We start from the raw sequence: 69465 nt of genomic DNA on the forward strand, positions 1-69465 counted from the left end.
CAGTTAAACACGAACATACCCTTTTGAGTATGACATAAACAAAAAGGAGACACTTTTCAGTATTAAAGATATCAGAACGATCACTATTAAATAATGGAGCATTCTAAAAAACAAAACAACAGAAAGATGCATATGGAGTGAAAAAAAGCAGCATTTTAGTTTGACTGTTGGAGACATTGCAGCATATATTTTATGATAAAAAGCTTGTTACTACTTTTAGTAAGCACTAGGGAAGCTGAAAACCTATCCTACATGAAATAATAGGAAAGTTCCAATATATCCCACGACATAGTGACAAAAGTTTAGCCAAAATTAAAAGACTTCCAGGTTCAAAAATTATTTAGATTCCACACACAAAATAAGAAACTAACTCTAGTCTTTATTAGGATGAGCTAATGTACCCATGTAAAAGATGCTATATACAGAACAGGTAGTATTTGTCCATTTACTTAGCATCTCTTACCGATTCCAAGGCATAAACAGGCACCATTAAAATGAGACCAATCAAAAACTTCTGCTCCTGAATTAAAGGAATAAAAAAAAGAAATTAGAAACATTTTGAAATAAAACGAAAGAAAGTAATACAGGGGAGAAATAGCAAAGTCAGTTGAAATTGAAAATGCAGCTATAAGAAGTGCTACAAAAAGGGGAGCTAGTCATTACATAAATGGTAAATCACTAAATCTATTGTGGTGCAGGAGAAAAAGATGAGTGTGACCCAAAAGTAAAGGAAAAAAGGAAAAACCTCAGGCTGATTATAAGCAGCTAAATGCTCGAATATTAGATACATGGAGAGAATAAGAGCTACAAGCACAAATATACTTGAACTGAAGACTGTCCAGCTCATAGTTCCTGTAGACTCCACACCTACGTTTAGAGGCCATAAAGTCCCTAATCTGCTAGTGGACTCAACAACTGGGAAGAGAAGTATGAAAGAACATAGAATATCCATCAATCCCATACACCAGAGCATTAGAATTTGTTGTAACAAATGGTCTTCCTTGATTTGATCAATTCTAAATTTCCTATATTCCAGACAATATGAAGTGTTTCCACTCCCACAAAACCTTTTATTTTCTATAATTTTCTCTCCTTCTGTCTTTTTGGTAAGAAAACCAATATCCTGTAAGATATCGTATGTATAACAAGACAGCCACCCTTCTGGAACAAAGGCAAATCTTCAAAATTGACATGCGGCATGTAGAACTAACAAAGTCCACCGACAGCAGATAAGGATGTTTGCTTTTGATACATGTAGAAAATCCAAATTGAGATAGGACAGTTATCCTGCATCAAAAACCAGATTACTTAAGTGTGTTTACACATCAATAACTGCATTTACAGTAGAAAAACCAAAATTGGAAGCATCATTCCACCTCTACACATCAAGATATAAATAAATCACAAACTCTAATTAAGTGAATAACTATATACAGAGTGACATAGTTTGACAGGGAGAAGGGGAATAGACAAAGACAACCACCAGAGAACGCAGCTGGTGTGCCATATATTATATAGAAATAGTTATCACAAAATAGCTGAAAAATTTTAAAACGTTGAACTATTTACTAACTAAAGTGCAGTGCAATCCATTACTGTTAGCTGGCCACCATCATATTCATATCAATTGCCTTCAGCTAGATACATTATCAAAGAGCACAAGCAGGTCCACCAAGAGTGGACAATAGCAACAATCTTATACTTTACATTGAGAGAAGGGAATATAAATAACAGCTTGCAGTCAGTGGACACATAATCATCAAGTAACTTTTGTTCAATCTGATCATAGAGAAAGGAAGGTTAGACAAAATTGCAAATTATTTCCATTAGAAAATTTTTAGTAAAACGATTTAGTCATAATATTTTTTAATTATCTCCGAATCAAAGATGGTTACATCAATTATCTTAATACATCATTGCAATATTGCTGCTACACTATGAAGCAAAGATACAAGATCACAGCAAAATTAGAAGCAGAAGAGGTGCAGAGAGATTTTGAGTAGGATGACACAGAATGCCAATGTCCAGCAGAAAGGTCAAATAACATGTGCACTCGTTTCTCGAAAGTGTTAGTAACATAGTATACGCAGCAGCTAACAGTACTAGAAGACAAATCAAAGAACAAAGTGTTTCTAAACAATAATTCTACTTCTCACTAACAAAAAGGTTGAGAATACTTCTCTAAAACCACGGCCATATTTTAATCCATTTCCACTCCCCATTCTAAGTTTCATCGCACATAATTGCAAAAACGAGCAATGAAGCGGTAATCAAGTACATACTTGAGCCAAGATAGGTTAACGAATTCGAAGATTAACACGTAAAACACATTCAATAACCAACCCCTTTTTTCACATTTCATAGACAAAATGCTCTTAACCGAGGCAAGACAACCATCGATTTTCAATAAATAAATAAAAACTCTATGTCCATATGAAAATCGCAAAGGTGAAATTCAGCCATGATTTTCAATGAAACACTACATTTTCCTTTTTGTCGTGGAATGTACAATAGGATAAAAGGAAAAGGTCAAAACCCTAGACCTCGAGTGTATGCAGAGGGACAAAAGAAATACGCCATGTGCCGAAACGAAAAGCAATAGGAACAAAAGAACGATGGCAATGACTGGCAGAATCATGGAAGAAAAATTTAGGAGAGAGTTTAAACCTGCGCTCAACAATATGTGCATTTTCCAGGAAAATCGAGATGGATATTTTCCGGGGAAATAGAACGGAAAAGGAGGAGTTATCGGAAATAGCATATGAGAAGAAAAAAATAAAACAACGGAATTTTGCTTCGGCCGTTTGGAAAACATGAATTACGATACGAAATTAATATTTTTGGAATTCGTGAAAAAATGAGAAGCGAGGAATACTACACCTTGACAGGGGGAGGCAGATCTTGTGGTCACAGCTGCAATCTGAGTCGTCGATTGGAATGATCTTTTCTTATTTGGCGTTTTATGTGAGGGCTGTGACGGCGAGTATATGGCTGGTTGGAGATGTGAGAAAGTTTGTTTCTCCCACGTCAGCGTGTGTACGTGGCAAACGAAGAAGAGGGTGAAATTTTAACGTTATGTTGGGCTGTCAAATTGTGGATACGGTGGAACAGAAGAGAAGAGGCGCTGCTTCTGCCAAACAGTCTCAGTTAGAGCAGACTGTTTGGTAGCGGTTGCTGTCGTTAATAACTCATTTTTGTTAGGATGCCAAAATAATAAGGTGCTTGTTAAACTTGAGAGCATTATATATATTTTTAAATTGATTATTGTAATTTTTTATTATATTAAAGATTAAAAAGTATTTAAATTATTGATTTAATTATTTATTAATATAAACTTAATAATAATTATTAAATTAATTTTTAGTCTTATATTTTTATAAATTTTTTCCAAACTTTTATATTTTGATATGTAATATTTTTAAATCATATATTTAAATTAATTTCCCAAATTCTTCTATTTTTAATATTAAAAAAAGATAAAAATCCATTGCTTTGAAAAATGAAAATGTTCGGATTATGATAAGTCGTGTGATGATGATAAATTTAGCAGTCAAAAGGAGTTGGTGGTATATATGGGGGTTATCTTCTTTGCTAAGGAGCCTAGTGGTTATTAAGTAGGTCGACTAGGAAAGAGGAAGATCTAATCTTCTAACTAATCGTTAATAAGTAAATTTTATTTGAGCTGACCCACTTTTTTTATAATTTAATATTATTCAAGATTGTTAAGATAAAATTTTAATTTCAATTAATGCCAATAACACTTAAGAAATTATATTTAAGTTTTATCTTTTCTTCATCTGATGATATAAGAAAAACTTCTATCGACTTATTTTTAGTTATTTAATTAAAAAGTATATATGATTTTTTTTGTTAGCTTTTACTTATTTCAATAAATTTTAAATTAAGAAAATTGAATGAGAAAAATTAAATTTTATGTTAAGAGTGATGGTTATGGATTGGTTTAACTGAGTCAACTGGAATATATTTATCAAAATATAGAATTTCCATTAGATTCATTGATCAAATAAGTTCAAGTTTTTTAGCCCAATATGATTAATTTCCCATAAAGAATAAACTCGTTATGCGTCCATCCGCGCGTGCACACACAAACGTGTGTGAATTGTGACTAAATATTCTTTAGTTATAATTACAGCTGCCAAATTTGGGTTATCTTGCCTGACTCAGCGTGGGTAATAAGTTTAAGTAGAACAACTTGTATAATTATAATTTATAATAAAACATCATTAATAATAACAAAAATAATAATGTTGTAAGTTAGATTTTCATTTAATAATTTTAATTAAAATATATTGGGTGTTAGGCTATCATAACTTTGGACAGTAGACTTACAATCTTTAGACTTCATAGAAATAGATGAAAATTTTCATAAACGAGAAGTGTGGAATTACTATAACTAAACTTTTTGTTCGGTTGAAATAAATCACAATTCATATACGACACAAGAAAGAGATTCGCACAAGATTACGAAGGTCTCAATCAATGATTGGCACAAGTTATTTTTTATTACACAAGCATACGACAGAGTGAAGTCTCACCAAACATTCGGTATTTACCAGAAAGATTGGCAATAGACTCATAGCACTTCACTATAAATCCACGGTAATGAAAATGAATTCAGCTGCGTAACAAGACGATAGCAGACGTACACTGATCTTTGCATGACATTCTCCACAGAGACAAAATGGCATCAACAAGTGGATTGTATAATAAAATGATATTAATCACAACTCGTCTCACAACCTGAACTTATTATGGAGCCATAAAAATCTACAAATGGAAGAGAGATGCTGGTATACAAAAGAATGGGACATCCATTACATGATTATACAAAACTGTTCCTTTCATCAGTAAGTGTCAATAAAATCATTAGAGTTCATCAGCGAAAATGATGATGAAAAAGTACACAAAAAGGTTTTTTCATTTTACCTATATGATCAGTGTCTACTTTTTCCCCTACGAACAAAAGAGAGGGGCTGGTGGTTTGTCTCTGAAGCTCTCATACTTTGATCTCAAATCGCATTCATGGGCAAGGAGCCAACTAGTACCAAACCTGTCAAATGGTTGATGATCGTCTTCTGAGACAACAATGGATTGAGTCTAATACGGCACATCAAGCTCCTTCTGCCACATTTTTTAATACATATACATGGGTTCAAAGCAGAAATCCCCAGCCTGAAGCTGTTAAAACTATATATAGCCCTCAAGATGCAAAATGTGTCAGGATGAACTTCAAACAACGGTGGTGCTAGAACGAGCTACCCTTTGGGCTTCTTCTAAGTCCCTTAAAAACCTGTAAATTCAAGTGTAAAAAACACCTCTGTTGCTAAGAAATCCAGAATGTTACCTAGTGCAGAGCAAGTTGAATATTTTTGCAGTAAGTAAAGTACCCTAGATCAATCAATGAACAACCGAATATAACAAAGCATCAATCTATACAAGTTGAAGACCATCCCAATAAATTTTATCACCTAAACCTAGGCCGACAACTCACTTCAAGCAACATTCAAAATAACTAATTAAGCCCAAACTATGATTGCAGTCAAAACAAGACAAAAGAAGAACTTTCTATTCAAAAATTAATATCATTGTTAGCATGCCAAATTGAAAGTGCAATCAGAATAAACAAAAATAAACATCTCCACTAAACATATCCAAACTATCTTTATGACTTAATCATACCTTTTAGAATTAAGAACAGAAGAGCCGCCGAGTATAAAACGAATGCCAGTATTGCTGGCATTTTGTAAAGCAACAGACCGTGACTCCTCATAAGTTGTCCCACCAACAATGAAGATGATCACTTCCTGTGGCCTGCTCAACAACACAACTCATATTATTGCCTAATTCTATGATAACGGTCATTAATAAAAATTTAAAACTTCTATTACACATGCACTACCAGTGTGCACTGATCAAAAAGCCCATTCCTAGATGACCTGCCAGGCCTCGAAATATTGCCTTCTTGTTGAACATATATTAAACAGAAAACTTTGCATTTAAAAATTTCCAAACTTCTAAATAATCATTTTTAAATCCAGCACATTAAATTACTCAAATAGATGTCAATTACATTATAAGATAACCAACTAAATTAACTCCAACAGTATAGTTTACTCTTGCAGCAGTTAGTAGAAGACAAGACATATAACAACAACAATCAAATCTTATCTCACTATGTAAAGTCGACTACATGAATCATACGACCTATTGAACTTGGTTAAGAAACAAATTTTCAAAACATATCAAAGATTTGACACGATTAAGGCCGTGTTTCCCCATTTTAACCTTGAGGACAAGGTTCCTCTCAATGGAGGGAGTATTGTTGGGTCTAAGCCATTTGCACCCCCATTCAAGACATATCAAAGAAAGAGGGTTAAAATGGAAAAGGGGAACCAGGAGGCGGTTATACTAAATTCTAACAAACTACCAAATCAGCATACGTGGCAAGGTGGATGAGGCAAGTATTCGGGGGGAGAAAGAGGCAATATAAGGGGAGGAGCAGAGGAGAGAGGCAGGAAATATCTGGAAGGTCATTAGGGATAGCTGAGGCTATAGGAGGATTGCTCTTGCTAATTACTAGCTCGTTAGATTGCTGTATTCTGTTCTATTATTCTGTTTTCTATCTTTACTGCTTGTAATCTCAGAGAATTTCCCTGTGTTGGTTTTGTTATTTCAATATAATCTCAGTTCCTATCAATCTCTCTCAATCATTTTTTACCAGATTAAAAATTATGCAATCTACTATTTTCATTGGTACCTCCAAAGGTCTTCTCTACATATAACCAAACTACCTTAAACAATTTTCAATCACATTTTTCACTATAAGTACTCCTCCAATATTTTAACGTATACTATCATTTTTTATCTTGTTCTTTCTCATACAACAACTGATTCACCTTAACATTCTCAATTTTGTCGCTCTTACTTTATTCTTATACTGTCTTTTTAAAGCTCAACATTCACTGTCATATAAGACAGCTAATTGTATTACAATACAATAAAATTTTTCTTTTAGCTTGATAGATAATTTATAGGTTACAAATAACTTATAATGTCTTTCTCTACTTTAACTACTCAGTTTATAATCTGAGTAACATCTTTATTAATCTCTCCAACATTCTATAGAATTGATCTTAAGTATCTAAACTTGAAAATTTGTATTATAATATCATCTCTAATTTTAATTTACAATTCATGATCTTTATCTTACTTTTTTGCTAAAACTTATGATTGCATATACTCTATCTTACTTTTATTCAAGTGAAAATCTTTAGATTCTGAAATTTCACTCTATAACTCAAGTTTAGCATTAACTTATTTTAAATTCTTAACCAACACTATGTCATCTACAAAAAACATGTATTTAGAGATAATTTTTTGTATGTCACTTATAAATACATATATAAAACTAGATTAAACAAGATAAGACAAGCAACAAATTGCATAATTTACAGGTTTGTAGGAGGTTATGAAAAGTATAGATATATAGTGTAGAGCATAAACCAAAGATGCAATGGACAAAATCATGTGATATCAATGTTATTGTATCACTGAAATTATATTTAGTAACGGTGCATATTAAGGTTGTAAAAACTTTGTATAGGCAGGCTGAATGGGATTATTTATTCGTTTTGCCTTGAGAGACCATAGCCACCAATCTATTATGAGGTTTTGTGCTCGATAAAATAAAAGCAGTATAATACAGAAAGAATTGCAGAATTCTGTATTGATCAAGTGTGTGAAGCCACCACAAAAACTCAAGTAATAATGTGTAGTCAAGACTCAAGATAGAGCACCTTAACTAATATGTCCCCAAAGTCAAGCCTGTCCGACCCCATTACAAGTTGAATTGCTAATATATCATATATGTGGGACCACATTGCATTCTAGATAATTGAAATAATATTCTACATCAATTTTATCAAGTAGTTAGTTAATTCTAAAAGCTAAATATTACATTATTTAGATCAGGAACAACATAGTGGCATTATCACCAGAAATTCATAAATAAGATACAATGAAGAGTTTATATTTAGCAGCACAAACCTTCCCTGTTGAAAGTGATTTCCAACAAATGGGTAGTCCACATCTCTCAACCGCCCTTTGACAATGCTTTCCATGACTTGGAACAGAAGTGGCTGGTGTTGGGTGTAAACATTCTCAACACCCTGCACCAAAACTCGGAAAACAAGATTGTTTTATAAGATTAAAGACTTACATCATTGAGGATATGGTATAATAATGACAATATTTCTATGCTGACCTTCAAACCACGAGCCATGTTACGGGCAATATTCATTAGATCTCGATTTCCAAAAAGATCACCAGTTCTCTTGTCAACACCTGCTTGCTTCAAAAGAAACTGGACAAGCTGTTGTGCCACAAAAAAGATATCAACATTGGTAACTTTCTCATTTAACTATATCAAAAACAGCACTAGAATCCATCTATATGCTGTTCTTAATTTGAATTTTAATCTAGTTGAATGTAAATTTATTTTCTACTGAGAATCCAAAGCCAGCAATATGACAAGACTACTGATAGATTCCAACATGTATATAGTAGGAGAAAGAAGACTAGTCAGGAAATAAAAGAGTAAATAACCAATTCTGTTAATAGTGGACAGCTGGCTCTTTTAGCAATATAAATAAGAGCACAAAGATAGTTAAGAGTCTATTTTTTCAGTTGGAATAGAATAGACTAGTCTGGAGAATGAGGTCTCTCAAATTACCTCATGTTATTGGAATCTTGTAACAATTCTTCCTATTCCTAATCTGTACTACATTGGTGTAGAATTGGGAATTAGGTTCAGCAATAAAGAAACATTCTTTCATATTCAGTTTAACATTTGGTTCTATCAACTGGTATCAAAGCACCGATCCTGGTGCTAAACGACGATCTTGGGGGAAATTGATGCATGGGAAGAACAAGAATGGAGGCAAGGGTTGAAGCCTTGGAGCGCACACTGCAAAACTGGAGTCGAGATCGTGATTTTCAAGAAAATGTCAAAGACAAAAGATTTCAGAAGTTGGAGCATATGATTTCAGATCTCACAAAAGTCATAGGGGAATTGTCGCGGAGGAATCAAGGTCATGGAAGAGATCGCAGCCAAGAAAGAGATCGCAGTCACGGAAGAGATCAAACAGCGGGAAATTCATATTTTGATTCAGAACAAGACCGACTGAGTCTGACAAAAAATATGCAATGGCGAAAACTCAAAATTCCCATTTTTACAAGTGATGAGGCATATGGGTGACGAATCATTTAGAGAGGTATTTTTGGTTGAGAGGAGTTCAAGAAGAAAGGATGCAAGCGGTTATGGTAGCAATGGAAGGAAACGCATTGAATTGGTTTCAATGGTGGGAATCTTGCAATCCCAATCCTACATGGGATTCATTCAAAACAGCGGTAGTAAGGCGATTTCAACCAACTATGATGAAGAACCCTTTCGAAATTTTGCTTGGGCTGAAACAAACAGATTCAGTGGAAGAGTTTGTCGAACAATTCGAGAAATATGCAGGTTTCTTAAAGGGAATTAATCAAGACTATTTGGTGGGAATTTTCTTGAACGGTCTTAAGGAGGAGATCAAAACACAGGTAAAATTGCACGAACCCACCAATTTGGCAGAACTAATGATGAAAGCCCAAATGGTGGAGGAAAAAAATCAGGTCACAATGAAAGTGGCAACACAACAAGGGACAAGACAGGTAATTCGTTCAGGTCATACACTGGGACACGAAGTTATACCAGAGAAACAAGGATGCAATCATCAAATTTCAGCAACAATAAAGGGAAGGGGGAAAGTTCTAACATGGCAAACAGCGTTGGTAGTAACAATCAAGGAGGGAACAAAAACAAAGGTGCAGCTTTTAAAAAATTGACAGATGAAGAAATGCAAGATAAGATTAAAAAGGGAATATGCTTTCAATGTGACGAAAAATTTGGCCAGAACCATGTATGCAAAAATAAACAATTACACATGTTGCTTATAGAGGAAGAGGAACAGGGGGGACAGAGACAGTGATAGGGGTGGAATGGGAAGAAGAGGAAGAAAAAGGGGCCTGAGAAAACACTGCAGATGTCTATGTTGACGATGGCTGGTTTGACGTCTAGAAATTCTTGGAAGTTATGGGGAAGGATAGACGAGGAGAAGGTGATAATCTTGATAGATTGTGGAGCTTCCCACAACTTCATATCCCCTGAGTTGATGGAAAAGATGCAATCTAGTCAAAGAAGAAACTCTTCCCTATATGGTGGAGGTAGGAGATGGACACAAGGTGAAATGTCAAGGGGTGTGTAAAGGGTTTATACTGGAGTTGCAAGGATTAAAAATTAATCAAGATTTCTTCTTGTTTGAGCTTGGGAGAGCAGACTTAGTTTTGGGGCTGGAATGGTTGGCTAGTCTAGGAGAAGTTAGAGCTGATTTTGGCAAGTTAACTCTACTATTGGGAAGGGACAGCAACAATGAATACTAGTAGGAGATCCAACCTTGTCCAGAACCAAAACCTCAATGAAGATGATGATGCAAGAATTGAAAGGAAGAGAAGAAGGGTATTTGGTGAAATTAGTAGAAACTAAACATTCAGAGGAAACAATGGCCATCCCTACATTCATTGAGGAAGTGTTGCAGCACTACAACGAGTTATTTCAGGATCCAGAGAGCTTACCTTCCAGTAGAAACCATGATCATGCTATATATTTGAAAGAAGAAGCATCTATACCGAATATAAGGACATACCGATACCCTCATTATCAGAAAAATGAGATAGAGAAGCTAGCGCAGGAGATGTTGAAGGCAGGGATTATAAGGCCTAGCATTAGCCCATATTCTAGTCCTATTATTCTGGTGAAAAAAAAAGATGGAGGGTGGAGATTTTGTGTAGATTATAGGGCTCTGAATAAAGTCACAGTCCCCAATAAATTTCCAATCCCTATTATAGAAGAATTATTAGATGAATTGGCAGGAACTACATTATTTTCTAAGCTAGACTTGAAACCTGGTTATCATCAGATTCTAATGAAAAAAGATGTGGAGAAGACTGTTTTTCAAACACATGAAGACCACTATAAATTCTTGGTGATGCCGTTTGATTTAACGAATGCATCATCCACTTTTGAAGCTCTCATGAATGAGGTACTTCAACCCTTCCATCAAAAGTATATAGTACGAGAAAGAAGACTAGTCAGGAAATAAAAGAGTAAATAACCAATTCTGTTAATAGTGGACAGCTGGCTCTTTTAGCAATATAAATAAGAGCACAAAGATAGTTAGGAGTTCATTTTTTTCAGTTGGAATAGAATAGACTGGTCTGGAGAGTGAGGTCTCTCGAATTACCTCATGTTATTGGAATCTTGTAACAATTCTTCCTATGACTAATCTGCATTACATTGGTGTAGAATTGGGAATTAGGTTCAGCAATAAAGAAACATTCTTTCATATTCAGTTTAACATTTGGTTCTATCAACTACACAACCCAAAATAATCTAATCATCCCTATTCAACTATCTGTTTAAAAGGTATAACATCTCTTAAGGATTAAGAACTGACATTCAGACATTCATGCATGAAAATAATGGATTTAAGATGAAAGCTGACAGTTTAAATTAGTTTACCCCAGGTTTGTACTTGGCAGATCTGGAAGCCAGTTTGTTGAAGAGCTGCATTAATTGAACTGGGCTATCTTTCTCATATCGTAAAGCATACAGCATGACCAAACGTAGTTGGTCCACATCTGATATGCTTTCATTGTTTAGTAGATTTGTCACTGCCTGCAGAAGAATACATTAGAGACGTAAGTAATCATCTAACAGGATCTTCTTTGACCTTCATTGTTTTAAAGTTGTTTTCAGTACACATAATAACAATTAACAAGGAAAAATACAATTAACTTTTATGTGAGTGTGTGTGTGGTAGGGGTAATAATAAGATTGCTTCATATACCATATACATATAATCTGTTATGTTAAACATGGATTTTTGGCCAAGCGAAACAAAAGATGAATATTATTCAGGGATTTTTTTTTTTGCTTATATTCAAATGGGAGTAAAGAAGTCCCACATTGAAAAAGAACAGACAAAGTGAGAAGAGAGTAAGGGGCCGCAATACTCATTTAATCCATGGAAACAGTAACTTCTACAGGAACCGATATGCATCAAGGCAGAGAGAGCAGAATAAATTACAAGGACAACATATTTTTTTGACAAATATCAGCACTGAAATGAAAAACCGTTAGGGTCTTTTTGACATATGAAATAGGAATCGTAATCACAATTACAATTCAAGAATTGAAATTGGTTTGAAATCATAATTCTTCTATTTGGGCTGTGCAAGGAATTAAAATGTATAATTATAATTGTAAATTGAACTCTAATCCATTTTGATACCACTAATTAGATATAGTCAATGGGTGGGATTATGTTGGATTTGAGTGGCAAATTTTGATCCACAAGTGATGGTGGCAGCAACAACAACAATTGTGGTGGTAGTGATAGTGGTGGTGGCGAAGGTTGTGGGAGTGGAAAAAACAAAGGAGAGCAGTTACGTAATGCAAAAGTGAGGGTAGGAATTGTAATTAAGAGGTAAAGGTTAAGAATTGAGGATGGTTAGTTTTAGTTGTATTATAAATTTTATTATTTAATGAAATTGAGTATTGGTATTGTGATTCCAATTCTAAATGATTTCCAACCATCATAATCAAAATTCCAAGATTTCAAATTCCGAAACCCCAATTTCATGCTCAATTTTGTGTGCTAAATGGACACTTAAAGATTAGCTTTCTATTTTCTTTGAACTGCCCAGAAAAATACTGGAACAAGTCCATGCGCAGAGCCCAAAAGAAACAAGTTACAATAAACATTGCACAATTTGAAAGGATTCTCCCATTTTTCAGTCTCCAAAGTGCTTTTTTTTTTTTTGTGGTGGGGAAGGGGGGCTCTAATTGATATAATTTGCCACTATGTCAGATATTATGCAGTAAGTAATAAACAAAGTCCCAGTGGCATTATCAAAGTTGATACTATTAACTAGAATTTTTCCTTATGTTACTTAATGGCCATCCAAGAACTTTTGAAATTTAAGCAAAAGCAAGCAACAATGTTTCAATAATTAAGACCATATAGCATATACCTCAAAAGCAGCCCCTTGCCCTCCATTGCAAGCCAATTCCTGTTCTGTTTGTGAAACTAACATAAGTTTTCGCTCTCCAACTATCTTGCTCATTTCAGTTACTAAAGTCACATGTTTTGTCACATTTCCATGCATTTTTCTGTACTCAGGGTAATTATCAACAAATTTGGCCATGTCCTCTGCCAAGAGTCAAATCATAAAAATAGTGAATTTTATACTATGCCACCATGTATAAATAATGTTTTACATTTGTAATTGTAACAGATGAAGAAATTTTATTACTTTGACATGTGAGCAAAGAAAAGTACAAACCAATTGTTTGGATGTTCTGGTTACTCTTTGCCACTTGCTGAAATTCATCAACCATCCGCTTGATATTCATACCTATATCTCCAAAATTCTCATACATGTTAGCTTTGAAAAAGGAATCTTGCTCAGATGACAACACAACCTCCTGTGACATGAAATAGCAAAAAAGTTGTTTTTTAATGAGCACAAAATCTATACTGCAATAAGCTGATGAATAATTACCCAGCATAAGAAATGTATTCAACCTCCTGATCCTTCGGAAATTTACCAATGGCTTTCAAGTCCACTTTGTTGTCTTGGATTCCTATCAATTCATGAACCATAGCCTATACCGTATAACACCACAAACAAGCGTTACTTATTTGAATATACAATTTATCTAATTATTCAACAACTGTAAGTTTGTCAGTAAGCCCTGGACTCCTGTGTTAATCTCACAGATACCTGATAGGTCCATTGGTTTAGCAATGGGGTTACAGGATCATCCCTCCTGTCAATCACCAACAACAATGGAGAAACTTCCATTCGCCTAAAATCAAAAAGACCACTTTCCTCTTGGTACATCAGTTTCTGTGTCAAGCCCAATAACATAAATTAGTTTTCACTATGGATGCCAGCACAATCATTAATGATAAATATCACATATTGTGATACACACTTTGGCAGCCAAAAGAACATATAAATTGACTATGTGTGTGTACAGAAGAATGCATGAGCTCAAAGAAAATCTCTATGTGATTCAGAATCATATAAATGATGAAGATATAAAAGCTTGAATTCATTGCAGAAACCAGTTAACCACTTGCTAAAATGCATATACAATTATTTCACATAAACAAAAAAATGCTGCAAGTTTGACAAGGTAACTTAAACTCACAGATGCTTCTTGTGCTATCCTTTTTGCAATATCAGATGTCCTTTGATATCTAATAACTGGTCTTCTTTTTAATGCCAAAAAAACAGCTGCAAGACCATCAACAACCCGGTCACAGAACCGCTGCAATGCTGAAGGATCTACCATAGCTGGGAGCATATATATATAACTTGTAGGCACATGCAAAGTGAAATGATAAGGATCAATTGCAACAAAATCTGCATAGAACTCCTGGATGATGAGGTTGACAACTGTGTCAGAATTAAACTTTGCAGCACAAAGCCCAGTATTTGAGATTGCAACACAATGAGTAAAGGGGGTTCAAGTCTTCATGCTCAACAATGTCATTTATTAGAAATAGAACTGGATAGTTAAACTTAAATAAAAACTTTGCAATTATAGGAGGAATAAGAAAGTGGATATCCTTCCACCCAGGACTTATTTCATGAGAACTTATGGTGTTCCTATGATACTATCAACTGACCTCTAATTTTCTTATCTATTTTAAATTGAGTTCTTAGAAAAGCATTTACCATCACAAAATTATTATGCAGTTCAAAAATCATAAAATGGTTATAGCAAAGTTCCCAATCCAAAATAAACAAAAAGGTATATAGTACAATGCACACAGAAGCAGTTACCTGAACTTGCTGGACAATTTCCTGTTCATCTGAATCAGCAAGTAAATGAATCTGAGTGTCCTTCAATATGTTGGAGAAAACTGTAATTTCAGAATGGATTCACAAAAGTGTTTTCAAATGAATGGGAGAAATTACTACTTGACTTGGGCAAATTACAAATTAAAGAAGGATTGCTCTATAGCGTAGCTAAGATTCAAGCAAAAATTTAGAGAACCTACATAAGTGATACTCTCCAAATCTGGGACTAGAAAGCTGGCGGCGCAAAAACTGGATATTCTCTGATGTAGGTCGAAGGAAGTAAATGGCCTTGAGATGCGACATTGATTCATTTGACTTGGAAATGGAATCTATCAACTCTACCAAAAACACTTCTTTCTGAAGAAGCTCTGACTGTGAATACACAACACTCACAATACTTACCTGCATTAATTTGAGAAAAAAGTGGACTCAGCATCAGAACATCATTTTCCTCCTAAACAAACACCAGCAAATGAATTCTAGGAATCAAGTACCTTTGGTAGGTTGATTTGTGGTTAAACAAAATAGTATAAGCCAAATCATAATTCTATAGTATTTTGGCAATAAAACTACGGGTAATGACTTCACAAGAACATATATCAACAATATAATTTATAAGCATAACTTCTAAAGAGGCCAATACCATAAAATCAATCAACTCATAATTGTAAAAGGTAGGGAGCCTCATACTTTTTCCATTGAAACAAAAATGAAAAATGTATATACATTCATATATTGAGGAGTCTCACAGTCACTGCACAGTGGTTTCAAACCTATAATACCTTGCAGTCCATGAAAAATTGCAAATAAGAAATTCGAACTACCACAAGAGACACTTAATTGTTCATAATTCGAGCAAAAAATAGAAAAAAAATTATATAAAGGAAGAAAAATCGACCCAACTGCGGGTAAGACAAGTAACTTCTTATTCAATATTGATGCTTAGCAACACATCAACAAAAGAACAATAACAATACATAAACTGATTTGTTGATATTTTGATCAGATTTCCCAACATTGTGGAAGATCGTTGAGTGAAAGTGCGGCGTACCGTTTGAGAATCAAGGATGAGAACCTTCATGCCAGAGATGTCCTGCAAGATGCGGTTGATGTAGTCACGCACCGAGGATGTGAGCATCATCTTGTGTGTGGAACTTGAATCACTCGATGAAGATGAATCGATGAGCCAGTTCAACACCGGTGGAAGCCAATCAACGAGCAGAGAAAGCACAGGGGTTCACACTTCACAATTCAGAATTCAGATCCACGACGAACGACGACGACGAGCACTTCGCTCTAACGCACCGTTTTAGGCGTTGTTTCTTTTCTTTATGCCAATTTTTCTTGCAATTCCTTTCCTTTGTTTGGTTACCTCTCATTTTTATTTTTCATATAAATGCATAAATTTGTGCCATTTACTAATTGATTATTTCAAGGTTTTCACTTAATAAAAATATTGGTTTTTTTTACTCTGACAGTAAATGTTGTCGATTAATTTTTTATAATAATAAAAAACCTTTGACATAATTGTAGAAATACTGACTAAAAAAAATTTTTTTTTTAGTGGTTTAGTTGATGACATCTGAAATACAATGAACTTTCAAAGAATCTACCTAAAAAAATGACTTTTCAAACTACTTTGTTGTTCGTTGCAAGCAATAAATAGACTCATCTAACATACACTAAAATAAATAAGTAAATAAAGCTAACCCTCTTACATTTAATATTAAAAAAAATAACCATCCAACTGAATTTTTTATTTTTTTTTAGTTCCATTGCAGCACAGGTAAAAATTTATAAACGCAATATATAAAACTCCAAGTTTCAAAACATTTTTACAATAATAAAACCCACTTGTTTTTGTTGACTCTCTAAAACTGTACAAACAACATGCTACCAAAAAAGAACTTTACAAACAACAAAAACTTCAAAAGGCTTACGTTGCAAAAATTCTTTACAGTAATTATACGTTGCTCCAAAATATGTTATCATTACAAGAATTATCGTAATAAACTGATGAATAATTGATACACCAATTAAAAATTAAAAAAAAAACGATAAATAAAAGATTAGAATGAAGTCCATTTTTTCACAGAAGTTCAAACTTTGCTTTTTATGAACACACCCAAATGGATCGTGGGCTTGGGGCCCGTTGCATTACCCAAAACAAAAAGGAAGGTGGATATGATTTTTATAACTGATTTCTAGTCTTGTACTGAGTTTTTGCTGGTTCGGCCTTGCGGAGCCAAATGGATTTGATTAGTGGTTGGGGGTTGAGGTTAAGCTCTGGTGTGATTCCCCCAGCACCGCTTAACATTACTCACACTAGCACTAGGACTAGCTTCTATATCCCTCTTCCCTCAACCAGAAAATTCGCTTTTCATTTTTGCACATCTCCGTATTACGCTGCTCCAACTAGAAAACCTCTAATCCCAATTCCACGTGGCAAACGGAGAAACTCTGATTCAGAGCCAGTTCTAGATCCCACCCTTGTCCAAGAAGTATCGTTCGATGATGAAGAAGAAGAAGATCTCATTGACGAATTTGAATTGGAATACGGTACAACTGCGCTCAATCTCTCAATTCTCGTTCTTTCTCTTTCTTTCTGGAACTCTCTGTTGTTGAGGTTCTCCATTACACAGAGGTGGATGATGATGAAGACGGTGTTGGTGGCGGTGACGAAACTTTCGACGAAGAGGAGGAATATGAAGACGAGGATGGTGTGCCCTATGTAAGTTATGTGGGAAGCATGGATTTATTTATGCGTGTGTTTTTTCTATAGAAATGGTGAATTTTGCTGAGGATGCTATGATGAAATGATTTTGCATGTAATGAAGGCAGGTGATGGCGGAGCAGGTGGTGGAATCTCCCTCGCCGGAACATGGTGGGATAAAAAAGCATTAGCCATTGCTAAAGAGGTTACTGTGTCTTTCGATGGTGACTTGCAAATTTATGCTTTTAAAACGTTGGTCAATTCCACCATTCAAGTGCGAATTGAGAAGCTTTCCAATAAGTAAGACATCATCTTGTTATTGGAATTGAGATTTCTTGTTCTTGTGGTGGAATGCATTGTTGTATTTTTACTGTAGATTCCGAAGATGAAAAAATGAGAGCGCTAGAGTTGAGATAGCCAATTTGAAGTTTATGCTGTTTTAATCAAATTTGACCTATTTAATCAGATTAAGCAACAGGGAAACAGGAGCTACTGCGCGTGTGGCTATGTTTATCAGTTTGTGAAATGTATAATGTCTTATCCAGATTGAGTTGAACTTCCTTAAAGAGACAGTTAGGTTTACTTTGATAAATTTTATTATTGAGTGATTATTATGAATAAATGCATATCTATTCTGAACAGTTTGTGATGGATCTCTTATTTTCATGTAATTGCATGATTGGGTATGCTATGCAGGGTACCATTTATTTCTTTTTAATAGCTTATGAGTTTTGGGTATGTCCAATTGTCTATGAAATAATGCATTTATAATATATCTAAATATCTAGGAGTAGGGACTTTTATTATTAGAAATAGCATATATGACTTGTGTGCTGAAACTTGTGAGCTATATAACAATGTTTCGTTCCTAAGAAGTAATGTTATATTGAGGTCTATTTTCTTTTTTTGGGTTATTTGTTTCTTCTGTTCATAATTATTCTGATGCTTATTTCCTTCGTTCATATCTAGTATACTGACATAGGGGGTTAGACCAAATTTCAGAATTTGGATCCAGTTGATCAGGACGTACGGTTAGCAATTTTATCAGTTAAAAAGGTCCAAAGAAAAAGGAAATCTTGAATTTGACTGCAACTTATTAGTATTCATTTGATATTCCTATCCCTTGAAGGAGAATGAAGTGGCTTTTACTTCTGTAGTTTAAGGAATGTAGAGCTTGTCAAAAGAAACATGCTAATGCCCTTGTGCATTTTCTCTACTGAAGAATTAAGGAAAGGTCTAAAGCTTTTACTAATTATACCATGTGTTTAAGTGCAATAGATTGGTGTGGCTGCCTGATTTATCAGTTTCCAAGTGCAAACGTTTTTTGTGACCCAAGGACTTTTCACCTTATAGTTATATAACAGCAAATGCTTGATGAATGGATTTCTGGCTTGTAACTACAGAGGCACTAAGTATTAATAATCTGCATCATTTTGTATTTCCCATAATGCCATTTGCGGCTTGAATTATTTCTTTGCATAAACTGCTGGTGAACTTGCTATTATAGTGGATGTACGCTTAATTGTGAGATTATGCCTTCCATGTGCAATAGGTCTGGTTCTCCCAGCATGGAAGATATTGAAGCCTTTTCTACAACCTATAGAGCAAAATTGGATGAAGCGGAAATTGCCAAATTTGTTCCTGACAACCTAAGTTTAGAGGTACTATTTCAGGTCTCCTATTGGTATTTTGTCTGTGTTGGAAACAGATATATACAAATCGAGATTATTACTACAATCAATATTTGAGAGTTCAAACTATTGAAGTACTCCTGTCCAATTAGTTTCATTTATGGCTCAATCAAATCCCCAGGAAGCTATGGAAGTATGGATAGCGTTTCTAAATTTTAGATGAAATGAACAATATGTTCTTAAACGCTATGGTTATCTTTTTCCCTCTGGATTTTAAAGGATGATACTAAGGGATTAAAATTTTGGTTATCAATGTTTCATATTATTGGTTCTATACTTCTATTGTTTTTTCTATCTGATATGTGTTCCTTCAGGTGTCTTCTCCGGGTGTTGAAAGAATAGTGCGGATTCCAGATGACCTGGATCGATTCAAGGAACGACCTATGTATGTGAAATATACGATTAATGATGATTCAAATAATCCATCTGCTGAAGGTGATGGTGTCTTCAAGCTTGAATCCTTTGACATGGAAACAAAATGTTGCACCTGGGGTTTAGCAGACGTGAAAGTCAACAGACAGAAAGCAGGGAAAGGAAGACCACTGAGTAAAAAGCAAAGAGAATGGCGTTTAAGCACTCCTTTTGATTCCTTACGTTTTGTACGGTTGCACTCTGATATTTAAACAATTCATTTTCCCCGAAAGTTGATGATTGGATCTCCATCTTTCCCCCGTATACGTGTCTGTGTATGTATATACACGCACACAAGGAACTGCATGTGTAAATATAATTAGTAGGAGAACAATTAAGTAGTTAACAGTAACATTTGTTATTACGAGTTTACCTCAATTTTTTGCACTTTTGAAATTAACTATGATATTGGGGGTGGCAATCCTTCTTTCACATATTGCACATTTGCCATTGTTCAAAAACTATTTATTTCATGGGAATAGCAAACGAAGAGATGCGGAGGTTATAGAAGCATTGCAGGGAAATGCCACATCTCCTAGAGATGCATGCGGGACCTACAATGCTACCTTTTCCGAAGTGTAAATGTACGACAATTTTGTGAATTTTTTTTTACTAATTATAGAGAAATGGAAAGAGAAGGTAGGGAAAGGAGTGATAAGATGGGTGGTGTGCGTTAGAGAGAGAGAAATTTGTTGCAAAATTTTATTGTGAGAATATTATATCTCTTTTATAAAATTGGAACATTTGGTTCAGTTATGGTCTCTTTTACCAAAAGAAGAAAAAACGTTCTTATTAAAATAAAAGATAAATTTCACTCACACTTCTTGTAGATTAATGATGTTTTACTCAGAATTCCTTCTTTTTCTTTATTAGACAAAGTTATCTTAATTTATGTTATAATATAACATTGTAGTCTTCCTAATTGCATAAGTTATTCGTAACTTTTTACCAGTTATATGAATCAATATAATTTAAAGTAAAAATAAAAAAAGACTTAGTTGTATGAATGGGGAGGTTAAAGTAATATAAAAATTAGAGATATATATTTGCTCAAAAATATATAAAATATTCAAACAAACAATTGTTAATTAATCATCATATAGTTTGTCCATGTAATCTACTTCGTACTATCATTATCATTTTTGTTGTATTTTTTTTTTCAGAAAATTGTTAATTTCAGCTCATAAGACTATTTTTAAATAATTAAAAGTAACAAGATTTTATTTAAAACATAAATATTTATTATATTTTTATAAATTTAATGTAATGAATGTATTTTTCATAATAAAAAACTTAGGACTTGTTTATTTTCTATTTTTAAAAACAGTTTTTAATTTTTTAAAAGTAAAAATAAAATAAATTTGTTTGTTAAAATTATTTTTATTTTTATTTTCTTCTTAAAATATTTTGTTAAATTTTTTTTAAAATGTAATTTTTAAAAATTTTAAACTTAAATAAAAACAAACAAGTTCTTAATGTTTTTAAATCTTTAAACTTAGTTTTAAAAGTTAACACAGACAAAATTTAATTAACAAGGCTAAAATAAACGTAAATGCACTTAACATAAAACTAAGCATGTCAGTCACGCTAAACTCAATATTGATGTGCTTGATTAATTTTTTGAATTAGATACCAAAACGCTTTGACCGCAATGCATTCATTGGAGTACGAGACTAAACGGAGGTTATTTCGGGATTCTTAGCCCCATTGGTTATATGAATGTTCATCTCCCTGTAATTAAATTTCTCACGATAGACGCCAAATAAATAAAGTTTTCATTTATGTCGAGTAGCCAGCAATCTCGTCTTTATTCAGTGTTTTTCTTCTCTCATTTTTTGCTCCCCCTCACTCCCCGTGTGCATCTTGACTTCAATTTCTGGATCGAAATGAAAGTCTTGCACTCTACCTAATGCACTAGGTCTACCTATAAATAAATAAATAAAAGTTTTCTAGGATTATTATGAGTGTATGGTCTTGTTCAAACACTCATATCATTTTGTAGAAGTGACATAATTGCTAATTCGAACAAAGTAATATTGCTGAATGCTTTCAATGTTCTTTTGGCTTTTAGTGTAGACAAGTACCATTGATGACAATAATGCGCTTAAATCTTTCTTGCTAAACAACAACACAATGGGTTTAAAGTCTGTTCATCCAGTCTTGTGAATCAAGCCGTGACCCTTGTAACACTAATGGTCGATTATATTGATTATATTGAGGAGTACTTTTCCTTAGCTCCAAAAATATAGTCCAAAACAAAACAAAAGGAAAAAATTATCCTTCGGTATTTACAAGTCCTGCATTGTGTGTAGACAAAACTAAAATTTTTTTATGAAGGAAATGGGTAGTTGACCTGTAATTTAGATTGTATTAAAATGTATGAAAAAACCATATACAATTATGAGTGTAAATGTATTGCAATAAAGTATACATGAGTCGAATAATGATTGCATTATATGTTACAATTTGCTTTTATGAATTTGAGCCCCGCGCATGTTTGGGAAAGGTATAAAGTGTTTTGGGTCCTTTTTATTAAAACATTAATAAAGTAGAAACCTTAAAAAAATCTACGAGGGAGAGAGGACATGACGAGAACCGAAAAGTCACGGAACAGCAAACATAGGGTTAAACAAGAAAAAGTACAGCTTGGTTTAGAACAATAATTTGTATAAAAAAATAATTAAAACTATTTTAAATTAATTCTAAGAGATTTGAGTTGGATTGAACAATTTCTTTTTCAATTTACTTAAAAATAATAGATAATTTATTTTATCATTTCATCTGCATTATTTTTAAAATAAAGTTAATTGTTTATACAAAATATAAATAGTATCATGCACAAAAATAATTTTAGAAATTTTAAAAATAATATGCTTATATAATCATGAAAATAATAAAATATATTTCTAAACAGTAATAATATGGTATAAATTTAAAAATAAAATTAAAAATAGTTAAGTATTATAATCTTATTAATATAGTCCTAAAAATATGAATAAATTATTAATTTTATAAATAAAATTATATCAGTTTTAATTAAAAAAAAGTTTGTTCACTTTTTACTTAATTTAATTTTTAAGTTTTTCGGTTGGATTTGGCAGTTGTTGCGGCTTCCGAAACAAGAAAAAAATATTAGTAATTGAGGGCCGGCCCAAGCCAACGCTCTTGAAGCAATTGAGACTCTAAAATAAGAGGTTTTCAAAAATGATAACATTAATTTATTAATATTTAGTATTTTAAATATAAATATTATTAATTAGTGTATAATAATATTAAGCCTAAATAATTTTCACTTAAAAAACTCATTTTATTACAGTTTAATTTTCTAATTAGCAATTATGTTATTTATCCTTTTATTTGACTTTTATTTTTTTATTAGTCTTAATTAAAATACATATTTGTTATTATTTAATATAATAAACATTAAAATAAAAAAAATCCAACAACATACATAGTTATCGTAAAACAATTACAATGTCAGCAATTATATATAAAACAATGTCAAAAACTAAATTCAAAATTAATAAAGCATTATTATTAATAATGTTTCAACAAAATTAAATGAATTAAATTTAATATAAATTAACAAAAAACTACTTTATAAAATTGATTACAGAAATTTAATATGTAACTACTCTTTTTTTATTTTTGCAGATATCATTTTTAAATAAATAACTAAAAAATATATCATAAGATTAAATATAAATATTATATTATATTAAATAAAATAAATTATGGAAAATTCAAATTTTAAATTAATATTAAATTTAAAAAAGTACATGATTCATAAAAATCAACTAATCCGAAAAATCATCTCATTTAAAAATCAGTATTTATAATTTATATAAATAAGTTGATTTTATATTTTAAACAAAACAATAATAATTTTAATATATTAGTTTTTAAATTTGTGAAAAACATATTTAAAAGTTGGGCCTAGATTTAGATTAAACAGGACTTGTGTATATTCCCTTTGAAGCAATGAAGAGGAATGATGAATGTGGCAGGCAAATAGGTCCAAAAGAAGATTCCGAGTTGGTTTTTTGACTTGCGGTCTTCTTTTATGATTATATTATCAACTTTGGAACATTATTTTTACCGTTGGCGACACTGCCAATGTAAAAGCCAATCCCTCCCTTAGTCCAAACCTTCTCCACTATGCTACTTTCTGCCAAAATAACATGTATTCATTGCCCTCAAATATGTATTGCAACTTTAACCATTAAATGGTATTTAAATTGCATGATGCATTACATCATTAAATGCAATCATGATTGCTAATATTGATTTAAGCATCAATTTTAATTAGATTTAATGTTTTAAAATTAATTTTACCTAATCTTACAACAAATACATGTCATTCTATTAATATGTACCAAGGAATTCAAAGGCTATCAGCACATTTCATCCCATTTATTCTATGCAATTCGGATCTTGAGGTGGGAATTAACTTTTTTGTTAAAGAAAAGTCCAAGGATTCACGTGCTTCTTTTTCTCCCACTAACAGACTCTGTTCATTAAAGCTATCGTCATATAATTAATTCTATTCATTCTGTTATATTAAAAAAACAATTTGTCTGTTTTACACACATGGATTGAATATATTGGTGATAATTTTTTAATTTAATCTTTAAACATACAATATTTTCAAAAAATTTCCCATTATTTATTACCATTTTAACACTTATATAGAATTTATATGCATATAAAATTATAAGTTCAATTTTTTAATTTATAGTGTTTTTAGGAGTTCTTAAATGAGGATACTTTTAGATGTTTGTCTTCTCTCTCGTCTTATCAATTTTTATATTTAGCATTTATTTTTTAAATTGTGATTCTTTTATATCTTATTATTTATTTTAATATAATAAAGTATTTATTATTAATAATTACAATATTTATTTTTAAAATTTGTAATTTTTGAATTTTTAAAATCGAAATACAAGTTTGTTAATTAATTATTGTCATAAATACTGCGTATCAACAAAATCGAGTATGACATGAATAAACGAATTAGTATAAAAAATTTGAAAGAATACAAATTCATTTATGACATTAATGAATTTGGAATTCAAAATTAAATTTAATTAGGATGCATATTGGATAAAACTTATTTATATTACAGAGAATTATTTTTTTAGAATAATTAATCTTAAAGTCATATTATCAATAAACTTTTATTTATAAATTTTGAATATTAAATTTTCAACTAAAACATTGTATTTGTAGGAGTATTATCAAATAATAAATTTAGGGATTAGTTATTTTTTATATTGTGAATTTATTTTTAATTTAATATTATTTGAAATTTAAAATATTTATACTTTATTTTTAATTTTTAATATAATAGAACAATTATTATTAATAAATATAATTTTTAAATTTATAAAATTAATTTAATTTAAAAATAATCCTACAATATATTTTAATATTCAATGGGACTAAAAAGTCAAAGAAATAGAAAACAAACTAAGTAATTATCCTAAGATACCAAGTACTAACAACATCTAAATGCATAAAAGAAAGTAAAAATGGAAGAGTCTTATCAAAACAAGAAAAAAACTTTTTATATACAGTCTCAACTTTAGCCAATCAATCAGTACACCTGGACCCTCACATAAAATTATTTTAATTTAGCATAACTGGGCCCTCACAGAAAAATTACTAATTATTATAAATTTTTAATTCCTAGTAATGGTTTTTACCTTTTTTATTCCTACTTGTGACTTTATATGATAGGATGGCAGCAAATTCAAAACAATGTAAAAAATTGAGATTAAATAGTAACAAAATATACTTCAGAGCTGTATATAAGGATCAAGTCCTGAGGGAATGGATAAAGGGTGGGTTTCTTGTTAGGAACTTGGAGGAATTCTTGGGATGGGAAAGTGTTGGTTTGTTGGAGTGTTGATTGTGGTGGGCTGTGCCTGCTTTCTAGGCAATGTTGGGGTTGAAGGGTACCCAACTGAGGATATGGTACTGAGGTTGCCTGGTCAACCCAAAGTTGGCTTCAGTCAATATGCTGGCTATGTTGATATAGATGAAAAGCATGGAAGAAGCCTCTTCTACTATTTTGTGGAGGCTGAACAGCACCAAGACAAGAAGCCTCTCACTCTTTGGCTCAATGGAGGTTGGTAGTTTCTACCCTTTCTCCTGTTCAATTGCTAGTGCTTATCAAGTTTCTAATATCTTTCATTCATGCTCTTCACTGTCAATACATTATCATTTTTTTAATGTTCTTTTTAGGCTGTTTTGTCATATTTTTTTCATATTCTTGTTTATATCTTTTGCTGGCAAGCACAGGTGGTTGCCATATATTTGTCCTTGTCCCTACCAATTAAGGTTGTGTTGTTGTCTCACTCGAAAATCCTGTTTGCTTGGACCCCTCATGACAGATCCCCGGGATCAAAATTTTGAAATGACCCTGGATTTTCTGTAGTACTGTATCAGTCCACTGTATATGAAAGATGCAACAATTTTTTTTAATTATGAAGAACCACAAAAGCTACATCAAATATATCAACCTAAAAAGGTTTTTACTTGTTGCAATTATTTTACTGAGTGATTTTAACTCAGAAAGTACCATTCTTTTTCAGGCCCGGGATGTTCCTCCATTGGAGGAGGTGCCTTCACTGAGTTGGGTCCCTTTTATCCTAAAGGTGATGGACGTGGTCTCCGAAGAAACTTAATGTCTTGGAATAAAGGTATGCTATATATGACACAGGTTTTTGACATCAGTTTTCCTTTTGAATTTTATATTGAAGAACAATTTGTGTGTAAATTGATTTCTAATGTTGATATTGTATCTTTCATAGCATCCAACCTTCTCTTTGTGGAATCTCCTGCTGGAGTTGGTTGGTCATACTCAAACACAACTTCAGATTACAACTCTGGAGACGAGTCCACAGGTAAGGACTAAGGATAGTGGTAAATCAATATATACATTGTTGTTATAAAATTATACTTTTGTAGGCTGGAATGCATTTATGTAATTATGTAAGTAAAATATCAAATTTTAAGGGCATGTTATCCAATTTATTTTTACTAGGCATTCATGTAATTATCCTTTTATTTTTGGCAGCCAATGATATGCTTCTGTTCATGCTGAAATGGTACGAGAAGTTTCCTTCCTACAGATCAAGGGAGCTGTTCCTTACTGGAGAAAGCTATGCAGGTCCAAGAAATAATAATCTTATCCTAAGTTTAATAATTTATTTATTTAATTGAAATTCCCAAAAGTTGGTCTCGTGTTCCAAGATATTCTATGTATTGGCTGACGTGATTTAGTTAAGGTTAAACTTTTTATTCTATTTTATTTATGCACATGCACATAACATATGCAGTTATGCTATCATTCCTAGCAGTGGACATGCTATAGAATTATTACTCCATTTTACTTTTTTTTCGTCTTCTTTTGAAAAATAAAAGTCCTCTTTTTCGCTTTTCTTTTTGCTCTTTTACTTTTGAAAAACTGTATTCACACGATAATTCCTATAAACAAGATAGAGGTGGAAAGAGAAGAGCGAAAAATGTAAGATAAATGACTATTGTGATGGAAAAAATAAAGACAAAAAAAGAAGTGTATAATTGTATGAATATGATATATTATTTCTATTGCCCCTGTTCTCGTAATATATTTTTGTTTATCACTAAAATTTATAATGTTCTATAGGACATTACATACCCCAGTTAGCTAGTGCTCTTCTGGACTATAATGCTCATTCAACTGGTTTCAAATTCAATATTAAGGGAGTTGCTGTAAGATTCCTTTCTTATGATTCTTTTGGCATTTATTTATTCATAAGTTTATATTTGTGTTATTTTGAAAGTTATTTTATTCTTTCTTCATTGACTTTCACTTGTTAGATTGGAAACCCACTTCTGAAACTTGATCGTGATGCACAAGCAACATATGAATACTTCTGGTCACATGGAATGATCTCCGATGAAATTGGCCTTGCCATCATGAATGATTGCGATTTTGATGATTATGTCTTTGAAACTCCACATAATATGTCTAAATCATGCAACAACGCAATTGATGAAGCAAACGACATTGTTGGGGATTATATAAACAACTACGATGTAATTCTTGATGTTTGTTATCCATCCATAGTTGAACAAGAACTGAGATTGAAAAAAATGGTACTTTGCCTCTTTCATTTTTGTTCTGGTGATATTTTATTTATTTTTAACAAAATTATTATTAACTAATTAATTTGATTACTTTAATGCAGGCTACTAAAATAAGTATAGGTGTAGATGTATGTATGAGTTATGAAAGAAGCTTTTATTTCAACCTCCCTGAGGTTCAGAAGGCTCTACATGCAAACCGTACTAATCTTCCATACTCTTGGTCCATGTGTAGTGGGTAAGTGATTCATATTTTGGAAATAGCTATGTGAAACAATTGTAATCTTCTGTGTTTCTTTAGGATTCAAACTTACAAACAAAGAATACCATTAATTGAATCTCTTAAACTACCTTGAATGTTTATACACCTTCAATTTAAATAGAAGCAGAAACGCAATGATTTGTTAACAACATTCAGCAAAATATATTCTATTACTCTATGTCCTTATAGCAGTGCATTTAGGTTTGGTAGTGTATATTTAGGACCATTTATTATTGAAAAAATACAATTAATAACGTTAAAATAAATGTAAATTTATGACCTTCTAAAAATGAATTCAAACACGCAGTTAATCATGATAAACGGATCACACCATTTATCATTCCTCTACTCTCATCATTGATGTCTAATCCCCACATTTTTTCATTGCAGTGTTCTAAATTATAGCGACACCGATCCTAACATAAATATCCTTCCAGTTCTCAAAAGGATAGTTCAAAACCATATTCCAGTGTGGGTTTTCAGGTAATCTCATTTCACAAGGGAGACCCATTATAATTTCCTACTTATATATACTTTATTTTTTGCCGCATGCTTATAATTTTTGTTAAATTATCACAGTGGAGACCAAGATTCTGTTGTGCCATTACTAGGTTCTAGATCACTCATTCGTGAACTAGCTCATGAACTGAAGTTCAAGATTACAGTCCCATATGGAGCTTGGTTCCACAAAGGCCAGGTATGTGACAATTTCATTTTATACATATTGAAAAAGAATTCATTTAATTTTTCTCTGTTATGATTTTGCTTTAGTACACTAAGTGCAAATATTTATTATATATGCACAGGTTGGGGGATGGGTAACAGAGTATGGAAATTTGTTGACTTTTGCCACTGTAAGGGGAGCTGCCCACATGGTACCATATGCACAACCTTCAAGAGCACTTCATCTTTTCAGTTCATTTGTGCGTGGCAGGAGATTGCCAAACACAACGCACCCTTCAATTGAAGATTAAAAAGATGGATCTCCCAACTATTTCATTCTTAGATTTTATGATTTTTATCCTAAAAGAGGACGGAGAAAGGAGTATCTTTTTATTGGCCCGTAGCAATTGTATGGAAAAGAAGAGGGGAGTAAGTTTAAAAAAAGATTCAATTCTTTTCAGTATATTGATTTCCTGCATTGTTCTTTATTCTATATTTCGAAGCACATATTATGCGCTTTGTTAAAAGAATTAATTAATCGTTATTCGGTTGTTCGGTGTATATTATTCATTGCTATCTTAGGCAAATTAGGGATGGCAAATTGGGTTTAGCCCACATAACTCACTAAATTTGATGGACCGAACTGAATGTTGTGGATATAACTGCCTCCTAGCCTATCTCGTTTTAACCTATTAAAATGCAAATTAAGTTAGGCTTGTTGGGCTCAAATTTTATTTTTTAAAAAATAAAAAATAATAAAATATTAAATTTTATTAATATAAAAATATTTTTATTATTTATTGTAATTTATTTTTTTAGTTAATTTTTAATAGATTAGTCCATTAATTTAATGGTTCACTAATTTATATTTTTTTTTTACCGGCTAGACCGTTAAACTTATTATAATGAGTCAAAAAGTCTATGTGATAAAATTAAGAGTTAAAACATTCATAAGATTAAGCAGGTTAGAGCTAATATATAGGTCAACTAATTTTTAAAAAAATTATTATAATCATTAAATTTTCTCAATATATTATTTTATAATTTTATTTGAGTATTAATCATAAATTTTTTAATATTTTTATATTATTATATTTTATTTATTTATTTTTATAAAATATCTTAATAACATCATATATTGAATAAATATTTTTAAAGTCACAAAATAATATAAGTTAAATTTATTAAGTCATTTGTTATCAAATTATTAAAATATTTAAAATAATTTATTTTAATGAAATTTAATATGTTAAAAAATATAAATATAATATCATTATTATGAAAATTATTAACATGTAATACTTAATATTATCAAATTTATAAATACAGAAAAGTAATTTATAAACTTCACAAAAATTAATAAATGTTTAAAAATTTAAAATCTGACTTATCTTAATTTGTTATAATTTATTTTTAAAGTAAAATAATTTGATAAGACAAACTTGATAAATAATATTTTTAAAATATATTTTTATAATTAAAATATATTAATTTTAAATAAAATAATTTAATAAAAATAATAAACAAATAAATGTATCTTTTATTAGAAATAAAAAATATTTATTAATTATTCTATAAAAATTTATTTATTTATTTATTTTTATAAAATTATTTTTAAAAAATGATGTCTTTAATAAATATTTTTAAAATTATAATAGAAACATAAAAATAACAATAAAAAATAATAGTAGCTAAATTTATTAAATTATATATTATAAAATATTTAATAAATAAATATTATTATCATAAAAATTATAGATATATGATACTTAATATTATAAAATTATTAATATAAAAAAATAACTTGTAAACTTAATAAAAATTAATAAATATTTATAAATTTTAATTTTAATTAATCTTAAGTTGATAAAAATTTTTATTTTTAAAATATATTTTATTAATTTTTAATAAAATAATAAATAAATACATATATATTTTTTATTAAAAATAATATAATATTTATTAAATATTTTTAAAAAAATATAAATTAACTCATGTTTTATTTATATATTAGAGCTTAAGTTCTAGTAAACCGAATATATATAGGATTTAAAAAAATTAGAGCTATATAATATGTTGAGGGGGGAGGCTTGGGGACCAGGACCAAACTGACAGCTCTAGTTGTAGGCTTGCGCGCAGAGAAGCAACATTTTCATCATAAGTTTAGAGTTTGCAGCATGAGTCACCGAGGAATGGGCCGCGACGACGAGGAGGAGGAGGAGCAGGTTGCCGACTTCGACGAGGAAGTGGAGGAGGAGGAAGAGGATAATAGAGGACGCAGTGGCGGCAGGAAGCGGAGAAGATCTGGTTTCATCGACCATGATGAGAATTTCGATGGCCGAGGTGGTCGCAGGCGCTAGTATAAGAAGGTTTCTGCTTCCAATTTTTTTGACGAGGAGGCTGTGGTCGATTGTGATGAAGAGGAGGAAGAGGAGGAAGGCGAAGATGGTGCGTTTTCCACTTTTCTTATTGTTTTCTATTAGTTTTAGAGGCAAATCAATTCGGTTAGATTTGAATTGGGGTGGAATTAGGGTTGGAAGTGGGAATTTAGGGTTTGTCTTCTTCATGTTACTGAGTATTGTAATTGGTGGTATTGATACTCTGTTCACGTTGCCTTTAGACTTCAGTTGTTTTATGTTGTGACTTGTGAACCTAAACTATGATATACTGAAGGGTATCTAAAAACAATAATAGTTTTCAAAGACATTTTCGTCCGAGTGTTTTCTACCATCAGGAGTTTAATATTAACCAGCACAATAATTGTCTCGTCTGAGTCTGATTTCCTTATCCCTGTTTTTTTAAGACAGCCAAACTTGTTACCTAGTGATATTCAATGCTTGTTTGATTCAATTCTTGTTTTCAAGAGTTATTTCTCTGAATAAATTATCAAAAATTGTATTCGATGAATTCTGTTTTAAGAATAAGTTTTGAATGCTCGAGAACACTGACGGTAGTGGTGGTGGTTTGAAGTGAGAGTTGAGATTACATGAAAGCTGGTAAAATGTGTTCAAAACTATTTTCTACTCTAAAAACAGGTTGTGGAGGACAAGTTTAAAAAATAAATCAAATAAAAAAAATTAATTTTAAAAATGGGACATACAATTGAAGTGTTTTTATGAATACATAAATTCAGATTGTATGGATTAGTTTGTATCCTCTCTATCTCTGCCCTTCAACATGTCTATTATTAATGTATATGAGGCTCTCAGCTACTTTGTGGTAAAATACATCACTTATTTATGTAGATATGTTAACAACTGTTGAAACATGCAGACTTCATTGTTGAGGGTGGAGCTGATCTACCAGAAGATGATGGTAGAAGGATGCATAGTAGCCGTATGCTGCCACATCACCAAGAAGATCATGAAGATCTCGAAACTATGGCCAGAAGCATTCAGGAAAGATATGGAAGGCGAGTACCAGATTATGATGAAGAAACTACAGATGTTGAACAACAAGCTCCTTTGCCATCTTTGAGAGATCCAAAGCTGTGGATGGTCAAATGTGCGGTATGATCCTTCCATTTGTGATGAATTCCTTGTTCTTGCACGAATATAGAAGCATGCCATATAAATATTCTTTGGTTTATTTTCACTAGATTGGTTGTGAGCGAGAAACAGCTGTTTGCCTCGTGCAAAAGTACATAGATAAGGGGTCTGAATTGCAAATCAGATCAGCTATTGCTCTTGATCATCTAAAAAATTATATATATGTGGAAGCAGATAAAGAGGTCCATGTTAGAGAGGTATCGTCATGTCTGTTGTAATAAATAACACAAATTTTTATAGATAGAACTGTGATTTTTTATATATATTTTGCATTTGTTTTCAGGCTTGCAAAGGTCAGCGCAGTATATTTGGCCAAAAAATAATGCTTGTTCCTATCAGAGAAATGACTGATGTTCTGTCAGTTGAAAGCAAGGCTGTTGATCTTGCCAGAGATACATGGGTCAGAATGAAGATTGGGACATACAAAGGGGATCTTGCTAAAGTATGCAGCACATTCTAGAAAATTTTGATGTTCTGTCATAAAAGGGATGGCCCTTTTACTTTCTTTATTTACCATCAGATATTTCTTCTATAGAAAGTGGATGTTGATAATGTGCGGCAGAGAGTTACTGTGAAACTAATTCCAAGGGTAGACTTACAGGCCCTTGCAAACAAATTGGTATGAAATATTTCAGTGTCTTGCTAAATTGATGCATTCTATTTGACCAATGCTTATATTTTTAACTTTCTTGAAAGTCTAAATAGCTTGACTCTATAATTTTTTGCAAATCACTTGTGTTGTGCAGGAAGGTAGGGAAGTTGTGAAAAAGAAGACTTTTGTTCCTCCTCCTCGATTTATGAATGTTGACAAGGTATTGCTGGTTCTCTCCTTTTGTCACTGAATGTCTTCTGTTTCTTGGAAACTTTTCAGTTCCTGGTTTGATTAAATTTATGCTTTCTATTCAGGGAACTGCATATTTGTGTGGAGCATGGACGTGATGCATATGGGGAAAGATTTGATGCGATTGGCAGCATGATGTTCAAAGATGGATTCTTATTCAAAACTGTATCAATAAAATCCATTAGTGCTCAGAACATCAAACCTACTTTTGATGAGCTTGAAAAATTTTGTAAACCAGGCGAGAGTGGTGATGGTGATGTTGCTAGTCTGTCAACTTTGTTTGCAAACAGAAAGAAAGGGCATTTTATGAAAGGTGATGCTGTCATTATTGTCAAGGGCGACTTAAAGAACTTGAAGGGGTGGGTAGAGAAAGTTGATGAAGATAATGTTCATATAAGACCAGAAATTAAGGGTCTTCCGGTAAGTATGAATTGATAATTGGTTGGTTTTCTTCCCTTGTAGTATGCTGGTTTTGCATGTTGATTTGTAATAAATTTTTTTCATAATGATCTAATTGTCATTTTTTCTACTTGTCAGAAAACTCTTGCTATGAATGAAAAGGAACTTTGTAAATATTTTGAACCTGGAAATCATGTTAAGGTTGTTACTGGTGCTCAAGAGGGTGCTACTGGCATGGTTGTGAAGGTGGAGCAGCCTGTCTTGATCTTAATATCTGATACAACAAAAGAGCATGTGAGTCTTGTGGCCCCATTATAGATTTACTAAAAGACTTGTGAATCTCTTATTATATTTAGTGCAGAAATGACATAAAAGTATCCTTTCTTTAGATTCGTGTATTTGCTGATGATGTTGTTGAAAGTTCTGAAGTGACCACCGGAGTTACATGAATCGGGGACTATGAACTTCGAGATCTTGTATTGCTAGAGTAAGCCTTTCTTTTGTGTTTTGAGATTAGGCATAGTACCTTACCTCTGCATTCTATGGTTCAAACTATTCTCACTTCTAATTTGCCCTTAGCAATTGTATGGAAAAGAAGAGGGGAGTAGGTTAAAAAAAAGATTCAATTCTTTTCAGTATATCGATTCCCTGCATTGTTCTTTATTCTATATTTCGAAGCACATATTATGCACTTTGTTCCTAAATGCCTTGCATATCAAATAAAAGTATAAAACTGTTTGGCAATTTGATACTTATCATATATAAGTCCTGAGTAATGCAAAATGAATCAAATTGAAATAAAATTTTAAATTGATTTTGAATCCCATTTTTTAAGTTGATTTCTTGCACTCTTCGAAGTTATGAAAATAATAGAATGAAAGTCAATTTTAGTAACTAAAATTTGTCACCCATAAATTAAAGACTAATATGATAGAAAATATATAATTAAAATATTAAAATTAATTTTAAAAATATTAAAATTAATTTTTACTTTCAAATTTTAATAAAGTTGGGGTGTGAAAATGAGTTGATCCACTTAACGAATCCAAATACTTTAATATGTGGAGTAGATCGAGGTATGAAATCCACCGGATTTAATTGGCTCATGTGAGCCCAATAAAAACAAATAGTAAGCCCTTTTTTTTTAAAATATTTGTTTGTACTCGTATATATTCAGACTTTTTTTTTTCTTTACATTGAATTAGTTATATCCGTGTGTTAGAAATAATAAATTTTGAATTATATGACGTATTAAATATTGATATTCAACATAATATTATTTAATATTAACGTATATGTTAATATAAGACTCGAAAGCTAAGTTAAAATAACCTTTAATCTGCGGGCTCAGCAGTATTATATTATTATTTTAATCATGAAGTATTTTATTTTAAAAAAGGAAACTATATATTAATTATTCACTGCAAACAAAGTTATCATTTACCAACGCACAAAACAAAAATATGTCAGTTAAGTGTTAGAACAACTTTAATCCACATAACCTTTGTTTAACAATATATAAAGGTATTTCATGTATTAATAATATATATTAATATTTTTACTAACAAAATCATTTTTTAGTAACCGAATTTTAAACTATTAGTATATAGCATTTTGTTTTCATAACAAAGCTAGAACATTAAACCGTCATCACATTAACAGGATATTGAGAAATTGTGAACACATTTTCATATAAATTGAGATAAACTTTATTATTTTTTTATAGTTTCACTTCTTTTAACTTGTTTTCCCTGCCTGCTTTGTATTACTAATTCTCCCTAAATATTTAAAAAGTCATTTGCTAGACAAAATGTTAGGCATTGTAGATTAATAATACAAGAAATTATTTTAATATTTTATTACTAACAATATATGTCAATTTTTATATCAATAAGTTATTTATTAGCATAATATATTATGAATAATGTAACTTTTGTTAAGTAAAAATAATCTCAGTTGAGATTAATCTAATGTAATTTCTTTTCCATTTTTTTCAAGTAAAATTTGTTTAAAATGTTTTAGATTCGATTTTTTTAAAATAATTAGAACAAAGTTGTATAATAAATAAAATTTTTTAGTTCATAAATTTAGTAAAGTGTGATAGTCTAAAGAAGAACGCAATATGTCATTCTTTTAATAAACAGTGGATAAATAACGGGAGAAGAAAGAGACAATAAAAGAAAACAGATACTTAGGACTTGTTTATTTTTGTTTTAGTTTTTAGTTTTTAAAAATTTTATTTTAAAATATTTTAAAAATTTATTTTTAAGAAGAACATAAAAATAAAATTTATAATAACAAACAAATTTTATTTAAATAGAAAAAAAACAATATATATTTAAACTTTTACAGTGATCTAGTTTCTTTTGTTTTTTTTAATAAAGACAAAATTGGTCACGGTCTTGAAATTTGGTAAAGAAATTACGTTACTGTTGTACGAGGGTGACTTTTCACCTTTAAGGCAACATAAATTTACTAAGCATTTTACATTTTTATCTTTTACTATATTTTAAGTGATAATTAAATCTCAATCCTAAATAGGAATTAGAAAAATAAAGATGAACATTTTAACAAACTTAAAATTATAACTAAATAGTAATTAGACAAAGATATTGGAATTTAACATTTTTCACTTCAAAGAGGTTTAGTTATTAAAATAATAGAGACAAAGTTGAAAAATGGTAAGAATATAACAAAGCAAATTACCCTATAAATTAAAAGAATAAAATAAGCTTAGAAAAAAAAAATCAATACAATTTGCTGATTAAAAAAAAAAATTAAACAAACACAGAGAAAGAAATATAATCAAAGGGAGAATAGGATTATATTGCTTGTGTACTTGTATTAGAACTGAAGTCTTTTCAACTAGATTTTATGTCTTACCCAGGTTTATAAAAATTGCTGGCCACATTTAGTTGCATGTTTGGAGGACTTGGGGGTTGTGATTGGTGCGTGAAATTGGAAGGCTTGAAGAGAATGTGGTTCCTTGCAGATCCAAAATATGACTTAGAAGTGATGTTTCTGTCGAAGCGTGCCACTACCATCCTGGTACGACGTCCCTTTCTCATTAACCCTTCTTGACCCACATTATGGTACTAAACATGTTGGCTGAAACGTTGGACTATCTCTTATGAGGTTGTGCTCATCTCATCGTTGGTGGTCGCGGTGTCAATTGTCTCGGAAGCTATCACAGTTGAAGAGACATTGTTGTTTGGTTGGCATTTTAGTTTGATATATACCGCTGATTGTTAACGTGTTTCTGTAATGGTTTTGATTATTTAATTATTTCCCAAACGATAAAGTTTTTATTTAAAAAATCCAACTTTATTACATTAGATCTCGATAGCTATTGCTATACCAAAAATAGGGGTTCAAACATTAAATCAAAGTTGGAGGGAATATTTTTAAATTTAAACTTTAGCACTTTGTAGTATGAAATAATTAATTCTTAAGAGACTTCTCTACGCTTAAAATTTTGGTAGAAAAAGATTGAGTCGTGACAAAATAAAACAACAGGCGACCAAACTTTAAAAGAATTAATTAATCGTTTTCAGTCGTTTGGTGTATATTATTCATTGCTATCTTAGTCAAAACGAATCATCTGAGTGAAGATGCAAAAATTGTTAATAATTTACAATAACGACGATGTTGAAAGAAATTATAAAGGAATTGCGTTCGACGCAAGCCAGCTTATTCCTGTTGCTGTTAAGATTAAAATCAACACCATGATAAAAAAATATGAAAAATAAAAGTGCTCAATGATTTGTTTTCTTATTTAACTGAATTGGGCAGTGTTTTGGGCCTTACCTTCTGGTCCACTAAACTGTTACATTATTTTTTCACTGAATAAATAATAAATAAAAATAAAAAGGTTAGTGGACCAAAAGAAAAGGCAAAGAAGTTGGAGGTTGTTTCGGTAACTTGGGTTCGTTTCCTCGTGAGCACCGACAGATTTTAATGCGCAATTAACTTTGATTCTGCTTTTTTTTCCCTTAACGTAGCCAAAGCAACCAAGGCATTCTATGTAGCCAGTACTAGGATTGGAATATATTTACAATGACTGAAATGCCCTCAACCTCCAACTATATTGCAGCCTTTCCATGTTGCACACTGCACACAACCAGCTTCAACCACAACTACCACCTTTTGCATTAACCCCCCCACCCAACTCAGTTCCATAAAATCTCACTTGATAAAACTTTAGTCCTTCAATTTGCTGTTTTTCCTTTTTCTTCTCTGTCAACACTTTGCAATTCCCTGTCTCTAAACTTGCCATTTCCTAGTCTTAAATTTGTATGAATATTCTGTTTTAGTGTTTACCAAACTGGTTTCCCTTCTACTAATATAAGCTTAGTGTTTAGGCATTGAAAGCAGCGTATTTTTGTTCACTAAGTTGGGCAGTTTTCAAATTTCCTTCTTAGAGAACATTTGCCTGTGGTAGTATTTTAACATATATGTAGCGTCCTGTGTGTACATTTACAATGGATGTATGGGATAGTTGGTGGGTTTTGCAAGTTATGCAGTTGCTGGGTTTGTTTAGTTTTTGGATTTCGTTTGCAAAGTTTAGAACTTTACTCTCAAGGGCCTTTGGTTTTGGTCACAAAATAATTAAGGGTGACTGCAATGCATGGATCTTTGTTTCCTTCAATGGGTTGGTCACAGCTGGTTCTTTGATATCCTTGCTCTTGATCCTTTCCTGGGCTTATTCATATGCATTTCCCAGTTCTCCCTCAGTGATTAAGAGTTATGACATTCCCAACAGTTCTCATTCACTTGTTCAGAGTTTTCAGATTCTAAAATCAAATGTTTCAAGGGGCACCTGCAATGTGTTTGAAGGAAGTTGGGTAAAGGATGATAGCTACCCTTTGTATGATGCTTCTCATTGCCCTTTTGCTGAAAGGGGTTTTAATTGCCTTGCTAATGGGCGTAAAGACAGAGGTTATACAAAATGGAGGTGGAAACCAAAGAATTGTGATATTCCAAGGTTTGATGCCCGTAAAATACTCGAAGAACTTCGTGGGAAAAGGGTGGTTTTTGTTGGGGATTCATTGAGTAGGACCCAATGGGAGTCCATGATATGTATGCTAATGACAGGAGTTGAGGATAAGAAGAGTGTCTATGAAATCAAAGGCAACAAGATCACCAAACAGATAAGATTTTTAGGTGTAAAGTTTAGTTCTTTTGATGTTAGAATTGACTTTTATCGATCGGTGTTCTTGGTGAAGCCTGGTTCTGTGCCCAGACATGCACCCCAGAGGGTGAAGACAACACTGAGATTGGACAAGATCGATGATATTAGTCATGAGTGGATTGACTCTGATGTTCTGATATTCAATTCAGGTCACTGGTGGACACGGACTAAACTTTTTGACATGTGAGTAGTTTCATTTTCCTGATATGACATGCATTTTTGGTACATGGTAGATACATATGTTTTAACGACAATATATATTTTTTATTTCTTTTATACATTCAACGTTGGATTTACTCCTCAACTAGTCAACTACATGCTTTATGATAATACTTTTCAACTTGATTTTCATCTTTGGATCCGTAGAATGCATGCTTTACTGGCAATTTATAAATGATAACAATTACATGATAGGGAAATGGAACAGCTGAGAGCTGTATTTTTAACTGTACCAACTACAGTCATAATCCTAGGGCTGAAAATTTTGACGTCTATTAATATTTTAACATAAAACCGAAAATAAAACCTAGGGTGAGGATCCGCTTCAGCTTTTAATCCAGAGGATATAAGTCTCAGAATCTCACTGTGCTGGATGTTCAAAAGACCTTCAACTAGCACTAGCTTTTTTTCAAATGACCTCATCCATATGATAATTTTGGGTACTATTGATCAAACTGAGGAAAAATTTTAGATCTACCTGTACTTGCTGCTGAGAAAAGTTATCTTTCTGAATATTTGTTACGAGTATTACTGGGAATATTTTGAAATCTATCTCATTTTTCTGTTTCTAGAATAATTCTTAACAAATGTTATTCCTTGTACAAAAAAAGTTTTTCTAAAGAGAAGCTATGAACCAGGTCCCGTAAGATACAAAATAATGTTTTTTATACAAATTTGTTGAGGGGTCGTGGAGCTTTTGGTCTTCATAATTCTTTATATGTGATGTGCATATACCATCGAAATTGACATCAATGAAACTTCAACAAGATGATGTCTTATCACCATCTCTACGATGAGGCATCTAAAATATGAAACTAGGCTTATTTGAAATGATTTGATGGTCTCTAATGTACAAATTGTCCATTGAGCAGCTTTAAACAAAAAGCAGACTTGTGACTTCAATTATAGGTTTTGAGCCACAAATTAGAAGATTGTTGTTTTTGGACTTTCTTTTACTCCCTTGATATGAGCTAAAGATGAACTTGAGATTTTCTGATGTGCAGGGTCATGGTCACAGCAGAATAGTTAATAGCAACAACTTTGAATGTGGTTTTATCTTACAATCCTTTTCTTTGATAATATGATTATTTCAACTCATGTGACCGTAAATGGATTTCTCTGAGAGTTGATAGTTTCTCAATTTATACATATGGTTTAAGCCGCTGCCATCCTGAATGTAATTTAGTTTTTCATTGTATTTGTGGCATTTGTCTTGTTTTGAAATATCAACTTCCCAACTCAGGAAGATATGAAAATTTTTGGATATATTCATCTCTTTTGAATATTTTTGACTCTCAGTATGTATGCATATTAGTTCCATACATGACTAGGACTAAAATTTTCATGAGGATTAAGATCAACCATTAGGTGCTAATGGGATCTTCAGACAGGGGCTGGTATTTTCAGGTTGGTAGCTCAGTGAAGCTTGGAATGCCAATTAATTCTGCTTTCAACACAGCTTTGCTCACCTGGGCGTCTTGGGTGGAGAATACCATTAACACAAACAGGACAAGAATATTCTTTCGCACCTTTGAATCCTCTCATTGGAGGTGGGTGTATTTTTTATCAAGTTCTTAGATGTGGGACAATGCCTAAATATAAACCAAAAAAAATATTTAGCTCACTATTCTTTTGGTAACACAAAGGCCATCGAATTTGATGGTAGGTGTGACTGTGATGTCAAGTGGTAACTGTTAAAATGCTTGTGTTTGTGGCAGTGGACAGAACCATAATGCGTGCAAAGTGACTCGAAAGCCTTGGAAGAGAACTAATGGGAGGGAGAAAAGCCCAATTTCAGATATGATAAACAGAGTTGTAAAAAACATGAGTGCACAGGTAACAGTTCTGCACGTTACACCAATGACTGCATATAGAAGTGATGGGCATGTGGGCACTTGGAATGACAAGCCTTCTGTGCCTGATTGTAGCCATTGGTGTTTACCAGGTGTTCCTGATATGTGGAACCAAATTCTTCTCTCATATTTCCTTCCAAAACAAGGACCAAATTAGCATCAGAGTTACCACTTAGCTGCCAACTTGTAGTCCTTGTGTTATTTAAGCCATCTAGCTTGGTACTCAACTGTACCCTGCATCAACCCTGTTAACTTTTAACGTGCGAGCTTAACAGGGGACTAATGTTTATACAAAATTTGATTCAAGAAATAAAGTTAACCTGTGTGAATTAAAAAAATCTCTTGATATCAAATAATTCTTTGATTTCATTTAATATTCTGTTCACTAGGGAATTCAACTGAATAGTAGACAAATTCTTATGCTTTGTTTGGATAATGGGATGAAGTAAAGGGCAAAAAAAAATGTGAGATTGTGAAATACAATAGAAGCAGAGTTTAGAAAAATGTTAATAAGATGGGTAAAAATAAGAAAGAAAAAATGGAAAAAAAATTTCTCTATTTATTTAGATGAATGAAAAGGCAACAAAAATAAAAATGTACATTGCTCAAAAATGTTATTATAATAATGTAATGAAAAGAAAAATCAAAACCTTTAATATGATTTTTTTCTTATTGTTCATTATTTTTATATTATTTTTAAAAAGTATTTAACTATAAAAATTTTTAAAAAATGAAAGTAAAAATCTAATGTCCCTCTCCACCCATTTTCAAGGCTTTAATATATTTTTTTGGAAGTGCCACTTTCCTAATTTGTTTTCCTTATACTAAATGATAAAGTCCACCAAGAAAGAGCATATATGTTTGTTTTCCTTTTTAAAAATAGTTTTTTGTTTTTAAAAATAAAATATAATATAAATTGTTCTTTCATCTTTAAAATTACTCCTCCAAATTATTTTCCTTTCAAAATTATCTTAAAATTTTAAATCACATCACAACAAATGGTCTAGATTATTTTCTACTAGTTGCTTTAAAAAAAATCCCTTTTTGAAAACTCCATTATGCTGGAAAAAAAAAAAAAAAACCTAATCAATGGGTCTCCGGACTCCCTTTCCTTTTTCTATAAAATATAAGGAAAAAGTTTGCGCATATTGAATTTTACATGGATCTTGCAAGGATTTGAGTAATTAGAATTTTTCAATATTTATCTCCCTCAACTATTACTTTAGTTCCACCTTTGACTTTAATAAATTTTCTTAAGCACTATACCCTTTAGTTTAATATAATTCATTGTAATTTTTCATTTAACTTAATAGTTAATTTTAACATTATTAAATTAGACAGAACTTATAAACAGCTTTTTTTCTAATTTAAAAGCTATTTTTTAATCAAAATTAGAGTATTACTTCAGTACAAGGTCTACGTTTAAGGTTGTCATGAGTTTTCATTAGAAGCCAACACCAAAAGTATTTAAAGGATTGTACCTAATTTTATCTGATTAAATTTTGGCTAAAATTATTTTTAAGAGATTATCGAATTTTAACCCAACCCTAAATAGTAATTAAGAGATAAAAGAAAGAAGTCAGAGTAATTCAATTTTCAATAGGTAAGAAAAGAAAAATAATATTAGGAAAGTAACTTTGGCAACGTCAAGAGGGTATAAAAGAGAAAGTGAAAGTGAAATTTTTTGTTTAAAAGTTAAAAACAAATTAATTCTTGTATTTCTCCATAAAAAGCACACATTCTAAGAAAATGTATGGTTCAAATTAACTCACATATGTATTTCAATCATATCCAGTTGAGCAAAATAACATTTTCAACTACAAATTAGACCAGGGCATAATGTTTACTTGATAGTTTCAAATTGAAAAATATAGAGATGAAAACTGACGAAATAAAGACGAGAAATCAAAATTAAACTGAGCATATTAAAACAACCAAAACATATTCTTAAGGCCAAAAACAGTTTTGATTTTGATTAACGTAAACTTTTGTTCACTTGAAAAAAATTACCCAAAATTTATTAATCCCAATTTCGGTTCAGGTAAATGATCTCTTGTCTTCTAGATATAGATTTACTTAAAATTAACATCATTAAACATTAACAGTAAATTAGATAAAGGGGGTATCATTTGAATTATATTATATCATAGTGTGGTACGTTTAAATTGATTTGATTTATGAGCTATAGAAAGTGTAATTGGAATTTTAATTTAAAAAAGGTTAAATACTTTTTACCCAACTGTTTAATTATAAAAAAAAAGTGTCAAACGTGAGAGATTGCGAAAGAAAAAATATTTTAAGTTTTCTGTATCATACTATCATTTGATTGGATGTTTTGCATATTTTTTTATTTTTTATTTTATCGTTGGATTTAACTATTTCAAAGTGAGAGGTACATTCGGCTAAAATTTTAAATTAATAATTTAAATATACTTTGTCTTGGAAAGAGCATTTTCCTTATTTTAGAATAAGTGTCTTATTTATTTATTTATTTATTAATATTATGGTTTTGAGTTTATGAGAAGCTACAACTTATCTGAACAGGAAGTGGACTCAAGTTAAGATAGATTAAGTTTGACCAAAATAAATTTGAAATTGATTAAATTTTTTTAGACTACATTAGAATAAGTTTATTAAAAATTTTCATTTGACTCGAGTTACATTGGGTCATTAGGTTTATATTAGGAGCCAATATGTGTGCGTATGTAGCTAAAGTGGCCCTCTAGTGATGTCATTTTAATTTGATTATTTCTGGTACACATCTCAGTAAACATAATATCTTCGTTTTTTTTAAGCTTTTGATTTAAAAATAGAAATGGTAGAAGCAACAATTATTTTACCAAAACCACTGAAGAAAGGTACATGTATTGTTTTATACCAAAATCACTTTAATTACTACAAGAACAACAAATTGACAAAAACATTTTATTTATCCAGCATCAGACAATCCCAGCGGCAAAGGCTCTATCATTCTCTACATTCCAACTTTCACAAATTCAATAATCCTAAAGGGATTACACAAGAAATTTATTTTTTCTTTCACAACCACAAAGAGAACCCCCTTCACCAACTGGGACTAATTCATCATTGTTTTTTACTTTTACTCTCCCATTCGAATGATGCATCTGATGGACTCCCCTTTCAACATATAATCAAAAGCTTTGTTAATCTCAGAGAATGCAACTGTGTGGGTGATGAATTTCTCAATTTCTAGTTCCTGCAGCATCACCGTAAGAACACACATTAGCAACACGGATAAGATATCATCCTGCAATCCTAATTTGTCCTAAAATACTGCACAATTCAATCAATATATTTATAATATAAACTTACCCCTTTCATGTACTTTTCCACAACACTAGGAAGATCAGTGCGGGGTTTGTAGTTACCATAGAAGGTACCCTTAAGAGTTCTCTCATTCAAGAAATTCATAGGATGAGTTCTGAATGCATCATCTTTGTTTGGCACTCCAACAAGTACAGCAACACCCCAACCCTGAGAAGAAAAACCAAGGTTCAGACTTAGAAAGCTTTATACAAACTTTTTCAGCATAAACAGAGCAAATGAGTTCTGATATACATACATCGTGGACACATTCGAAAGCTGAGATCATGGCCTGGATGCTGCCAGTACATTCAACAGCACGATCCACACCTCCATTTGTCATTTCAGCAATTACCTGCGCAACAACATTCACATCTCAATATCTCTCGTATCAAAACGACACAGCACTTTCAGTTCCTAGGATCAGAAATTAGAAGTCAATATTGAAAAAAACACAACCTTGAGATAATAGAAAAATAATAAACTTCACTAAATTGTCAATGAACCCACCTCTTGTACAGGTTTGTCATGATCTTTTGGGTTCACAAACTCATTGACCCCGAACTTTTTAGCTGACAACAAGAAAAATAAGAAACACCATCAATAAGTAGATAGTCATTTTAATATATTTTGAGCTGAATCTTCAAGCATTTGTTGGAAGAAGATAGCAATCTACCTTCTTCAAATCTGCTGGAAACTAAATCAACCCCAATGATTCTTGATGCACCAGAAATCCTTGCCCCTTCAGCAGCCTAATTTGGATTAAAGAGAAGAGGAGTTAATATTTGCCTTCTTTATCAGTTGCTATAAAACATGCAATACACATAAGGATACTGTTAACATACAGCAAGGCCAACAGCTCCAAGTCCAAAAATGGCAACAGAAGAACCAGGTTTTGGTTTAGCAACATTGACAGTAGCTCCAAGACCTACAAACAAGCATGAGTGGAATTGAACAATGAGAAAGCGAGTTGGGTGTTTTTTCTAACATTATTATATAACCATCTCAAGGTCGGATCTTCCAAACCTGTGCATATTCCACAACTGAGGACACAGATTTTATCAAGTGGAGCAGCAGGGTTGACCTTTGCAACACATCCAGCGTGGACCACAGTGTATTCACTGAATGTAGAGGTACCGACAAAATGGTAGATGGGTTTTCCATTTATAGAGAATCTTGATTGGTTGTCATTGATCATGACACCACGATCCGTGTTTATCCTTAGCAGATCACACATGTTGCTCTCCTCCGACTTACAATGTGAGCATTCCCCACACTCCCCAGTGAACACAGGGAGGGCATGGTCTCCTGGTTTCAGATGGGTCACACCCTCACCTACGCTCTCCACAATCCTGAATAGTATAATTGATAACGTGCATTTAATGTACATATTAGATAAAAATAATGTTTGAAAAATCAATTAGACTTAACAAAATGAAACAATAATCCAAAGATTTATAAAGTGTGATCATTAGGGCAGTTTTTAGAAGAGAAACATACCCTCCAGCTTCATGACCAAATATACGAGGAAACAATGGAGTCTGGCCCTGAAACGAGTATAAAAAGGGAGATCACGTTAAATTATTGCAATGCCAAAATCACTGAAATCAACCAAAAATACTAACTTTCCAAAATTTCCAAACTGTGATTAAACATCAGAATTATTTTAATTTCCAAAATTTACAAAAATAAATTTGTGTCAGAAACCACGACAACATCTGTGAAAACGTATTAAATGTCTTGGCACCATGGTTTAGATAAAATTAAAGCATGATAAAGAAAATTGCAAGGGAGGCAAACGTGTCGTTACCTTAGCTTCCCAAAAGTAAACATCAGTGTGGCAAAGAGAGGTGTAGAGGATCTTCAAACGCACTTCACCAGCCTGTGGTGGCGCTACCTCTATTTCTTCAATCACCAGTGGCTTCCCAGCCTCCCATGCAACCGCGGCTATTACAATTTCCAAAATTTCAGTGAGTAAAACCACTTTAAAATAATATAACTGGAACAATCAAAACCAGATTTACGCCGCTTAATAATATAAAACCAATAATCAGTGTGTTAAACAAAGCTGTGTACATCATTAACCATTTTAAAATAACATAACTACAATGCATGACAGGAAAATCCGATAACAAAATCAGAAACGGATCGAAGGTAAATCCGATGAATTAATGTACAAATAACATAAAAAAAATTTACAGATTATGAAAACAAATACTATTTTTCCAGTTAAAAAAAGGAGCAGAACAGTCGGTTAGTAATTACCAGATTTAAAAAAAAAGAAAAGAAAACTAAGAACATAAGCATAGGATGAAAAAAAGAGGATAGGTGAAGATGAGTGACCTTTGCATTTGATGACGTGGGCAGCTGTGCTCGACATGACTAGTTAACGAGAAATTAAGGAAGATGAATGAACAGTGAGAATTGATGAGTATTGAGTTATGGTAGGGAATATGGTGTTGTGGTTTTTATTTATAGTAAGAAACAAAGAAAGACTCTACAAACAGAGGACGATACCACTTTGGGTTACCGCTGTTGTTTTGTTTCCAAGCGGCGCCTTAGATTAACGACACACAGCCACGTCACTGTAACTGTTGGAACCGCTGGTTTTCAACTTTCTTTCTGCTCACAACCCCACTTGCGCATTTTATATAAACCATTTTTTATTTTAAGCAAAAAATAGAAATGAATAAAACTTTTTTTTACTAGATAATTTTTTTATATTTTTTTCTGTTTTTATTTTTTTAGAGTGAGATAAAAATGTATATTTATATAATTTAGAATTTATCAATTTATATTAATGTCATTTTTACACGTTAATCTTTTTTTAGATTAAAATTATGATTACAAATTTTAAAATTATGCTGGAATGATAAACATTTATATTCCAGTAGAATTAGCTCTTCAATAAGTTTTTTTATTTTATACATAGGATTTGAGCTCCAAACCTACACACATATTTATTACAAATTTAGCGTTAAACTTAATGTTAACTAATTTATTCAAAATTGTACTCATACCATTACTTTAAAAAAAAAAAAACCAACAGTGTAAAAATCAAAGTATTGATAAAAATTATTAAAAAAATAATATTTGTAGATCAATATTTGTTTTATAGTATAAATAGAAAATTTTAAATGTTTATATTTATTTTTTATATCTATTATTATTACTATTATTATTAGTTCAATCATAATTTGAATTTTATTTTTTATATTTTTAAAGATTTATCTAATTAATATAAATTTTTAATTTAATTAAAATAGTACTACAATAAATTTATTCTAATTTAATAGTATTTCATTTAGTGTAAAAAATTGATTAATTAATATTAACTTTACATTTATAATATTTTATAACAATTAACTATAAAATAAAATATTATGAGTCGTACACAAGTAGCTTGTTTAAAACTTTGAATGAGCTGATGACAGATAAAGGAAACGACGTGCCACGACAACAGTGCAGTTTCGAAGAGGGTCGGGTCCACCACCGTATCACCGTATCTGTCACTTGGTCAACTTTTCCTCGTTTGAAACCCTTAATATCAGTTTCTATTCGGATGTCTCTGAGGTTTTTTTTAATGTACATTTTAAATTTATTTTTTAAAGAGTTAATTGTCGGAGTGTTTGTGAGTTTTTAATCTTTAAATTGCTACAAATTTTTAAACATAAATTTTACATTTAGAAACTTGAACTTGGAGATAGTTGAACCCAGTTAGTTTTGCTCGTTTACATTAGATGCATCAGAGGGATTTATATATAAATAACTAGTATCCATAATAAGTATAAGTGAAATAGTTTACGTTAGTACAACATTGACAATTTCACATCAAAATTCGAACACTATATTAACAAATTACAAACTTCATAAAACACCTCCATTAAGTAGTAATAATTTCCTTTAATATCTTAAAAGTTGAGGTAAATCTCTTTTATAATAATATACTCCTAATTTGAACCATTGAATTAATATATAGATATATAAACGGTTCCTTTTTTTAGGTCCACAGGTGGGTGTACCTTAACCAAATCCATCAAATTAATTAGTCATCCTCTCGTTGGAGTCCTAAAAGTGGGAAATCCAGATTCTTCAAGCTTGGACAGTTGGTTGATGGTGGAATCAAATTTAAAACAAGTGGCAATAAATAAATAAGTTAATCAAGTACGATTTACTTTTTGATTACCTAAAAATTAATTAACTACATTCAGCTCACTGTATTAAAAGGTGTCGACACTAGTTAAAAGTTATTGTTTAAACCCCAAAATGGAAGTTCGATTGTTCTAGCTAAGCTCTAAGAGAGATCTTTACCTTTTGCAACACTCAAAGTGAAATTACCAAAACAATTGCTTTTGCAATTTTTCAAAATAGAAAGAAGAGGAGACCAACTAAAATGGTAAAATAAACATGTTGAAATTCTTATTTTGTTTAAAAGGAAAAATAACTATTACAAATTTAGATGCATGAATCCAGTTGGCCTTTATAGCAGACATGAATAAAATCCATCAAATAAGGATCATAGATACATTATTAAAACACTAATGTACAAAGGAAATAAAGAATGATACATGGTTTTTGAAGATATGATTCTTGACTTATCTAAGTATTCTATTTCTCTTAGTTACAATGTTCAATTATCTCCAATTTTAAAAAAAAAACACCACCAATAAAAATATACATACATATAGATGTGGAATAGAAATTTTTTCCTCTTCGTCAAATTTAGATAGGATGGAATTAATGTTGACAGAGACGATCATTTATCTCAAGACATATATTTTATCACACTTGTTTATGAAAAATTATAATGGTTCCACCTATATTATAAATTATTGAATTCACACAACTATAAAGAATACAATGTATAGGTATATTTTACTTGCGACATCGAATATTCATCAATTACAAAATGAACGTTTAAGAATATGTTAAAACGTTATTTAAACAATTAATTATTCTATTAAATTAATGGAAGATCAAACATTAGAAAAAAACAAATCTACGACTGATACTATTTGGTCGGTTATATTCAGGCCTCTGCAATTGCAAATAATTAAACTAACTTGGATGAGGCCTGATTTTTACCAACGGGTCAAACTAATTAGAGTGTTATAGCAGATTTGGGGAGAAAAAAGGGATGGATGCTTGATTGTGTCAAACTAACTTTATCTTTATTCTAAAAACATGTTTGATTAAAAGTAACATGTAATTTTCGAATTAGGTTAAGACTTTTATAAAGAAACATTATATTTGGTTTTATTTATTTTTATATATTTTCAAGTGAGATTTTAGAGATAAAAAAAAGTATTTATAAATTACTTCATTTCAGAGCAAATGTTAATCACCACTGAATATAATCAACTAATGTGCGGTTATTTCAGCTTTACATGCGGTTAAGAAAAACTCAATCCAAAATTGTATTTGAAATGTTCGTACATATGTGCTTTTTTCAAATTAATTACAAACCAATTCAAGCTATTATTTTGGTGAATTTGAGTCAATTTAGTTCATGAATTGATTCATCTTGACACCTTTCAATTTCTTTTATTATATATTTAGAAATTAATTTGATATTTATGTTGATGATTATTTTTATAACAAAAGATTAATGTAAAATATTTTACCAAACTAATTTGTAACTCATATTTTTATTTTATATTTACTGTTAATTTATATGTCAAAAAAATGTGCAATATAAAATCTCTTCTAAGTCCTCACTTTGTCTTTATATATATGGTTAGTATGAGGCGATAGAATGATAAGTGTTAAAAAAAATTCCTTTTCTCTTTGGCATCAAAGGAAAGAAATTTGTAGGCACATAAGTCAATAATTTTTCCAAAAGAAGAATCGCGTGATTTTGCTATCAATATTGAATGTCAATAATCTTGTACTGTACCTAACCCGGATAAGAGTATTTGATAAAGTGTTCAACACATATTTTTACTAATAAAATAAAATAATTTAAACATGGGAGGGTAGCCGGCAGCAATCTTTTTGTTTGAAAGCTAAGTTAGAAGCATCGGTGTGGAACATCAGTAATAAGTTTAAGTTATTATCTTGTTTACAGTGCAGAAAGGTTTTGAAGAGAAAGAGATTATAAGACAAAACAGATGTTAAGTAAAATTGAAGTAATTTTTATGATAATAATTTAATTTGGAATCAAACAGTTTTAAATGGATTTGATTCTGTGCGCGTTTTAGAGCTTTGCTACATGTCAAAGATGTTGCTGGAGGAATATTTTACTATAATTTTTTGTGTATAATTGAAATATTATATTTTTATCGCTTGTTATGTTTTATATTATTTATATAATATACAAAATATAAAATAGAAATTCTATTTTATATTTTGTTTGATTTTAATATATTTATAGAATTCTACTTAAATATACTCAACAAAAGCTGCTTTATGTTAGTCTTGTGCAATAGTTTTCTGGGACATGATAGGCTAGTGTGTGATTGGCAAGATCTCACTCGCACTTTTACAAGATTGTTTGATATGAATATTACATAATTCAGGCAGGAATTACCAATAAACTTGAGTCTGTTAAGGCAAGACTAATTGCACGGTATGAGGCACCATTTTCTAGCCCTATTTTATTTGAAACAAATATACAGAACCATTTTAAGCCGCCTGAAAAACGGGGACAGAAATACATGTTTCTTTCATGTTCAGACAATCCTTCGCAGGAGGAAGTACAAAGTCGGTTTACTAGATGTGTGATCCAAATTGATGACTGCTATTCTATCCGTTATTTCGGGTCACCCTATTGTAAGAAAATTTTTTATAGCGGTACTTATTGATGCAAATATCTCATTATCGGTAGTGGAAAAGTTCAATCAACCAAGCTGGTCAGACGAAGGAGCTCGAAGGGTATTATAGTTGGACAGAGGAAGCACTCGTAACGGTTGAGAAAAAAGATATGAATTAAGTAATTTTTCTACAAAAAGCTTATCAAGGTTGAGCTAATTTAGCCAAAATAACTAGATCTAAAATCTTGACATCCAACGTGTCATCTACCTTTACAATTCCATCAGTACCATCTACACCAATTAATTTGCCAGTGGCACCACGCAATGCCCCATCCATAATTTTAATTTTGTCTGATTTTCTTGGTACCACAGCCTCCATTTCATTAGGAATGGCTGTTATCGTTTCACCATTTCCACTAGAACCAAGAGCAACCTTGTAAGAGCCATCCTGAAGAAACAAAAGGTCAACGTCAATAATATCATTAAACAGAAACCAAGCAAATGGAATGAGTAGTTATGAAAAAAGACAGCTTCATATCATATAAATAGTTTGGCATTTGTCTCAACTTGAAGATCCCTCTCATACAGATCTAAAGAAACATGCATATACAAGCAAGGTTCTATGTCAACATACCGGAAGAACCTCTCTTATAATTCCAACAGATTCCTCTCCTGCTCTGTGTACATTGACTAATATGTCTGGCATGAACCATGGCCCTTCGTGTACTCCACCTACAAGATTGAACCACCAAATTAGCAAACTAACATAAGAAACATACAACAAATTTAAATTTTTGTTGATGATACAATCGAATAAGTAATACAAGTAATAGATCCAGGATTATGCTTGTTACAAAAATGGAAAGGTAAACAACTATCCTAAAGGAGATGTCAGCTGGAGGGTTTTTGCAACATGTTAGGCACACAAAAAACAAGAGAAATGGTGTTTGAACTAGAACCCTCTAAATAAATTTTAAAAAATTAATAGGAACAAGAGATATAAAGTTTAAAGTAGAATAACCACTCCATCCTTGACCATGTTTGAATGAGACAGAGAAACAAACAAGTGGCAAACAAAATACCATGTGCAGAGTAGTAAGCATCTTTGCATTTAAATGCACCATAACAAGTGTAGAATCACATATCGGTGAGACATACTACTAAGCCTACCCGTGGCCCTCCTCCATTTCAAAGACTAACCTTTACATGTTATTTGCTATCATAGATGAAGAAAATAAGATACATCATATAGTTGCAATGTGATGATGTAACCAAATAGACAAGCGGCAAAGAAAGAGTCGGACCGAAAGATGTACATACTAAACCTGTCTGTCAAGATTGACAAAACAAACATACCTAAAACTGGAGACATCATGTCCAGACCACCAGTGCCTGGAGTCATAGGCTGTCCACCAGGGGTGCCAGGAAGATAAGATGCCGAATTTGGTGTCATTGGCTGCCCACCAGGTGTTGATGGTAAATATGGGCTTGGAGCATTTACTGCAACACAACCCCATCCCCCAGAACAGAATATTAGCACACCAAAAAAAAGAATTACAAATATGCTATTGATTATAAGGAGCAAGAATTACCATAAGCAGAACTGTCCCGTGGTGTCCCAGCCTCGCTATAATTACCACCAGGAGTGCTCGCCCAACCAGCACCAGGAGTTGGTGCTTCATACGGCCGTGAAGGGGGGCTTCCTGGCTGAAAAGTTTGAGAAGGGAATAAATATGGTTCATCAAGTTAAGTTGCAAAGTATCTCAAATAACCAAATCTCCTGCCTGACCTGGTACTGTGGACTGGTTCCCCAAGAGCCTGGATTTCCATCTTCCCAGTTATCCCTGATTTTATTTTCACCATCAGAAATCATAAATCACATACACCATTCTACTAAATAGTGCTGAAGACTGTAAACAGGTAACAATGCTTTTAAGTACCAAATTCCTAATAACCCTTATGCTCTAGAAGCTTTTGTTTGGACGTTCATGGTGGTTAATAAGTTAATTGATTTAGAGATCTTTTCTTTTCCTTTTTCTGTTGGATAAAATAAATTAAGAAAAGGCATGGCATACAGAGTGGAAGGAAGAAATATTTTTTAACAAAGCATAAACTAGGAAAAACAAAAATCAGAAGAGCGCAGTATATATTAGCTCAACAAGGAACAATGATGATAGGACAAACCTTGGAGGACTCATTGGAGTATAAGGATTCCATGCTCGGTCACGCATAGGTGTCCTCATTCCATCATGAATAGGTGTAGCTACAAATAGCAGTACGTTTAACAATTTTAGTAGATGTATCAATCAGTCAACAACAGACCCAAGTCTCAATCCTATAAAATAAATCAAGCAAGAAACCTACAACAATAAAATCAAACCAACCTCCAGGATCTCTCATAGGAGTCATATACGGATGTAAGGGAGTTCGAGAAGGATGCATAGGGGTTTCACTTCCCATCCCATAGCGAGACGTGTCCCTGGCAGAGGAACCCATAAGAGTCAGATGGTTGAACATCTTCCAATGCACACAAGGAATCACAAATTATATGTACATAGAACCTACCGATATGGGGTTACAGCCACATTGTCAGATATATGGTTGCGGTCAACTGCAAACAATCAAGTCAGAGACCATGCAAATACAGAAATACAAACAATTCAGATTTTGGCCCCACTTTGAAGACATACCTGTCACAACCTTCATTTGGGATTCCAATTCAACACGAACAGATGCCCCTTTATCTTCTATAACACGGCCACGATAACCTTTATAAGGACCCTGGCGTACTTTAACAGTTGCACCTGCCAGACCATCATGTCCCCCCCTACCGCCCCTATGCCTCCCTCCAGCTATACCCCATCCAAATAAATAATCATCAGACAGATTTCTTAGGAAAAACAAGGCAAATCAAAATGGTAGACTGGTGACATTTAGACATACAATTAACTGGAGGCCCTCCTCGAGAAAATCTTCTTGGAGATGGTGGAATACGATGTGGACTCCTAAGGCTGGAAAATCTTGAGTAGGCATCACCCTAGAGAAGGAAAGGAATAATTTCAGCAAAACACTACTACAAGTATAAAAGCAAAATTGCATAAAAATTAAAATAGAAAAATTAATTACATTTCGGTCACCATTGGAGCGTGAGCCTCCCACAACTACACAAGATTGGGCCTTTGCACATATAAAGCCTGCATGTTCAAGATGATGGCGATCAAAGATGAACAGGATTCCTCTATATATGTGCTCCACAGGACCTTGTTTTCCCTAACCAAATAATATAAATTAAAAAATAAAAATTTGAACAATATTAGCTTTCATGAAACAAATATAACCAAGAGTCAGAATCTCACTTTGCACGGACCATCAACAATCCGCACAACATCCTTTGATGATACCGTATTCTTAAACCTATCCTGCACACTTATTTTCTTCTCTATCTTACACTTGATCTCTCTTAATTTAACAAGCACAACTTCAGGTCTGTCAGGAACCCCTTTAAGAACCTAAAAAGGATAACAAACATGAATATAAGGACAAGGGTCTCAAAATTTTAATAAAACACGTATTAAAATTTTCATTCATTAAGGTACTAACCTGAAATGCTTCACTTTCTACACGTATTATCACGCCAAAGCTTAAATTACTGTACCATGGCAAATTATTAGAAGTGAGAATAGTTTGAACCATAGAATGCAGACGTAAGGTACTATGCCTAATCTCAAAACACAAAAAAGGCTTACTCTAGCAATACAAGATCTCGAAGTTCATAGTCCCCGATTCTTGTAACTCCAGTGGTCACTTCAGAACTTTCAACAACATCATCAGCAAATACACGGATCTAAAAAGAAGATACTTTTGTCATTTCTGCACTAAATATAATAAGAGATTCACAAGTCTTTCAGTAAATCTATAAAGGGGACACAAGACTCACATGCTCTTTTGTTGTATCAGATATCAAGATCAAGACATGTTGCTCCACCTTCACAACCATTCCAGTAGCACCCTCTTGAGCACCAGTAACAACCTTGACATGATTTCCAGGTTCAAAATATTTACAAAGTTCCTTTTCATTCACTGCGAGAGTTTTCTGACAAGTAGAAAAAATGACAATTAGATAAGTATGAAGACAATTTATTGCAAATCAACATGCAAAACCAGCAGACTACACAGGGAAGAAAACCAACCAATCATCAATTCATACTTACCGGAAGACCCTTAATTTCTGGTCTTATATGAACATTATCTTCATCAACTTTCTCTACCCACCCCTTCAAGTTCTTTAAGTCGCCCTTGACAATAATGACAGCATCACCTTTCATAAAATGCCCTTTCTTTCTGTTTGCAAACAAAGTTGACAAACTAGCAACATCACCATCACCACTCTCACCCGGTTTACGAAATTTTTCAAGCTCATCAAAAGTAGGTTTGATGTTCTGAGCACTAATGGATTTTATTGATACAGTTTTGTATAAGAATCCATCTTTGAACATCATGCCGCCAATCGCATCAAATCTTTCCCCATATGCATCACGTCTATGCTCCACACGAATATGCAGTTCCCTGAATAGAAAGCATAAATTTAATCAAACCAGGAACTGAAAAGTTTCCAAGAAACAGAAGACATTCAGTGACAAAAGGAGAGAACCAGCAATACCTTGCTTCATCGACATTCATAAATCGAGGAGGAGGAACAAAAGCCTTCTTTTTCACAACTTCCCTACCTTCCTGCACAACACAAGTGATTTGCAAAAAATTATAGAGTCAAGCTATTTAGACTTTCAAGAAAGTTAAAAATATAAGCATTGGTCAAATAGAATGCATCAATTTAGCAAGACACTGAAATATTTCATACCAATTTGTTTGCAAGGGCCTGTAAGTCTACCCTTGGAATTAGTTTCACAGTAACTCTCTGCCGCACATTATCAACATCCACTACCTATAGAAGAAATATTTGATGGTAAATAAAGAAAGTAAAAGGGCCATCCCTTTTATGACAGAACATCAAAATTTTATAGAATGTGCTGCATACTTTGGCAAGATCCCCTTTGTAAGTCCCAATCTTCATTCTGACCCATGTATCTCTGGCAAGGTCAATTGCCTTGCTTTCAACTGACAGAACATCAGTCATTTCTCTGATAGGAACAAGCGTTATTTTTTGGCCAAATATATTGCGCTGACCTTTGCAAGCCTGAAAACAAATGCAAAATATATATAAAAAATCACAGTTCTATCTATAAAAATTTGTGTTATTTATTACAACAGACATGACAATACCTCTCTAACATGAGCCTCTTTATCTGCTTCCACATATATATAATTTTTTAGATGATCAAGAGCAATAGCTGATCTGATTTGCAATTCAGACCCCTTATCTATGTACTTTTGCATGAGGCAAACAGCTGTTTCTCGCTCACGACCAATCTAGTCAAAATAACCCAAAGAATATTAATATGGCATGCTTCTATATCCGTGCAAGAACAAGGAATTCATCACAAGTGGATAGGATCATACCGCACATTTGACCATCCACAGCTTTGGATCTCTCACAGATGGCAAAAGTGCTTGTTGTTCAACATCTGTTGTTTCTTCAGAATAATCTGTTACTCGCCTTCCATATCTTTCCTGAATGCTTCTGGCCATAGCTTCAAGATCTTCATGATCTTCTTGGTGATGTGGCAGCATACGGCTACTACGCATCCTTCTCCCATCATCTTCTTCTGGTAGATCAGCTCCACCCTCAACAATGAAGTCTGCATGTTTCAACAGTTGTTAACATATCTACATAAATAACTGATGTATTTTACCACAAAGTAGCTGAGAGCCTCATATACATTAATAATAGACATGCAGAAGGGCAGAGATAGAGAGGATACAAACTAATTCATACAATATCTGAATTTATGTATTTATAAAAACACTTCAATTCTATGTCCCATTTTTAAAATTAATTTTTTATTTGATTTATTTTTTAAACTTGTCCTCCATAAACTGTCTTTAGAGTAGAAAGTAGTTTTGAACACATTTTACCAGTTTTCATGTAATCTCAACTCTCACTTCAAACCACCACAACTACCGTCAGTGTTCTCAAGCATTCAAAACTTATTCTCAAAACAGAATTCATCAAATACAATTTTTGATAATTTATTCAGAGAAATAATTCTTGAAAACAAGAATAGAATCAAACAAGCCTTGAATATCACTAGGTAACAAGTTTGGTTATCTTCAAAAAACAGGGATAAGGAAATCAGACTCAGACGAGACAGTTATGATGCTGGTTAATATTAAACTCCTGATGGTAGAAAACACTCGGACAACGTCTTTGAAAACTATTATTGTTTTTAGATACCCTTCAGTATATCATAGATTAGGTTCACAAGTCACAACATAAAACAACTGAAGTCTAAAGGCAAGGTGAACAGAGTATCACTACCAACAATTACAATACTCAGTAACATGAAAATGTTTTTGAGCCATATAGACACACTTGATTTACTGACTACCCCATTATGAGAATTTTGTTTCATAACCATTTTTTTTTCTCACAAAGTGTAGCTCACCAAGTTCCGAATCAATGAAAAAACTCGACTAAAACAAGCCCTCACAACCAATCAGAAAAAGTAACCTGAAATAGATGTAAGAACTCTTGCTTTAAAAAACACCTAACACCATCAATAACATAGATGACAATGAATCTACATCAAGAAGAAAGAAACTGCATGGTGCCTGGAATAAATAACATTTCATCCATCAGGACTTATTAGTGATAGCGAATTCCAGTCCCAATCCCAGTTCCATGAGAGACATGATAAAACAAACGAGCATGCCACAAATCACAAAATCTCCTTCCAGAAAGGATGATCTTGTACAACCAACAATATATCACAAAACAAAATCCAAAACATCAAAATGACAGTCATACACAGACAAAGTCGGTTAAAACACCACCTGCGCGGATTGGATAATCGATAACACATCTAACCGAGGTTCGAACCAACCAAAACCGCCCAATAATTTCTACACCATCTAATCTATAAAACTAATTGATGGAGAAGACAAACCCTAAATTCCCACTTCCAACCCTAATTCCACCCCAATTCAAATCTAACCGAATTGATTTGCCTCTAAAATTAATAGAAAACAATAAGAAAAGTGGAAAACGCACCATCTTCGCCTTCCTCCTCTTCCTCCTCTTCATCACTATCGACCACAGCCTCCTCGTCGAAAAAATTGGAAGCAGAAACCTTCTTATACTGACGCCTGCGACCACCTCGGCCATCGAAATCCTCGTCATCGTCATCCTCTTCCTCCTCGTCCTCGTCAACCTCCTCGGCATCATCGTCGATGAAACCAGATCTTCTCCGCTTCCTGCCGCCACTGCGTCCTCTATTATCCTCTTCCTCCTCGTCCACTTCTTCGTCGAAGTCGGCAACCTGCTCCTCCTCCTCGTACTCCTCGTCGTCGTCGTCGTCGTCGTCACGGCCCATTCCTCGGTGACTCATCCCGCAAACCCTAAACTTCTGATGCGAGTGTTGCTGCTCTGCGCGCAAGCCTACAACAGATTTATGGTAACATGAATATCAAGTTAAACAACCGAGCCCGTAAAAATAAATAATAAGTTGATTATCATTATTATATTATATACATACGAAAATTGTATCAGCTGTAAAACTTGGACGTGGCTTCCTTCTAGTTTTACAGTTTCTTTCTGTAGCCCTAATCTATCTCTCCGATTCTAAAGAAAAGAGACGATGACTTTTGCCGGGTTAAGAAATTATGAAACTAATGAATAATAATAATATTTGGACCAAATTTGCATGCCAATGTTAATTTATTATTTTACCCAAAAATACTGACATTGTTAGTAGATTTTCTATTTCATTAGTAAAAGTTAATAAATAAAAAAATATTTTTATTATTTTTAATGATTATTTACAGATATTTATTGTAAGGTAAAATTTGCAATATTCTTTACTATTAAGATGGTTTGGTATATTATATTATACGTAGAATAATCTTAATTATCAGTTTTTTATTGATAGATAATAAAATTAATGGTTTAATTAAAAAAAATATTAATATTTTTTTATTTTTAAGATATTAGAAAAATTACAAGAGCATAAAAATACTTTATCAAGATTATTAATACCACAGCAAACACTTATTATAATTTTTAACAAAAAAATAAAATAAAATTTAAATTTATTTTTAAAAATAATTTTAGCAATGTTACATGGCTTTTAGATTTTTCTTTCTTGTGACTTGAATGCGTTTTTAGGATTTTCTCTCAATTCATTTTGGGCTGCGCTGTTGGAGTTCATCCTTGTTCTTCAATAAGCTTGTGTTGAGACATGGAGAATGACGATAGAAGATGTAAAACAAAATTCATTTGTGAAAGAAAATTCAGTGAATTAAAGCATAAAAAAGGCAAAGAAGACGAAAGAGAGTGAAAAAGAGATGGAGAATCCACCATTTCATGTTAATAGTTAAATTGTTAAGAAAAAAATGTGAGTTGAAAATTTTAGAACAAAATTTCAAAAATATGAGAAGGAAAAGAGAAATAGGGAGGATAATGTGTTAAAATTGAATAATAAATTTTTTTTTTTATATTTTTTTGTTAGTATTATATTATTACTTGTTCAGAGATAAAAATTCTATTTTAAAACTAAAGATCAATTATCTAGATGAGCAGTTATTTAGATTAGGATTCCAAACTTACTTTTTAAATTGTATAATAAGAAATTTTTATGGCAACTTAAATCTTTATTAGAAATTATGTTAAAAATTGACTTTGATACAGCAAAATAGTCTAAGAAAAAATTTGTTTGGATTTGTATCGAAATTAACCTTATGAAGAAATGTATTCTATCACATATGGATTGTTTGAGAAGAGCATTTTGGAGGAAATGGGAGAATATAAATTTATATTTTAAATAAATAAATTTAAAATTAATATTTTTAAAAATAAAAAATATAAATTAATATCTTAACAAAAAATTAATGTATTAATAATGTATTTGTCATCATAAATAATATGTCATTTATTAGGAAAAAAATAACGGCTTTAAAAAATAAAGTTCTAATTTTAAAAAATGTGAAAATTATGGAGCCTCTACCAAAATTTTATTTATTTTTATAAAAACAAAACATTGAAAAAATCTTAAGAATCTCGAGTTTGAAAGATGGTTACGAAATTAGCACTTTTATTCGCCTGTTCAAATGAACAATGTCTTAAAATTAAATAGTACAAATAATTTTAAATACTGATCTAGATATATTTTTTTTTGTTCTCTTATTTCATACTTTTTATTTTTTTATTTATTATACTTATTTTTTGAAAATATATCTCAGGCATAAATTATTATTATCATAGGCAAAAATAATATTTGAGATCTCAACAAAATCATTGATCTCAAATCATATTTTATTTTTAAAATAAAATAATTTTATAAAAAGAAAATTTTTATATTTTTATTTGAAAGCTAAAAAATGTCTTAATAACTTAAAATAAATTTTATATTTTATTTTAGAAAAATATTAAGCACTTAAAAATATTTGTTTATTTATTTATTATTTTTGCATGTTTTTTTTTTTTAAAATGATTTAACATCTAAAACTGACTTTAAAAAAAAACAGAAAAAATACTTTATTTTGAAAATAATTTAACATTCTAAAAAAATTTTATATTTCATTTTGAAAGATTTAACTACAAAAAATAAAAATTTTTTTTTTTTTATGGATTCAATAAAAAAAAATCAATCTTTATATTTTATTATGGGAAAAATTATAATTAGAATATTTAATTGAAAATGTGTTTCTTTTTATTTTATATTTTTTCACAAGATAGGATGATGCTCAAGGAAAAAAAAAAGCAAAGAAGAAAAAAGAAAAAGAACCAAAGAAAGAAGAGAAAAGCAAGAAGGGACAACAAGAATAAAAAAAAGTACTAAAAACAAAGAGAGAGAAAAATAATAAAAAAAATATTGTAATAAGATATTAGTGCATTATTTCTATTTACAATGAAAGATGAATAACATAGAAAAGGAATCAAAAATCATAACTTTTTCTTGCAGTATCTCTCTCTTGTATTTTGTGTGAAAATATTGTGTGAAAAAATCTCTTGAAAATTTTCCTCTGAAAAATTCTCTTTCTAAAGTTCTTCCTTTCTATGTAGGTTAGTCACTATTTATAATAGGATTAATATCTAATAAAATAAAATCAGGTATATTTTTTATCTTGATTATTTTGATTTTTTCTTAAATTAACTAAAATTAAAAATAAAAATAATGATTATTATTTATAAATTATCTTTGTGATTTTTATTGATTATATGTCTTTTTAATTATCTTTTTTTATTTTCTAAAATTCATTATTTATTATTTAAAAAAATTCACAACCCAAACAAAAATGAGTATTCACAATATATTTTTTTTAATTTAAAATTAGAAAAATATGATCTCTCCTCCCTTCTCCTCCAAAAACCTCCTTCCAAACAACTTTTTAGAGTACTTGGTCAAAGGTTTAATATTAAATGTGAGAGATTATACTTAATTTGTTTTTTCTGTAGTAAATATAAACATAAAATGGAAATTTTTCTGAGGGCTAGAAGTTATTGTAATTCTAAAGTTCTTATTGGTTATGGTATAATTGATGATAAAAAAATAATATAAATGTAGATGATATTAAATTTGATTTTATGAAAACAAATGATAAACTTATAAGTGTTGAAGAAAGTGAGGATAATAAGGGATTTGGTCCTTGAATGATATTTAAGAGCTCCAAAGGAAAAGAATATTGCAAAATAAATCTCAAAGACTAAATATACTATTATACCTAATAATAAAAAAGGGTTTGAATCAAGATTTGAGACTTTTGAAAGAAAAATCTAACACTCATAATCATGTTGAGAGTTTTAAGGACCATTCTAATATTTATTCTTTCTTATAAGTAGTTGTATAAATACATTAATAAGTCTAGTTGAAAATCTCGAGTAACTAATAAGAAAATTAAAAATCTTAAAACTATTAGGGAGATAAAATCTCTTTTGACAATGAATTCTTCTCAATATAATAGTGAAAATATGAATTTACAAAATAATCCTTTATGTCTAATCTTTAAAATGAATTATAAAATAAGTTCAAAGAGAGGGAGTCTAAGTCTAATATATTAAGGGTAGGAGATAGATAGGCGTTATCTAAATTTTTATGGTAAAATAAACTCTCCTACTAATCAGCTTTAGACTTAGACTTAACTATAAATGATCTAATTAAAGGTCTTAAGATTAGTAATAATTTAGATCAAATTAATTTTTTAGATTTTCAAAGCACAATTATTGTACCTACTATTAATTTAAATAGTTTGTAATGAATTGTTTATTTTAAAACTATAAAGGTATAGAAAAAAAAGCTTTCAAGCTAGTAAATGACTTAATTGACGTTTATAAACTAGATTTTATTGTTATTCTAGAACCTAGGGTAAGTCATGATAAAGCTCATCCAATTCTAAAGAGAATTAACTTGAATGAGACAATTAAAGTATATACACTTGAATTATGTGAAGGTACTTAGTCTTTGAAATATACTTTCATTCATTCTACAACTAGGTATGTTATGCATTTAAAGGTAAGCTTAAATAATTATTGTTAGCTTGTTTCAATCATCTATACTAGTCCTCAAGATTATTTTAAAACATTATTATGGGAAGAGTCAATTGTTGTTAGTTAAAATCTAAATCTTAGTGTGTAACTTTAGATTTCAATTTAATTTTATTTAGTCATGAGAAAGTTAGAGGGAGACTTGTTAATTTTAATAATCTTGTTAATTTTAATAATATAACTAAGTTTGTTAGTTGTCTTAATAATTAAAGTTCTTTGATCTTAATTTTAAGAAGATCTCTTACACTTGGTAGATGAGTAAGCTAAAAGAAAGGTTAGATAAAGTTGTTACTAATGTTTCATGGAGGATGCTTTTCCTTCTAGTTCTCTATTCAATATTGTTATACCTAAAATCTAATTATGCGAGCCTGCAGTTAAAAGTTAAGCCTTCATCTCAGCTTAATAATTTATGTTCCAACATTAAATTACTCACTTCTTAGTTATTCCATAGTCATTTTGTTACTTAGGTAAAAAAAAAAGTATTGAAATATTAAATGCTCTTAGTTTAAAATATTAATGGATTTAGGATAAATATTTTTTATATTGAAATAAATATACTTTTAGTAATATTTTCAACCATAAGTATCATGTTTTTAATAAGTCATACCTCTTCAAATTAATGAGTGAGCTCTAGTTGAAATATGAACAAATTATAGACTAAGTAAGTAGAGTTGTATTAAGTCCATCAATATGGAACTAATTAACTTAATCTAGGAAATAGAAACACTAATTTTTTTTCCTATAAAGATGCTATTGGTAAGAGATAGTCTAGCATAATTGAAACTCTTAAAACTATTAATAAAAATTAAGAATATAACTCTGATTCTATTAAGGAAATAGTTATTAATTTCTTTAAAAATTTGTATATTAATTCTACTACTCTTTTAAATAGTTTAATTAGTTTAAACTTTATCCTTCCTCTAAGGAAAGTTAATAAATATAGAATTGATGATTTAGTGTCCTTTGAATAAGTCAAATATGTTTTATTAAATATTAGTAATCTTAAATATGTTAAATTTAATGGTATATATACAATTTTTTTTAAATTTCAATAAAAAAAATTTCATTCCTTTATTTTTAAATCTATATAAATTTTTGATAATCCCCAAATATTAAAAATGTTAACTAAACTATTATTAGATTTAATTTTTAAAGTTAATTATGAAGAGTTTGTTCACCAGTTTATTATTGGTTCGTAAAAGAATATTAAAAAATTATATTCAAGTTAATAAACTGTCAGTATAGAGATTTAAATAACAATAAGCCTGAGAATAAGGATACTAGTAATTTTTTAAATGCAGTTTAATAACAAGTATTATAGTAACTTATCTATTCCCATATCTAAATATACAATAAAAAATTAATAAATAGTATTTTTAAATTTTCATATTTATTAATATCAATATATTAAATACTATAATGTTTTAATAAAAACTTATTATATATGAGTTTTTAATTGTAGTTTGTTTATTACATATTAAAAAAAAAGCTTTGTTATATCTTTTAGTAATTTTTTATTATTTTATAAAGTAAGCATTAAAAAAATTATATATATTTATTATCTTACAAATATGATAATTATTTAATAATTAGAAAATCTTTAAGTATAAAAGATATAAATTTATAATTATTCGATAACATAATAAGTCAAAAATTAAAATAGAAATTTTTATTAAAAACTGTAATGACAATGATGGAAATGAGAGAAGATGAGAATGATATACATTTCAAGCCATTTCGGTGGTTTGTGTGATTTGTTTGTAGTGTAATTGACCCCTGAAATTTGCTAATGTCTGTGAGACCAACTAAAACACATTTCCATTCAGTAAAGAGGATAAAATGGAGTCGGTATCTTCCGGTCTTGGTTGATGAGTATTCGGAATTATTTAATTTTCAAATAAATTTTATATATTATTAAAAACATTTTAAAATTTAAAATATTTTTATTCATAAAAATGTTAAAGTAATTTTTTATAATTATTATAATATAATTTATTTACTTCTCCTTATTCTATTTTTCCTCCATCTAAATAAATGAAATATTTTAAAAAAATTCTCTTATTTTTATTCATCCAAATAAAATATTTCTTTTTGTTTTTTTACTTTTTTTTTTTCTCAATTTCATCTATGATACATTTAGAAATGTTCTTTTGGCATAAGTAAGTTGCACGAAATCGACACGCGTTAGGCTAGAAATTGCAGCTTGTGTTATTTTATTATAAGCATCACAGCACCGTGACCACAAAAACCTTAAGCTCCAACCTTTAGCCTTTATGGCCTCAAGTTCTACGTTAATCTTTCCATCAGCTTATGTGATTTTTCTGCACTCTTAGTGTTCTGATCGGACCAAATTCTTTTCTCCTTTCTCTCGCTTCCTAAGCCAACAAGCACATAAAACCTTCGTGGACATGGCAACAGCCTCGTCCACAACCAGTGTGCTTTCATGGAGGAATTCCCAGCACGTGCATAGCCCACCTTCTTCATACACACTTTGCTACTCTTCATTCCAAAATGGAAGGGTTCTAAGAACTGTAGCTGCTTCAGCCTCAAAAGAGAGTGGTTTGATCAACAGAGAAAGCGAGAAATGTTTTTCTTTGTTGGTGAATAGAAGAACAGTTTTGGCTTCTGGGATTTCCTTGTTGGGTTTCCCACGAGAGAGCTTGGCGGTGGTGAAACAAGGCCTTCTGGCAGGGAGAATTCCTGGCTTGTCTGAGCCAGATGAACAAGGTTCGTTCACTTTGATCTTTGGATAATCAAAGATTATTGCTTTTTTTTTTTCTTATGCAAACCATTCTATCATTTCTGTTCTCTAGTCCATGACTGTAGATTGTACGGTAGCAATGAATTTGTGACATGACAGACAAGTGTGAATAAAAGCCATAAGGAAGAGAATTGTTTGATGGTGAATGATGCCGTGGACGTGGGGTGCCAAAATTTGATGTAAAAATTGAAACCTATGGTAGTTTAGTTTAAAAAAATTGTGGTTTTGGTAAAACATTAGTTTGATTCTTAGGTTGCATTTGGCTAAGCAGCTTAATTAAATGCATGCTTCATAAGCTTTTATCATATGAGGGCTTGTAGCATATATTTGACTATGCAACTCATTGAAATAAGTTTAAAAGAGTTTATTTTAATAAGTTATACTAAGAAATTTGTTGAAATAAGATTAATAAAAAACCTTATTATGCTCCGAAGTTATTTCTATAAGCGTTCTTTCAAACGCTAGCGTAATACCCTTAAAGAAGGTAACAATAGTTTCTGTCTACCCGTTACCAAATGGTCAATGTAGGACAGAAAAAAGCTTATTTTTCTTCCATTTGCAGAGTTAAGGCATGTGGTGTTTAATTCTGGACTATTGTTTTGTACATGTTTTCAAGTTCCAATTCCAATTGTCTCATCTGTTATAGATTTTAAGTGGAAGTGACATATAATGTAGAGAAGTATTTGATCAGACAGGTTGGAGAACATATCGCAGGCCAGATGAGAAGTCAGGAGGACATGGGGTTGGATGGAGTCCTATTATCCCATACACCTTCAGAGTGCCTCAAGAATGGCAAGAGGTGATGATTAATGATCTCTTCTATTTAAAGAAGGAAAAGAATCCTATAAGATTTCTGTTCTATCTCAACTGGTCCCAAGTATTAAAAAGTTCTAAGAATACAAGGGGAAGTGACATAATGTAGGGAAGTATTTGTTCTTCTGCTTGCTTGCTTTGTGTAAACTTCAGCTAGCATACATCTGCTTAACAGGTACCGGTATCAATAGCGGATCTTGGTGGCACAGAGATAGATTTGAGATTTGCCAGCTCCAAGGAAGGACGTCTGTTTGTCATTGTAGCTCCTGTTCTTAGATTCTCTGATGGTAAGTTTGCATACTTTTCTTTATCCATTCTAGTTATCATGAGACAAGGAGAATAAAAATGAAACAGAAAGAACATTGAAACTTCTTAGTAGAATTTCCATTTGTTACTTGTTTTAGATTATAACATTTTCACTGCACAGATCTTGGAGATGATGCGAAGATAGAAAAGATCGGACCTCCAGAGAAAGTGATAAATGCATTTGGTCCAGAAGTGATTGGGGAAAATGTAGAAGGGAAGGTTCTTAGCTCAAGTGTAGCAGAACATGAAGGAAGAACTTACTATCAGTTTGAGCTAGAGCCTCCTCATGTTTTTATTACTGCCACTGCAGCTGGCAATCGCCTATACTTGTTTGGGGTAACCGGCAGTGGTATAGTTATTTATCCTCTTATAAGTAGTTACACAACATCAAATCCGAACAGCCCTAAAGAAAGTATTTAAAGAATATAACGTTGTCTTACTTGCAGGCCTTCAGTGGAAGAGACACTCCGATGATTTGAAGAAGATAGCTGACTCTTTTCAAGTTGTATAATTGAGAGATCATATAGGTGCAACTTTCCGTATCTGTATTGAAGTATAACAAAGAAGTTCTTTCCCACTATCTTGTCTGATTGGGATTTATAGGAAACGAGAGATCATGCGTCTAAAATCCTTGTATCTTCAATATACCATAACATTTTTGTTACATTTTAATGCTTAGACTTGGTGGAAGCTAAATACTCTACCTTGAAGATGACTTGCTATGCTAGGTAGTTACTGTTTTTCCTTACCAAATGCTATTCTTTCAGGCTTGATCATGAAATATTATAATGATAATTAAGAGGCTTGGTTACATAATTTTCAACAATATAAGTTAAAGAGGAGGAGGATTTGTTCTATTCCTAAGTCTCGGTGAAGGCTTATCATGGTACTAATAAATGATCTATAAATGAAAGAACAGCAACAGAGATTGAACTCAAATCTTATTATTATATCCTATATTCCAACCGGTTGAATCAACCCTTCACTGACTTTTCAACACTTTGCGCATGGCTTCAAAGCGTGGTTCCCTGACCTTGACTCGGACAGCATTTTGATAAGAATCACATATCAAATGACTTTACTAATTAACAACTGTCGGATTATTAGCCCCTCCATAATGGAGGCAGCAACCACGAATTGGATTTAGCTTGGGGCTCAAAGTTATAGCAATTTTGATAAAGATTAATGCCCTTGCATTTTTTCCTCTGTAGACTACTTCGTTTATAGCGCAGTCTTTATTTTGGTATTTCTCCTTTTTAGATTGCACTTACCCATTCATTTTGGTGTGAGATTTCTTCACTTAAACCCACAAGAGTCGCTAAAGACTAAGGAACTACACCCGGGTGTCTTTTGAGACCCTCCAACTTCCATGACCCTCCTCATCCTCTCAGCTTTCTCCCATTTTTCAGACGCTGCATAGATATTAGACAAAAGCACATTGTGGGAATTAACACCTGTAGCAGAGTCTGAACCGACCAATTTCATTACTTGTTCTGCCATTTTCATATCTGAATGAATCCGGCATGCACCTAGCATTGCTCCCAAAACTGTGTCGTTAGATTTCGTTGGCATTCTTTTTATCAGGTCATAAGCATCCTTTAATCTTCCTGCTCTGCCCAACAGGTCAACCATGCATCCGTAATGCTTGATGCCTATTTCAACTCCACATGCCCTCATTTTAGATATCACTTCCAAAGCTTCCCTTACCAAACCCTCATGACCACAAGCCGAGAGTACAGTAAGAAAGGTGACAGCATCAGGCCTCATACTTGAATCCTCCATCCTGCCAAAAAACTCAAGAACCTCTCGGCATTTTCCATTGATGGCAAAACCCGAAATCATGGCATTCCAGCAAAAGATGTTCCTCTCAGTGTACCCTTCAAAAACCGACCTTGCATTGACCAAGTCACCACATTTCGCATACATGTCAACCAATCCACTCAAAACAAACTGATTCACAGTTATCCCTTTATGTTTTATCATGTAATGAATTTGCTTACCAACATCCAAGCGCCCCAGCTGAGCACAAGCAGATAAAACACTAACAACAGTGAACTCATCTGGCTCAAACCCTTCGACCCCCATTTCCTCAAAAGCTTCCAGTGCTTTCTCACCAAATCCATTCTGGACATAGCCAGCTATCATGGAATTCCAAATCTCCAAATTTTGAACCGGAACTTGATTGAAAACATTTTCAGCCTCAGTAACATTTCCCTTCTTGAAATACCCAAAAACCATAGATGACCATGCAAAACAATTCCTTTCAGGCATCACCTCAAAGATCTCCCTGGCAGCTTCCATATCCCCTTTTCTAGCATACCCATCGACCATCACAGTCCATGTTACCACATCCTTCACCTCATGTGGAACCCTATCAAACAACTTCCTAGCAGTGTCAACATCCCCATTCCTAGCAAACCCACGAATCATCTGACTCCAAGTCACTTGGGTTTTCCACGGCATCTCCTCAAACAGAAGTGAAGCAGATTCCGTGTCTCCATTTCTCAAGTACCCACTGATCATAGCATTCCAAGTCACAACATTTCTTTCAGGCATTGAATCAAACAGGTAACGTGCGTCCCGAACGACGCCGCATTTGGCGTAAGCTCCAAGCAATGCGGTTTCGATGAACATGTCGGTGTCTGAACCGGCCTTGATGGACTCTGCATGCAAGGCCTTCACGTAATTAAGGAAGCGAAGAGAAGCGCAAACCTTCAGTAACAGAGGGACCACAGTGGAGTCGCATACTACATGTCGGATTTGGTTATACACAACAAGAGCCCCTAAACATGATCCTTTCTCAATGTGGTTCCTTATTGAATGGGACCAATGTGATGGGTTGTTTCTCCATGTGCAAATGTTAAAACTCGCTGTGAGTTTGATTCCAGGCAACTTGGTGATTTGCATGCTCTACAACTACAAATTTTGAATCAATTGT

General features: G+C 31.8%; 9 protein-coding genes and 1 pseudogene across 17 annotated transcripts in view; 5 read left to right on the plus strand and 5 right to left on the minus strand.

Annotated features, from left to right (window-relative positions):
* Positions 1-2806, minus strand: part of LOC113853031 (protein LAZ1 homolog 1) — a 6176-nt gene extending 3370 nt beyond the window's left edge. The window contains exons 1-4 of one of the 4 annotated variants that reach the window (XM_027483471.1): positions 2668-2802; positions 1068-1287; positions 746-915; positions 464-520 (exon numbers count right to left, since the gene is read on the minus strand). In XM_027483471.1, the coding sequence (XP_027339272.1) occupies positions 464-520; positions 746-847 (159 nt within the window). In that variant the 5' untranslated portion in view covers positions 848-915; positions 1068-1287; positions 2668-2802. Of the gene's footprint in view, positions 1-463; positions 521-745; positions 2109-2667 lie in introns of those variants that run through there. The other 3 variants (XM_027483470.1, XM_027483474.1, XM_027483473.1) reach the window with 3 other exon arrangements.
* Positions 2807-4625: 1819 nt separating this feature from the next.
* Positions 4626-16357, minus strand: LOC113853029 (vacuolar protein sorting-associated protein 45 homolog). Of its 3 annotated transcripts, none has more exons than XM_027483467.1 (13): positions 16043-16357; positions 15192-15393; positions 14974-15053; positions 14336-14563; positions 13903-14028; positions 13704-13784; positions 13462-13603; positions 13150-13328; positions 11636-11791; positions 8285-8392; positions 8068-8189; positions 5701-5832; positions 4626-5311 (listed from the first exon to the last, which is right to left on the minus strand). In XM_027483467.1, the coding sequence occupies exons 1-13, from the start codon at positions 16130-16132 to the stop codon at positions 5251-5253; spliced, it is 1707 nt and encodes a 568-aa protein (XP_027339268.1). In that variant the 5' UTR covers positions 16133-16357; the 3' UTR covers positions 4626-5250. The 3 variants fall into 3 exon arrangements, with proteins under 3 accessions (XP_027339268.1, XP_027339269.1, XP_027339270.1); XM_027483468.1 differs by having other exon boundaries at positions 8285-8371; positions 16043-16353; XM_027483469.1 differs by having other exon boundaries at positions 14974-15033; positions 16043-16343.
* Positions 16358-17190: 833 nt separating this feature from the next.
* LOC113853035 lies at positions 17191-20237 on the plus strand. The gene is made up of 5 exons (XM_027483478.1): positions 17191-17550; positions 17634-17722; positions 17829-18004; positions 19257-19365; positions 19710-20237. The coding sequence occupies exons 1-5, from the start codon at positions 17241-17243 to the stop codon at positions 20016-20018; spliced, it is 993 nt and encodes a 330-aa protein (XP_027339279.1). The 5' UTR covers positions 17191-17240; the 3' UTR covers positions 20019-20237.
* Positions 20238-25666: 5429 nt separating this feature from the next.
* Positions 25667-29175, plus strand: LOC113853032 (serine carboxypeptidase-like 42). The gene is made up of 10 exons (XM_027483475.1): positions 25667-25936; positions 26403-26510; positions 26622-26714; positions 26888-26980; positions 27479-27564; positions 27673-27951; positions 28044-28177; positions 28592-28684; positions 28781-28898; positions 29008-29175. The coding sequence occupies exons 1-10, from the start codon at positions 25687-25689 to the stop codon at positions 29173-29175; spliced, it is 1422 nt and encodes a 473-aa protein (XP_027339276.1). The 5' UTR covers positions 25667-25686.
* Positions 29176-31041: 1866 nt separating this feature from the next.
* Positions 31042-34143, plus strand: LOC113850900 (annotated as a pseudogene).
* A 3801-nt stretch (positions 34144-37944) lies between these two features.
* On the plus strand, positions 37945-41218 carry LOC113853033 (protein trichome berefringence-like 7). Its single transcript, XM_027483476.1, has 3 exons — positions 37945-39026; positions 40454-40612; positions 40781-41218. The coding sequence occupies exons 1-3, from the start codon at positions 38134-38136 to the stop codon at positions 41070-41072; spliced, it is 1344 nt and encodes a 447-aa protein (XP_027339277.1). The 5' UTR covers positions 37945-38133; the 3' UTR covers positions 41073-41218.
* A 2517-nt stretch (positions 41219-43735) lies between these two features.
* Positions 43736-46685, minus strand: LOC113853034 (alcohol dehydrogenase 1). The gene is made up of 10 exons (XM_027483477.1): positions 46583-46685; positions 46050-46186; positions 45740-45786; positions 45266-45591; positions 45085-45167; positions 44916-44991; positions 44750-44811; positions 44499-44594; positions 44249-44410; positions 43736-44132 (listed from the first exon to the last, which is right to left on the minus strand). The coding sequence occupies exons 1-10, from the start codon at positions 46617-46619 to the stop codon at positions 44016-44018; spliced, it is 1143 nt and encodes a 380-aa protein (XP_027339278.1). The 5' UTR covers positions 46620-46685; the 3' UTR covers positions 43736-44015.
* Positions 46686-50695: 4010 nt separating this feature from the next.
* Positions 50696-58809, minus strand: LOC113853028 (putative transcription elongation factor SPT5 homolog 1). Of its 3 annotated transcripts, XM_027483465.1 has the most exons (23): positions 58644-58809; positions 58160-58546; positions 56509-56747; positions 56272-56418; positions 56027-56185; positions 55850-55933; positions 55652-55722; positions 55203-55557; positions 54929-55084; positions 54738-54835; positions 54592-54640; positions 54348-54500; positions 54118-54261; positions 53935-54028; positions 53682-53843; positions 53557-53602; positions 53376-53470; positions 53176-53254; positions 52781-52835; positions 52584-52698; positions 52348-52491; positions 51626-51723; positions 50804-51439 (listed from the first exon to the last, which is right to left on the minus strand). In XM_027483465.1, exons 2-23 carry the CDS (start codon positions 58494-58496, stop codon positions 51194-51196), a joined length of 3126 nt encoding a protein of 1041 aa, XP_027339266.1. In that variant the 5' UTR covers positions 58497-58546; positions 58644-58809; the 3' UTR covers positions 50804-51193. The 3 variants fall into 3 exon arrangements, 2 of the variants coding, with proteins under 2 accessions (XP_027339267.1, XP_027339266.1); XM_027483466.1 differs by lacking the exon at positions 58644-58809 and having other exon boundaries at positions 50696-51439; positions 58160-58597; XR_003502479.1 differs by lacking the exon at positions 58644-58809 and having other exon boundaries at positions 51151-51439; positions 52584-52835; positions 55203-55530; positions 58160-58597.
* Positions 58810-64892: 6083 nt separating this feature from the next.
* Positions 64893-67331, plus strand: LOC113847410 (psbP domain-containing protein 4, chloroplastic). 2 transcript variants are annotated; one of them, XM_027476508.1, is made up of 5 exons: positions 64893-65374; positions 66104-66207; positions 66397-66508; positions 66649-66876; positions 66974-67331. In XM_027476508.1, exons 1-5 carry the CDS (start codon positions 65056-65058, stop codon positions 67036-67038), a joined length of 828 nt encoding a protein of 275 aa, XP_027332309.1. In that variant the 5' UTR covers positions 64893-65055; the 3' UTR covers positions 67039-67331. The 2 variants fall into 2 exon arrangements, with proteins under 2 accessions (XP_027332309.1, XP_027332317.1); XM_027476516.1 differs by having other exon boundaries at positions 66649-66863; positions 66974-67328.
* Positions 67332-67811: 480 nt separating this feature from the next.
* Positions 67812-69434, minus strand: LOC113850906 (pentatricopeptide repeat-containing protein At3g21470). Its single transcript, XM_027481426.1, has one exon. The coding sequence runs from the start codon at positions 69432-69434 to the stop codon at positions 67824-67826; it is 1611 nt and encodes a 536-aa protein (XP_027337227.1). The 3' UTR covers positions 67812-67823.
* Between the last annotated feature and the right edge of the window lie 31 nt (positions 69435-69465).

This window comes from Abrus precatorius, unplaced genomic scaffold (assembly GCF_003935025.1).
Source record: "Abrus precatorius isolate BTA unplaced genomic scaffold, Abrus_2018 Scaffold10, whole genome shotgun sequence".
In the NCBI taxonomy this organism is placed as follows: domain Eukaryota; kingdom Viridiplantae; phylum Streptophyta; class Magnoliopsida; order Fabales; family Fabaceae; genus Abrus; species Abrus precatorius.

Excerpts from the sequence above, each read along its gene's own strand:
- LOC113853029 (XM_027483467.1), bottom strand. The coding sequence starts at position 16,132 with ATGATGCTCACATCCTCGGTGCGTGACTACATCAACCGCATCTTGCAG. Across the intron at positions 13,329-13,461 it reads CCAGAACATCCAAACAATTG|AGGACATGGCCAAATTTGTT; the intron begins GTTTGTACTTTT and ends GACTCTTGGCAG. Across the intron at positions 8,393-11,635 it reads CTGCCAAGTACAAACCTGGG|CTTGTCCAGTTTCTTTTGAA; the intron begins GTAAACTAATTT and ends GTGGCACAACAG.
- LOC113853035 (XM_027483478.1), top strand. The coding sequence starts at position 17,241 with ATGGATTTGATTAGTGGTTGGGGGTTGAGGTTAAGCTCTGGTGTGATT. Across the intron at positions 17,551-17,633 it reads CGAATTTGAATTGGAATACG|AGGTGGATGATGATGAAGAC; the intron begins GTACAACTGCGC and ends TCCATTACACAG. Across the intron at positions 17,723-17,828 it reads ACGAGGATGGTGTGCCCTAT|GCAGGTGATGGCGGAGCAGG; the intron begins GTAAGTTATGTG and ends CATGTAATGAAG.
- LOC113853032 (XM_027483475.1), top strand. The coding sequence starts at position 25,687 with ATGGGAAAGTGTTGGTTTGTTGGAGTGTTGATTGTGGTGGGCTGTGCC. Across the intron at positions 27,565-27,672 it reads TCAATATTAAGGGAGTTGCT|ATTGGAAACCCACTTCTGAA; the intron begins GTAAGATTCCTT and ends TTCACTTGTTAG. Across the intron at positions 28,685-28,780 it reads ATTCCAGTGTGGGTTTTCAG|TGGAGACCAAGATTCTGTTG; the intron begins GTAATCTCATTT and ends AAATTATCACAG.
- LOC113853033 (XM_027483476.1), top strand. The coding sequence starts at position 38,134 with ATGGATGTATGGGATAGTTGGTGGGTTTTGCAAGTTATGCAGTTGCTG. Across the intron at positions 39,027-40,453 it reads CGGACTAAACTTTTTGACAT|GGGCTGGTATTTTCAGGTTG; the intron begins GTGAGTAGTTTC and ends ATCTTCAGACAG. Across the intron at positions 40,613-40,780 it reads TTTGAATCCTCTCATTGGAG|TGGACAGAACCATAATGCGT; the intron begins GTGGGTGTATTT and ends TGTTTGTGGCAG.
- LOC113853034 (XM_027483477.1), bottom strand. The coding sequence starts at position 46,619 with ATGTCGAGCACAGCTGCCCACGTCATCAAATGCAAAG. Across the intron at positions 44,812-44,915 it reads TTCCAGCAGATTTGAAGAAG|CTAAAAAGTTCGGGGTCAAT; the intron begins GTAGATTGCTAT and ends TCTTGTTGTCAG. Across the intron at positions 44,411-44,498 it reads CTTTCGAATGTGTCCACGAT|GGTTGGGGTGTTGCTGTACT; the intron begins GTATGTATATCA and ends TTTTCTTCTCAG.
- LOC113853028 (XM_027483466.1), bottom strand. The coding sequence starts at position 58,496 with ATGAGTCACCGAGGAATGGGCCGTGACGACGACGACGACGACGACGAG. Across the intron at positions 56,419-56,508 it reads TGTGGATGGTCAAATGTGCG|ATTGGTCGTGAGCGAGAAAC; the intron begins GTATGATCCTAT and ends TATTTTGACTAG. Across the intron at positions 53,471-53,556 it reads GTGGCTGTAACCCCATATCG|GGACACGTCTCGCTATGGGA; the intron begins GTAGGTTCTATG and ends TTCCTCTGCCAG.
- LOC113847410 (XM_027476508.1), top strand. The coding sequence starts at position 65,056 with ATGGCAACAGCCTCGTCCACAACCAGTGTGCTTTCATGGAGGAATTCC. Across the intron at positions 65,375-66,103 it reads GTCTGAGCCAGATGAACAAG|GTTGGAGAACATATCGCAGG; the intron begins GTTCGTTCACTT and ends TTGATCAGACAG. Across the intron at positions 66,877-66,973 it reads GTTTGGGGTAACCGGCAGTG|GCCTTCAGTGGAAGAGACAC; the intron begins GTATAGTTATTT and ends TCTTACTTGCAG.
- LOC113850906 (XM_027481426.1), bottom strand. The coding sequence starts at position 69,434 with ATGCAAATCACCAAGTTGCCTGGAATCAAACTCACAGCGAGTTTTAAC.